Below are 56,049 nucleotides of genomic sequence, written 5' to 3' on the forward strand. Positions count from 1 at the left end.
GCATCGATCATTACCATATTTTGTTCACACACTCTTTCAATATTATTGCAACTCAAGGCTTGCTCTTTTTCTTGAGGTCTTTCAGGTAAAGATGTGCTGAGCGTGGCCTGCCTTTTTGTTTTCTAACTCTAGGTCTTTGCACATTGTATTGTAATATTTTACCTTGTCTCCCAGAGCTGCTCGTTGAAATTTTCTGTTCAGCTCTTTGATTTCATCGTTGGTGCCTCAGCTACCAGCCAGAGCAAGTTCCAGAGTCTCTTCTGACATCCACTTAGCTCTTTTCTTTCTTTCCTGTGTTTTTAATAAGTTTTGCTTTCTTCGTGTGTGATGTTTTTTATTTCCTCCCAGAGCTCATCAGGTCTTCCGTCACTAGTGTGCAAAGTGTCAAATTTGTTCTTGAGATGTTCTTGAAATTCAGGTGGAAATTTCAAGGTCTTCCTTTAGACAGAGTGCCTTGGGAAATAAATTGTCCCCACCCCTCCCAGCTAGCCCAAGGAGGGGCAGTCTCTTTCTCAAGGGCTTTCCTGAGTGTGTTTGTGGTGAATTCATTAAAATTGCTCACATTCACATGGGCAGTTAGGATAGCAAGGATTTGCACCTTAGTGTCTGCTTAATCTTAGATAGTGCAGGACCAAAGCAGAATTCATCACAAGTCGGCTCTCCAAATCAGACATCAAAAACAATGTAATACTCAGCAGCCCTGGACTTTAATAAACATGTCTGCCAATTTGGGCCAAAACCAGAGACTAGGAGATACAGAGTCTTCAGATGCTAATTAACCTCTGGCCTCGGGAGCCTTTTGAGATGCAAACAATGGGAGGTAGCCCTTGAGATGTATAAAGGGGTCAGGAAGCCTCAAACCAAACCAAACTCACTGCCATAGGGTCTAAGCCCCCTCAGAGTGACCCTATAGGACAGGGTAGGAATGCTTCTGTGGGTTTCTGAGGCTGTAACTCTTTACAGGAGTAGAAAGCCCTATCTTTTTCCTGCGGAGCAGCTGATGGTTTAGAAATGCTGATCTTGTAGTTATTGGTTGACATTGATATTTAGTGTTTGAAGGTGTTGCATTGGGGAAAGGAACATGAGCACAGTTGTAAACCAGGACCCCACAAAGATACATAAAAGACCCCATTTCAAATATAAAGAGAAAAAATATTGTGGTCAATCGAGAGACTGCATGAGAATGTAATGCAGTTAAATCCTCCATGTTCCTCATTGCAGGTCTGTAAAGCCGACTCCAGTGGGGGACTGCCCTCACAGTTATGAGCTATTAATAAATCTTAATACACATTCACAGGACTGAACACAGTCTCATGACTGATCACGTAAAGTAGCTACAACAAAGATGTCTCAGTCCTGCCTCTGGCTAGGAATCAGGTTCTTGAGACTAGTCCACAGTAAAATGGGGCAAGCCCTCTCCCCTGGGCAAGGTTAAGAGGCAGAGGCCTCCTAGGTCTATAAGTCAACATGAAGACTCACCTCGTTGCATGTTTCTTGTTACCCGCTTATGATATTACCCATTTGTTTGGTTTCGGAGTGGTTTATCTCGGTTCTTGCTTCTCAACGCTGAAAGAATCCACACAGCAGAAGCACTTTCATGAGGGAAAAGGAAGGTTTCAGTGTTACAGAGTTGCGCCCAACATAGACCACTGACCCACAAGCAGTTGTGAAGTAACAAAGCAAAACTTTATTACAGAAAGACAAAAAGACAAATAGACAAAAAGACAAATCCGGATTTGGGCTACAGCATGGCCACGCAGGGTCCAACACTGCAGCCCCGAGTCAAATTTTTCTTTTCTTTTTATAATCGAAGCTAGTGCCGCGGGGAGGGGTTGAGCAAGGAACGGGAAAGGGGGTTTACACAAGATAACAGGGATTCGGGTAGTTCGGCACGTCCTGCTCAGCTTATCTTGGACCAGATGATCTTGCAAAACTTCTTGCTCACATTTACGAGTAGATAGTTGCAAGGTCACAGTGACTTGCTTTTCCAAGATAACATACCTCTCTGAGAATGGGGGTGGCACTTAGCTTTTCAAGATGGAGTAACTTAAGACAAATTATTTTATTCTATTAAGCCGTAACATTCAGGTATTACAGTTGCCAAAAAGCACATGCTATTTCTGGAAAATGTACAAAGCCACGTGAGGACCAATGGAGAGGTGGCAACCGAAGATGGCTCTTTGGGCGTGGGGGTGGGGGTGACGTGGAAAAACACGTGGAAGGGATGCTGGAACAGGAGCTCAGGAGCAGCTTGTGAAGCCAAAAGCAGGAACCAAGAGCAGGAATCCCAAGAGGGTGAGTGGGCTGCAGAGGATATGCAGGGACCCCACCCCAACCCTGCAGAGCACACTGTAACAAGAGAAGGGACTCAATCATGCCCTCAGCCTTGGTTATTTATCCCCACTGGCTGGGAAGGCATGCTTGAGGGTACTGGTCAATCTTATTGGCTGAGTTTAAGCGCACCTGGGTGATGTCATGTGGCTGGTGCCTAGCACTGTGTGTGGGCCCAGGTTGGATTTTCACACTGGTGTCTAATTAGTGTACCAGATTTCTTTCTAACCCCTTTGTTGTGGCATCAACAGTTACTTTTTGTTTGGCGCTGGCATTCGGTGGAGACAATGCCCCTCTGTCCTTAACCTAGAGACCTGTCACATTGACTATGTAGCATGTTGTTCACTGTATGAAGGATGCGTATGCCCTTAGACAGAACTGTAGACCCCCTTATGTATACCCGCTGGAAAATACATTCACGTTCTTGGTCCTGACATGGGGACTGCTGTCTTATTTTCCACAATAGAAAAGTCACTTGGACCTAGTCAACTGTTAGGAACCCGTACCATGGCAAACTATTAAGTCTATTTTTTAAAAAAAATCATTTTATTGGGGGCTCCTACAGTTCTTTTCAATTGTATTATTAGATTTCTCGAGTGGGAAGTACCTTGGTTCTTGGCTTCACAAGAGAAAGAATTCACACCGAAGCTTGGTTTGTGATTCAAGTGGGCCTTTCTAAAGGAAGGAAGAAGTTTCAGGTTTTACAGTCTCAAAAGCATACACGCTATTTCAAGCGTGTCTAACTGCACACAAGGGCTCACAACCGAACCTCAGGAGCAAGGCCCAAAGGGGAGAAAGCAGAGGCCCAAAGGGGCCAGTGCCCCGACCGCTAAGTTTTTAAACCTCAGGCTGGGGGTGTGGTTGACCCCATTGGATAAATCAAGCCCACTTGGGTTGGGGGTGGGGGTGAGGGGAGGCTTGAATTGGAGCATACCCAATTAAATTGTCCTTACAGGTCTTTAATGCTCACCTGAATCCTTTGTGCTGTCCTGGTTTACAACTGCCAGCACCAGCACCATGACAAGCTGTGTAAAACCAAAGTCTGGGGCAGGCTTAAGCTCTAATTTCAGATTCCTGGACACTGAGGTAATTCTGTCAGAGAAGGCATCACCTGTCCCAGACTGACCAGTAGGATGCAGCGACCCCCTCTCCCCCAATTGACCAGTCAAGAAAATACGTGCGAAACTGCTTGCCAACCACCACTGGACAACGCTGGCACCAGAAGTTTTCTCCAATAAATGTAAAGAACAGCAACACTGGACTGCCCCCGTCCCTGGCCCCATAAAAGCCCAGGGAACAAAGAAGTCAGGGCTGATTCCCTTTTGGATGCTGGGTCCCCACTGCGCTGGGCAGTGGAGGGAGGGAAGCCCTAGCTCAAGCTAGAAAAGAAACTCCTTTTGCCGTTTTTGCATCTCAACTGGTCATAATTCTTCCGTTTGCCCAAGGTGAGCTGGCGCTCCCTTCCCCAATCCAACACCTTCCCAAGTTCCTGTGGCAGGCCTGCAAGCTTGGGGAGAGACAACCTTTCTCTACTCTGCTAACAGCATCAAGCATGTGTGTACATATGTTGACATCATCATTTTCTAAACATTTACTTTCTATTTGAGCCCGTGGTAACAGTTCTCTTTTTTCCTCCCTGTCCCCTCGTGACTTCTTGATAAACTATAAATTATTATCGTTTTCCTATCTTACCCCAACAACTGTCTCCCTTCCCCCATGGTTTCTGTTGTTCATTCCCTTGGGCAGGGGTGGGGGGAGGGATTCTCTATCGGTCATTTCGATAAGTTCCAAACTATTAAGTCTTAAGGGAGACAAAGACAGCACAAAGACTTAGACATGTGATCCGGAGAGGAAGGCCATCAACACTGGGTTGAAATGGTGCCCGAGGGTTCACAACACTGGAGATCTATAGGGTATGGGGGAGCCTAAGGAAACTCACGAAAGCATGGCTGGTGGCAGATCAATACATTACAGCTGGAGGGGGGACTGCAGACGCAGAACTGAGACTACGATTAGAAGAAGGGCTTCCTAGATTGGTCCAGGCTTGCTGAACAAGGCAGTCAGGGTCAAATGGACAGAGCACGACTCCTGTTTAATGGGCCAGCTGTACCATCCCCAGTACGGTGACCTCCATCAAGGACACACCTAGGCAAGTCCCTATGAGAGAGACTGCCCCTCCCTGGCTGGCCAGACAGGGCTGGAGGCAATGCTGCGACCCTTTAATACAGTTCCTCATGTTGTGGCGACCCCAGTCACCACAGGAAAATTATTTTTGTTGCTACTTCATAACAGTAAGTTTGCTACTGCTTTGAATCATAACATAAATTTCTGATATGCAGGATGTATTGTCATTGTTACAAATTGAATGTAATTAATGTATAGGGATTAATCACAAAAACAATACGTAATTAGAGTGTGAACTATTTATTTCTAGTTAGAAAAAGACGAAATTTTGTCTTGAAGCATGGTGTAGCATGGGTAACTATCTTCACACCACTGGGTACTCATATGTGGGTGTATTGGCATGTGGGCAGACCCGCCTGGAGACAGATAGAGGAGCAATGTCTCAGTTCCTAAGACCACTGGAAATAAGTGTTTTCTGATCACCTTAGGTGACCCCTGTGAAAAAGTCGTTTGACCCCCAAAGGGGTCGCGACCCACAGGTTGAGAACCGCTGGTCTATGTGAATGTCCGTATGCCAATAACTGTTAAGTGAGCAGCTAAGTGTAACACTTTGTAATCACTGCCAACTGGGAAGCACTCAGACTTAGGTTACTATGAGAGTGTTTTCTGGGACTAGGTCTGATACAGGGAAAATCGATGCTAAAAATATAACATAATTTAAGATTTAGTTTGTCAGAAATCCAAAATATAACATACCCTCCCTTACAGTAAAAATTCCTTATAAGCTTAATCAGCAGGAGTGTTCCAATTCAGTAAGGAGGCTAGTCAGGTCCTTAAGATAAGTAGCCAGATAGAAAGCATCCCAGCCAAAGGCCTCAAGGGCGTGCATACTTCTGGTAAAGCCATGCAAGAAAGCACCACCCCAATTGACCCCCAATTAGACAGGGGCACATGAAGCTTCAAATTGGCCCCAGGAGAAATGTAGATATAAATAAATCCCTAATGATCATTGCAAAGCCTTCCTTCTTAGAGTATCAATTGTATCTTGGAACTGTGACTTGCTTATCTCTACCTGTAATCATTGTACACACCTGTTTCTTTTCTTTTTTAAAAATCATTTTATTGGGGGTTTGTGCAACTCTTATCACAATACATACATCAATTGAATCAGGCATGTTTGTACATATGTTGCCCTCATTTTTTCTAGACATTTACTTTCTATTGAGCTTTCCGTACCAGCTCTTTTTTTTCTTTCTCCCCCTCCCCCTCCCCTGCATAGCCCCCTAATAGATTGTACATTGTTATTATTTTCACACCTGTTTCTTGAATGTTGCCTTGTGGAGTTTCAGACTGAACTGTGGAACAAAGCAGCTGTGATATCTGGCCGTTTTCCTTCTGCAAACACTTGTCGGAACAAACTTAGCATTTCTCCAATCAATCTGGTCTCTGTTTTGACTAATACAGTGACTGGTTTTGTTAGGTATCGAGATTTAGGGACAGGGGCATTGTCTCTCCCAAGTCTGCAAAGGCCCCTATAGAGGACGTTGGAAAGAAATCAGGCACCCATTAGACACTTGTAGGAGAAACCCAGAATTGAGCATGCTCAGACACAAGCCGACACACCCAGGAAAAATCAATACCTTGGGCACACCCACCTGAGGTACCAGCAAATGACATCACACAGTTGGGCCTAACTCAGTTATTGAGGTCTATAAATACCTTCAAAGATGCCTCCCCCAGCCAGGGGCCAGGCTAGAATAAAGACAGGGAGACACACCTGCATACTTTCTTGTTCTTCTGGTTTCTTGACTTCATGGTCCCCGGGATTCCACAGTCAACCCGTGTGGGGTGTTCTTTTTCACGTGGTTTTCTGTGCCCAGTTGCTTCTGTGTGGCCCTGTACACTTTTCAGAAATAGTGTGTCCCCTTTTGAGAGTGTAAAACCTGAGACTTTTCTGTTCTTTCATAAAAACTCACATGGATTAAAAAACGTGCTTCAGCGTGAATTCTTTCAGCATTTGAAGCAGAGAAACGAGGTACAACCCACTCCAGAAACTGAAGTTTCTGGACCCTTTACAGCCAGCAGCACCATCATCAATTATGACTCATAGAGACCCTATAGGCCAAAGTAGAATTTCCCCGCATGAGTTTTCAAGACTAAATCTTTATTGCAGGAGTAGAAAACTATCTACATCTGAGTAAACAGATAGCAGGTCAAAGAAATCTTAACAGATGTTCTTATTTCTCTCACACCCCCAGCTAGTCTGCAAATCCTTTAACATAGCGGTCCTCAACCTGTGGGTCTCTACCCCTTTGGGGGTCAAACAACCCTTTCACAGGGGTTTCCTAATTCATTACAGTAGCAAAACTACAGTTATGAAAAAGCAATGGAAATAATTTTATGGAAAAAAATAATTTTATGGTTGGGGGCGCACCACAACATGAGGAACTATATTGAAGGGTCACGGCATTAGGAAGGTTGAGAACCGCTGCTTTAACACATAGCTATATTCAGCTACTTCTCACCACTCCCACATACTCTACCCTGGGTCATTACCAGGATTTGCTGCCTGTGTCTTTCTGTAGCATTGCAAACAGTCTTCCTTCTTTCTGGAAGCGAGAGAGAGACAAGTCCATATTCACATATTTCCAAGCAAGAAGAATTCTCTTGCTTCATAGTCCTCACATTAATAAAAATATATATAAAGACGTGAAAACTCCAGCCCATTTTGAACGAGCTCCTTTGTTTGCCTGATGGCATTTAAAGAGTGAGGGAAGGAAAACTCCATGCCAGCTCACAGGGTTGCAGATTTCTTGATCAGGAAAAGTCCAAGCCCTATCACAAATGAGGCAAGAGAGCTATTGCTCACAGGATCGGGGTTCTAAGAAAATGAAGCAAGTGCCTGAAGTGGGGACTGTTGTCATTTTCTTCAAACGGGGTCACCGAGGTTCATGAACAGGCTTGGAAGAAATGACCTAAAATAAAGAGAACTTTAAAAGCCATGTCTTCTTGTGGGCCAAGTGGTCTATCAAATACCGTAAATCCTGTAAATATCTTGTAGAAAGGTTTTATCGAAACACGGATTTGTTTGTTCATTGTTTTGTGGAAAGATCCTGCTCTTAAAGGTAAAAAAAAAAGCATTTCTTCATTTACTCTCAAAAATATATGAAGACACTGAGAGGCACTCTCAAAATAACATCCTATCTAGTGCAGCAGATTTACCTCATGAAACTCATCTTTTGATCTCTTGGCTGCTGCTTCCATGAGCATTGATTGATTTCACGCCCATAAGGCCAGTCCCTGGAGAAGGACATCATGTTTGGTAAAGGGCAGGGGCAGCGAAGGTGGGGAGGGAGATGTTTGATGGATTGATACAATGGCCGCAAGGCTGGGTTCAAGGACAGGAACAATTGTGAGGATGGTGCCGATCGGACAGTGTTTTATTCCTTGGTGCACAGGGTTGCTATGGGTCGGGATTTAATGGCCCCTGACAAGAACAACAGCACACCGAGAAACCACAAGAAAAGCCTTTTCTTGAAAGCAGATAGGGACATACTGTGAAAAGTGCCTAATGTCGTATGGAACAATCAAAGCCCAAATGGCTACCCCTGGCCCTTGCTGAAAGCCAGGCAGGGCAGGAGACAGTCTGGAGACTAGCTTCCAGACCTGCCCCAAGTACTCAAAACGTACTGCCTTGTAGTCAGTGCCAACTCATATGCACGCTCCGGGGAAGGGCATAAACTGCATCTGTGAGCTTCCAATACTGAACTCTTTATGCAAGTAAAAAGCTCCTGGTGGTCCTGAACTACCGATATTGTGGTTAGCAGCCTACCACAAACCACTATCCCACTCAGAGTCTGGAAATAATGAGAGTGGGTGAGCATTAACAGAGAAGAAACCATAGAAAGCTCATTTTAAAATATGCTGTGTCTGAAGGAAAGGTGGGGTAGAAAAGGGGAACCGATTACAAGGATCTACATATAACCCCTTCCCTGGGGGGTGGACAACAGAAAAGTGGATGAAGGGAGTTATCGGTCAGTGTAATATATGACAAAATAATAATTTATGAATTATCAAGGGCTCACGAAGGAGGGGGGAACGGGGAGGGAGGGGGAAAATGAGGAGCTGATATCAAGGGTTCAAGTAGAAAGCAAATGTTTTGAGAATGATGATGGCAACAAATGTACAAATGTGCTCGACACAATGGATGGATGGATGGGTTGTGATAAGAGCTGTACGACCCCCCAATAAAATGATTTGATTAAAAAAAAAGAAAAAAATATGCTGTCAGTCTGGGTTGACTAGAGAAACAAATTCATAGAAAAGAGCTTTATATAAAGGGTAATTGTACATTAAGAAAACATCCCAGCCCAGATCAAGTCCCTAAGTCCGATATTAGCCCACATGTCCAGTACCAGTCTGTAATTTCCTCTTCAGACTCACTCAACACATGCAATGAAGTTAAGTGCAGGCAGATCAGAGGCCAGTGGGTGGTCTTGTGGATCCAGTGGTGGTGGAAGCATCTTAGCGCTGGCGTGGGCCTCCAGTGGTTTCTCCAGCTTCAAGGCTCTGGCTGCCATGAACCGAGCTCCATGTGGCTTGTCAACAGGAAGGTCTTGCAGGGAGTGAGGACATATCCTGCCTCCAGCAAGCTATTTATCTCCTTAGCGACTCCAAATGAGGTCATCGAGCTGTGACCTGATTGACAGGCTAAACTCCACCCCTTCAAAAGTTGATTTAAAGATGATATAACTGCCACATTTGCCTCAATGTAAAACGTATGCAATTGTTTATGATAGGGACGAAGCAGGGACTCCTGCCTGAGATGGAGCTGAAATCAGGCCTGGTAACCAGGCCTGGAAACCGGGCTGGGTCATGTTGACGCAGAGTTGACGCCCAAGATAAATTAGAAATACCCGGACACGGAGCTGTATGCAAGATAAACATGAAAGGAAATATGAAGGAGATCCAAGGAGAGTGAGGGAACTAATCAGAAAATTGCTCAATCATGTGCTGAGCTGAGACCCCCCCTCTTTTGACTGTGCCTTTAAAAACAAGAACCGGAATAAAAATAAAATAAAAATAAAAATAAAAACAAGAACCGGTCCCCTATCCTGTGCCCTTCTCCTCAACTTAAGGCAAGTGCCTGCGGGGAACCTGCCCTTCTCGAGAGGGGAACCCGCTTCGTGTCAGTGTAGCTCTTTTGCGGGGTGGTGGTGGTGGTGTGTGTGGTGTGTGGTGTGTGTGTGTGTGTGTGTGTGTGACTTAGGAATACACCCCACCTTGCGCCCCTCCCGAGGAAGATAAAGAGGGCTTTCTTTTTACCCCCATACACTCCTTTTTTTTTTTTCTTTCTATTTTGAGGTCGAAAAGCAAACGATTTTTCTATTCATATGTTGCAAGGCAGAAATAATTGTCCGTCTCAACGCTGCATAAAGCGCGTGGGCTCCAATAGCCCATACACTGGAAGGTAACATTTTCCCACCGACGCAAAATGCGGGCGGCATGGATGCCATTGGATCGTTGTCAATAGGGGGCAGTATGAAAAGCTCAGGACCAGACAAAACGCTCCATTCACTTTCTAAGTTCTGAAGCAGACCCTCAGCTGCAAGGACCACGTGGCCTAACGGATAAGGCGTCTGACTTCGGATCAGAAGATTGAGGGTTCGAATCCCTTCGTGGTTAATGTAGTTTTGATTTTGGATTTGACGTTTTCCCAACGGATTGCTTAGGTAGCCAACTACACAGCAACAGATTCTCTCCGTTTGTCTGCCTTTTCCAAACCCCTTTCTCCCAATTCTTCTGTCGCAGTTAAATAACCTCAGATTTGGAGTTGTTCCCACTTAGTGTTCTTTTTCGCCCCCTTTTATTGGCGTGGTGGTGGTGACCACTTAGGTTTCTTGCCTTCTCCTAGAATGACCTGCAGAGACCTAGAGGCTCCTAGGTTTATTTTGCTAAGTCTTTATTTTAAAATCATTTTGTTGGGGGCTCATACAATCAGTCCATCCATCCACTGTGTCAAGTACATTTGTTGCCATTATCATTCTCAAAACATTTGCTTTCTACTTGAGCTCTTGGTATCAGCTCCTCATTTTGCCCCTCCCTCCTTTCCTAAACCTTGATAATTTATAATTATTATGTTCTCATGTCTTACACTGACCAATAGCTCCCTTCACCCACTTTTCTGTTGTCCATCCCCATGGGAGTGGGTTATATGTAGATCATTATTATAAGTTCCCTCTTTCTCCCCGCCATCTTACCCTCCTGGTATCACTATGCTCAATATTGGTCCTGAGAGGTTTATCTGTCCTGGATTCCCTGTGTTTCCAACTCTTACCTGTACCTGTGAACATGCTCTGGTCTAGCTGGATTTGTAAGGTAGAATTGGGGCATGATAGAGAAGAGGAGGAAGCATTAAAGAACTAGAGGAAAGTTGTATGTTTCATCGGTGCTATACTGCACCCTAGCTGGCTCCTCTCTTCCTGTGACCCTTCTGTGCGGGGATGTCCAATTGGTTTGGCAAGCTTGATGCAGGCCCAGTAATGACAGCCATCCCAGTGGCCCTTGTAGTAGGAATCCATCTTGCTGGAAAGCTTGAGTACCTCATCACCATAACCCTGCCCTTAGGTTGGATTTTCCAGAATTCTCCACTCCATAATGAATATGTAGTATTCTAATTAGCATAGTCAAGACACCAGGTAATGTTTATGCATTGGGCTGCTAATTGCAAAGTCAGCAGTTCAAAACCACCTGCTGTTTTGCTGGAGAAAGACCAGGCTTCTACTCTGTCCTATGAGTTGGCATCAATGGCAGTGAGAGTTCTGGAATAAGCACATTAATATACATATGACTTCCTTATACACGAGGAGCTGTGTCTCCGCAGCACTGCTGTTTAGTCAACAATGAATTCCCCTGGCAAGGTTCTTTTTTAAAAAAATTATTATTGTTGTTTTTTAGAATTTTTTAAAAGGTTCTTAACTTTATAGCATAGGTGCTGATGCTTAATACAACTCGGAGCTTTTATCATTGCCACTCAGAGCAGTGACCTGTAACACTGTTAGATACATGCATGGCAGTAAGAATTTGTGGGTTACAAAACATATATTTTTAAGGCTTTTCATATAAAAGATTTCTCATTTACATTTCCTCTGAGTGTGGTTCACTACAAACAACAAATTCACTGCCATCGTGGGGATTCCAACTCATAGCAATCCTGGAGGATGGGGTAGAACTGCTTCTGTGGGTTTCTGTAATACTTTACTATGACTCTGTGACCTTGGGGAAGAAGGAAACCTTGTCTTTTTTCCTGTGGAGCGGCAGGAGGTTTCGAACTGCTGACCTCCTGGATTGCAGCTCAATGCGGAATCATTTTGCCATCAGGGCTCCAAGTGATTACCAAATATCAAATATTATTGGACAGATTTCCATGATTAGGAAGAATTTTTTATTGTGCGTATTGTGGGATTGTCTGCCTCTTCTATCACCACCACCAACAATGTAAGAGAACTATGAATGTTCGGTCTGACTGGTGCCATCGCAAGCACTTGAAACAATGCCTGGCACATAGTAGGTATTCTGTAAACAGTCATTAACACACAATGATCGAGGTTTTGAAACAATAAAGTAAGGGAAAAGAAGTCCCAGTACAAGTGATACTTGAACAAGAGAGGTGACGATATGACCCAAAGAAACACCAAGAAGAGTCCCCCACCCCCCACCCCCCAAAAGAGGGGGATAATAGCAAGTGCAAAGGCTCAAAGAGAGGATTGTGCAATTCCAGGACTTGACAGGAAGTCAAGGTGGTGGGAGGTTGGGGAGGGGGGAAGGGGTGGAGGTGGAGGGAGGTGCTTGAGCAAGAGAAAATCTGTGTTAGGATGTGCAGTCCAGCCTCCTTTCCGGAAGGGTCCTAAGGGACCATTGTGCAATTGAAGGGAAGAAATTGAGACCGACAAAAGTTTTGGGGTGCTCACCACCACCATGACTTCTGGAGTCAGGTCTGCGCAGAGAAAAAAATTGTATTTCCAACAACTTATAGACGCTCAGACATACCAGCCCCCCCTAATTTCAGGAAACTGTTAGGTAGCTAGATTTGGGGAGGGGTTGTCCCTCCCTTGCCTCCAAACCCTTGTAAAGGAGGCTGAAAAGAAATCAGGCAGCAATTGGACACATATGGGAAGACGCAAATGGAGCATACACAGACTAGGACCCTTTAGACCCAGGTAAAAGCAACACAGGTGGACCTAAACTCAGCCAGTGATGGGAAAAGCAGGAAAGCAAATTTCTCTCTTTTGATCTTGTGGCAGGTCAGAGGGCAGGGGTGCACGCTCTAGGCCTACTCCAGGGCCACATGCCACTGGGTTCTTAGGCTCTTGCTGACTTGACCTCGTGGTTCCCGGAATTCCCTAGTTCCACGTGTTCTTTTCCACGTAGTTGTTCGTGCCCATCTGTGAACCCCAGTGCTTTCCAGAAGTAGGGTGTCCCCTTTTGAGACTGTAAAACCTGAAACTTGACCTGCCCTTCATAAAAACTCACTAGTATTACAAAACGTGCTTTGTTGTGAATTCTTTCAGCGTGTGAAGCAAAGACCCAAGGTACCACCCACTCCAGAAACCTAAGAGTAACCACAAAGTGGGCTGTACCCTAATGCTAAATGTCCCTGAATTCGATGGCTGAGTAATTTAACACCAGTGCTGGGACCAGGTCAGGGGCAGTGACTGTCCCCAAAGCAGGAAGAACAGTTGGAGTATGTCTGCTCCTGTAGATGAAGCTGCCAGCTAGATAGCAACCAGCCATGTGCTTGCTTCTAAGAGGTAATTTTAAGTTAGCACTATTATGGGAGGATAAAGTGGGGAACAATATTAATTATGAGAATGTGATTGGGACTCATTTCTAACTGACAAGGGTGAAGGCCTCCCTCAATCCCAGAATCCTGGCCTGCAAGGCTTCTTAAGATGCCAGAATAAAGAATTTATTGGCACACACTCTTCCCATTCCTCAGTTTCCCACAATAGGAGATCTAGTCAGACCGTCACAATAGACCAGACAGGCGTTCAAGGTCATGAATTAAAGGAGGCATTTACACTGAGTAAGAAGGAAGAGGATAGAAGGTTTAGAGTAGAGGGGTGACATCTGATTTATCTGAATTAGCACGATCATGCTGACTGCTGGGTTTGAAAGGTAGCTAGATTAGGGATTGACCCTAATGTGCTGTAAATGAAAATCAGCTGTCCCCGCCACAATAAAGGGGTTGGAAAGAAATCAGGCACACATTGGCCACCTATGGGAAAATCCAGAACAGAGCATGCTCACAGACTAAGAGCACCTAGGGGCAGGTGATGCTAAACCTGGCCACAACCTAGACACATGACATCACACAGGTACGCTCAAACTCCGCCAATAACATTGGCCAATACGCTCAACCACGCCTCCCCAGCCAGTGGGGATAGGAGGGGATAAATACCAGACTGAGCATAAGCCAGTTCCTCTTGTTTGGGTGTTCTGTTGCAGGTCGGAGGGTGGGGGTACACACGCCCCCATGCCCTCCCCGGGCTCCAGCTCTTGGGAGTTCCTGCTTTTGGTTCGACAGCTTGGTTTCCTGCTCCTGTTCCCGCATTCATTCCACGTGGTTTTTCGAGCTCCCACGAGCAGCCAATCTTCAGTCTCGGACTCTTGCCTCCATCCCTGTGAGGCCTGCTGGCTTTCCAGAGAGAGTGTGTAACTTCTGAGACTGTAATAATTAAAACTTCCCTTCCCCTCATACCAATCGCTTGGGTTACAAAAGTGCTTCTGCTGCGTGGATTCTTTTAGAGTAAACCACCCCAGAAACCTAATTGAGGCGCTCACTTGTCCTTGCCAGGAAATCTGGAAGACAGCTACTTGGCCAACTGACTGGAAGAGATTTCCATTTGTAGCCATTCCACAGAAAGGTGCTGCAGCAGAATGCTCAAATTACAGGCCAACGTCATGAATAGCACATGTCGGTAAAGATCATCCACCTACAGTTGCAGCAGGACATTGACAGGGAGCTGCCAGAGGTTCAGGCCAGATTCAGAAGAGCATGTGGAACAAGGGATATTAATGCTGATGTCAGAATGATCTTGGCTCAAAGTAGAAAATACCAAAAAGACGTTTACTTGTGTTTTTATTCCCTCGTATTTTTAATATATAATAGTGATATCCAAATATTTGTGATTTCTTTAATATTAGGTGGTATCACGGATAATAACATGAGTTATTACCATCAAATCATACCAAAATTTCAAGCACATTTTTGATATGAAGAAACCACAAAATTGACTTTAAAAGTGAAACATTACCGTGAAGGCTTCAAAGATGAGTTAAACAATGCAAGTTTTATATAAAACATATATTGTGCACTGTAACAAACGTCTCAGTTTCAATTTAAATCGCAGAGCTAACATTTTCAATGGCAAAGTTATCTCAATTGTGTTCAGTTAGACAAATATTTCTAATAATTGTTAGGTTTCTGGAGTGGACTGTACCTCCCGTCTTTGCCCCACACGCTGAAAGAATTCACGTCAAAGCTCGTCTTGTAATCCAACTGAGTTTTATGAAGGGGAGGGGACGGTCCAGGGTTTACAGTGCCAAAAGGGGACATGCTCTTTCTGGACCGTGTGCCAAGCTGCTCGGAAGCCGCGCTGCAGTTCATAACTGGGCCTGGAAAACATTGAAAGGAACACCCACAGGTGTGGAATTGGGCAATCCCTGGGAACCAAGAGGTCAAGCGACCAAGAGAAAAAAAATCAGCAAGAGCCCAAGCACATGGGGGCCCAGCAGGTGGTGTGTGTGCCCCTGCCCTCTGACCTGTCACAAGAACAAAAGAGAGGAATTTGCTTTCCTGCAGCTGGCTTTTAACACCCCTGGCTGGGGAGGCGTGGTTGAAGGTATTGGTTGACTTCATTGGCTGAGTTTAGGTCCACCTGTGGTACCTAAGGTAGGTGTGCCCAAGGTGTGTGTTGGTTTTACCTGGGCCTAGGGGATTCTAGTCTCTCCAAGCACAGTTTGGGGTCTTCCCATAGGTGTCCAATTAGTGCCTGATTTCCCCCTAACTTCCTCATGGGGGCCTTTGCAGGCATGAGAGGGACAACCTTCCCCACCCCCCTAAATCTAGCTACCTAACAGAACCTGATGGTGAAGTTACTCTACTATACTTCTCTTTAAAGTTCTCTTTCCAGACATAGTTTTAAATAGTTAATAGTAGGTACCGACTTTTCACTTACCTTTTTATGTGATACCCTCATAATTTTATACCACAAAGAATGTGAGCAACCTTTTAACTTATAACCACTTTGAAGTTTATTTTATTTTATAAATCATTTTATTGGGGCTCATACAACTCTTATCACAATCCATACGTTCATCAATTGAGTAAAGCTCCCTTATACATTCGTTGCCCTCATCATTCTCAAAATTCACCTTCCACTTGGATTCCTGGAATCAGCTCATTTTCCTTTTTTTCCTCCCCCTCCCTCCCTGCTCCCCTCTCCCTCATGAACCCTTAATAATTTATAAATTATTATTTTATCTTATCTTACACTGCCAGCGTCTCCCTTCACCCACTTTCCTGTTGCCCATCCCCCAGAGAGAAGGTTACATGTAGATCCCCAAGATCGGTTCCCCCTTTCTACCTCCCTTTCCCTCCTGGTGTCTCCACTCTCACTGTTGGTCTTGAGGGGTTCATCTTACAGCACTTTTATTGAAATTATTGAGAAGGGCAGTTTTACAAATGCTTGGACTTTCAGACAATTAAAAACCTTTCATGTACTAAAATTTTACAGCATGATTTGTTTCACTTCGGTGTACAGTATGAAAACTGACAAAAGGAGGTCATTTAAGCAGAATCAATGACACCCCCCCCAAACACCGTGTATTCCTCCCTTTGATCAGAGGGAGGGGAAGAAGGGAGAAAGAATAAAGAGGGGGGGGTAAGACAAGAAGAAAATAAAAAAGTCCAGGCAGGCAAGAAAAATACATTTTCAGAGTAGCCCTGCAGACTGAGCTTCCTAATAAAACCTGTAACTTCATACCTGTATTTCAGCCTGTCATTTTCTATCAGACGAGAGAAACGATTGAGGTTTCAGGAAATTATGTCATCAGCGACTCAGTTTACATTCAGGCATCTTCTTTGCGTATCACTGAGTCCCATCATATTGCAGCAGCACCCCCGTTGAAAGCGTCTCCTTAGTGACTGAAGTCCTGCCATGGCACCCATATGATGAAGAATCTTGGATCCATCATTTTGGCCATTTGTTGATTCAATTTTGCCGTCTGTGACTGGCTCACATTCTCAGACCTGTCACTGACTTTGAAAAGCTCTCTGATACCATCCCCCCTTTTTTATCATTTGTGGAAATTTAGTATATTGTGTCAAAAGCTTTTGGACGTCTCTTGTGGACACACCTGCTCCTCTGGTTACTCTTCAGCACCATCTGTCTGTCAAGTTCTCCATCATTTATACAATCCCTACATTTCTTTAGCTTGGCCATTGACTCCTGTTCATTTCTTTGCTCATAAAATCTCCTCCAAAACCAAGGATCAGCTGCAGGGTCTGACTGAAGGGGCCCATTCTCATGTGTTTTGAAATTGCTCATTCACATCTTGCCATGTAAACGGGCATGTTTCAACTTCTCTAGGCTGGCTGTTCATCGCCATCTAACTTTAACTTGTTGAATGTATCTATCAGGCCTCGAAGACTCAAGGTCATCTATATGCTCCTTTGTACCCATGAAAAAAATTCGACGTGTGGTGAGAACTACACTGCGTGCCCACCACGTTTGGCATGGCCTTCAAGGTTGGTCACGGTTACAGAAACTACATTTCCTTGATCTTTAAAAACTTTGGCCAGGGCTTCACAAGCCTGTCCAATGGAGACATTCATTGCTTAAAAAACAGCCAGGCTGTATAGCATCAACAATTTAAAGCATTTCTTCAAACAATGGGTCTTCTTGTTCACGGTGGCCACTTGTATCCACAATAAGAATTACAAATTTTTCATTAAAATTTTTTTCCTTGGGGATCTATGTGTAACCTCCTCTCTGGGAGATGGGCAATGGGAAGGTGGGTGAGGGGAGACACCGAGTGAGGGAGACTATTCAGGGTGCAGGGGGAAGGGGGGGGCGGGGAGGGAAAAAAAGGAAAACGAGCTGATTCCAGGAACCCAAGTGGAAGGCGAAGTTTGAGAATGACGAGGGCCACGAATGTATAAGAGTGCTTTCCTCAATTGATGTATGTATTGATTGTGATAAGAGTTGTATGAGCCCTAATAAAAAGATTTATTAAATTAAAATTTTTTTTCCCACTCCTTCAATGGCAATGATAACAGGATCCATTTCTGCATAGCTTCCGTTGGATGAAATTCTTGCCTGGTTGCATTGTTTTTAAAGGCCCTGCTCTGAATGTGTCTGTACTTAGCAAACAGGCCCTCCAGCCTTTCCTTTGGTTGTACTATGTTAGCTGTGAACAGGTTGTTCTACCACTCTCTTGCAATCCAACAAACACGATCACATTCTGTTTCCCTTATGTGGGGTTCAGGCTTTCACCCAGGCTCGACAAGCTTTACAGGTTCTTTTTAGAAAAGTCATTTTCTTAATATAATATTCACATAGCATAAACTTCCATGGTTAAATCGCTTTTAAAATAAGTTGTACATACAAAACCATAATCAGTTCTAGTACTCCCTGCCCCTCCTACATTCATTGTTTTGTTCCCAAACCCTCTCACCCTCCCTGTCTCCCACTCCTCTCCCTGTTGTATCAGTTATTAGCTCTATGCATCTACTCCTTCCGTGTTCCACAAATTGGGAAACCCGACAGAAACAATAAAGAAACACAACCAAAATAAAATGACAAGAATAAAATAATATAAAGATAAAAATACAAATCAAGAGTAAGAAAGAAACGACCACCATCAATATTTAAAATGCAGAGAAGAAATATTTTGATGTGGACCAAGCCTAGAACAAATTCATCTTGAGTCAAGATAGAGGTATACCATGTGTGATCCACCATAATGAGGCTTATAATAATCCCTGACAGTAAAGATGGTCAGGTCCCTCGTCTGTGGCCAGAGGGGATTTGCCAGAGGCTTCCTCTAACTAGATAGTCTGCAGAGGCTTTTGGGGTTCCCACTGTCCTCCGTAGCCTACAAATTGGGTGTTCACCATTTCAGCTCCAATACTTTCTCAAGAGTTCTCTACAGATACTGACTCATTTTCCTTTTAAAAGATATTTCCAGATTGCTTTTAAAAAAATTAGCTAATCATTTTATTGGAGCCTCTGAGAATTGGCTGCAGCAGGCCGTAGCTGGAGACGTGGTCCTATTACACATGCACTCCCTGGACATTGTAGGCAGAGTGATGGGTGCTGTAGTGTCAGATTGTTAACTCTAACAGAGGATATAGGAATCGTTAGATCTCTCAGGGTAGATATATACCTCGGTCCTTGGCTCCGGGTGAGAAAGAATTCACCCTGAAGCCTGGTTTGCGATCCAAGTGAGTTTTAATAGAAGAAGTTTCAGGTTTACCCAGGCACCCATAGGACTCCTCACTAACTTGCAGCCTCCCTAAAAACTGTTCGGAAAGTCATGAGGTTGACTCTGGACTCCTGCCCTTTTCAATCATTCCACAGGGAGGCGAGGTGGACGACCCTGGTCGACCCCATTGGCTGAATTGAATACACCTGGCCCAGGTGGGCCAATCCAGGTGCAGCGCCCACCCAGGCGTGCCCCCCTTTCTGTCTGGAAACCTGAACCTCTGAGCATGCCCAGTGCACCACTCCTTCATGGGCCTGTAGCTCAGACCTCTGAGCATGCGTAATGGATGCCCCAGCCCCTAAGCTGGCCTACTTTAACAGAATTGGCCATGAGAAAAACCAGAAGTTACCTGTGGATCAGCTCATGCATCAAAGGAGATGAGGCACAAGAGATCATCTTTCAAAGGAGGTGCTTGACTTACATGTTTCCTTTAAGAACATTAACCTTGTCCATAGGGGAATGGGCAGCCTTAGCCCAAGATGTACATCTGGTGATTCTGTGAGTTACAGATTGTACTCCCATCTGGGAAAGCAATTGTACTCTAAAGAAAGAGAGGAAGAGGGAAGGAGGGAGGGAGAATTATAGTGACACCCTGAAAAGAAGAATACAAACAAAACCTAAACAAACTCACTGATATAACTATTGGAGTTACGTCATAGCAACTGGTGGTTTCAAGCTGCTGACCTTGGGCGATAACAATCTGAGGCTTAAACATTACAGCACCAGGGCTCCTTATAGACATCCCACTCCCCCACCCACCAAGAGTGTGAAACGTCCTGACTATATAAGCGGCATACCAGTCTCTTAGGCTGCCTTCCTTCCTTGCCCTGCCCTTTATGGTCCCGCCCATGACGACTTTACCAAAGAATTTGCAGAAAAGCCCCCACAGACAAAATGCCCTGAGGAGGATTTTTTTTTTTTTTTTGTAACTGCAAAACTGTAGCCTTCTTTACCAAGCCCAGGAAAAAAACCAGATTTCTGTTACTAAAACAGATCCGGAGTCTCACTGCCCCTTTTTGATTGGCTGCAGCAGCCGGTGGCCCTTCGCGGTTTTGAACTTTCAGCGATTTTTCGTTGCCCATAGGAAAACAGAATCTAAATTTCTTTGTACTGCCCTTTCCCTGTCTGTTCTTCCATCCCACTAAGCACATTTCTTTTCTCTCCAAACTTCCATCCCTCTAATCTGCTTCCCCACAGCCCCCCATTTGTAGCACACGAAAGCAAGTGGATGGCAGCAAGTTGAGGATCCTTGTTGGGATAGTCTAGGTACTTTAGAGAAACAAATCCACAGAAACTCATGTATAAGAGAGAATTTTATATAAAGGTTAAGTGTGCATCAAGAAAACATCCCAACCTTGTGCTGCCCAAGCCCACAAGCCCAACATTAACCCACATGTCCGACATCAATCCGCAAAGTCCTCCTCCATTTCACAAAACAGACGTAATGATGGTGACTGCAGGAGTAAAGCTGAGTCAATGAATGTGTAAGAATCTCAATGCTGGCAGGGGTCTCCACATGAGTGCTCCAGCACCCAGGGCTGCATCAGGGTAGGTCCCTATGGCTTCTCCTCACGGATGTCTTGCAGGAAGTGAGCCTTGCTAGTTGAAGGCAGCTGCACCCTGGTCTGCCCATCACAAAGCAAGAGACCTGAGAACTCGAAAGGCCAGGCTCAGGGAGCCATTTATCTCCCTGCCCTTCAATTAACCCCACATGTGTTTATCGGCCAGGTTGGCACAATAAACTTTAACTAACTCACTTGTATTTCTTCTTCTACCCATAATGCCCGCCTTCTTAGCTACAAGGCAAGTGCTTATTTGTTCCCTTCCCGCCCCACCCCCTAGGAGAGCCATAGTGAACCTTTGGTCATATTCAAAGAACTGTCATACTGGACCTACTAGTTATTGGTTTAAGGGGCGAGAGATGCACAGCAAGGATAGTCGGAATAGTCAGCGACCTCAAAAGGCCATTCCCACACCGAATTGGGATTTGCACTAAGTACAAAGGAATTGTGTGCTTGCTCATCTAGTTAAGTATCCCAGATGCACTTTCTACAGTTTCCATATGGAATTTTCCTATCCCAACTGGGCCCAACCCTGGGCACACACCCACTGAAAGAGGGGCCCGTAAACACCACATGGCTGAAAAACGGCCCAGCATTTTTTGATCAAGACAACTACCTACAAAGTCTGTTTACTCTGTAAGCTCACAGAGACTCTGTTGCCTAGGTCCTTATGGAGGCACGGTTGTCTGCACTGTGTCTCCCCTGCTAGTTTCTATTTCTTAATTAATATCTTTACACATTTTTTACTTTCTAATGATTTTGTCTGTCCCCTCTCCACAAAACCCAGTCTCTGGTTTAGGATTCCTCTTCATGGCTGGTCATGGGACAACATGTAATCTGCTTCCTTTTAAGAACGTTGAACTTCTAGACTGAAGGAGACTTTGCTGGATAAGAATATCTTGTATATGACCTTGCAGTTGGTCAGGAGAGAAAAACATATCCTAACCTTTACCAATGTTTATCTTTTTCTAGGACTCCTCCATCTACTTGAGAGTCTCTGCTGTGATAAATCTTAACTGTGAGCATACGTTCAGTCATGTGAATCTTTCACAAGGTTCATCAAACTCCTAAGTGGTCGTGGGGCTACTGGAAATAACCAGTATTTTCCCTTGTGACACTGTCTTTTCTCTTTCTTTCTTTCTTCCTTCCTTCCTTCCTTTCTTTCTTTCTTTCTTTCTTTCTTTCTTTCTTTCTTTCTTTCTTTCTTTCTTTCTTTCTTTCTTTCTTTCTTTCTTTCTTTCTTTCTTTCTTTCTTTCTTTCTTCACAAAAGGGAAGAAATGTATTGGAGCCCATATGGGAAACCCCAGAGGGGCCCAGCATATCCTCTGTGTAGCCATGCCCAGCAAAGGATCACACCATTCACTGTACCCCCATGTCCCATAGGGACTCCCCTTGAGCCGAGCCCCAAAGTCCCAGGACTGGCTGTGAGTGGAGACAAGCACTGTGTCTTTTAATCCCTCTGTGACCTGTGAAACAGTTTCAAGTGCATTCATTTTCCACCTTTTAGGGGCCTGTGGAAAGCTTCTATCCCACTTTTAGTACATGCTGCCATCTGGTGGGACTTGGTGTAACTGACTCTGAAGAAACCAGCCTCAACCCACCCCAAATCATCCCATCCCCAATATGTCTCACTAATTGTATCAAAATCTATATTACCTTAAAAAAAGAAAAAAATTATTTAATTTAAGGTCTTCTGAAAACACACATTTGAGACAAAAAATTCAAGGCAGAAAATAATTCTGTCTTGAAAGGGCTAAAGAAATATCCTGCTGCCCTGCACATATTTACTTGGTTAAACCCTGCGTCAACTTAATGCCCTTTTCTTTTCTTAGCACAGTGTCTGGCACATAAAGGTCAGTAAATAAATATTTGAATAAGCCTCCTTTTTGAGAGAGAAGTGGAAGGGCATGCAACTACACTCGGGTTTTGAAAAATGAGCGGAGAGAATAATCCTGTTAGAAAATATAAAAAACGATGCAAGGTAGAGACACGGAGGTGGCTTTCTCAGCTCAAGGTTTAACTGTGGCCACAGAAACTCTTTTTTTCTAGTTGCTGCTCAATTATTTACTGCCAAGATTAAGATTCTTGAAGATGCAAAGATTGTCCAATGGCCTTCTACTTAACCACGTGGCCACACCTATCTAATAAGGTGAGCTTTCTGGATTAATGTATAAACCCTGTCCCCCAAACCCTCTAAAACCGTGGCTTCTACCCTCGTCTCTACTTTTGGCACTCAACTTGTTTCAGCATTTTTCTGGCTTCTCAGAGCAACTCGTAAGTGTCAGGATAAGTAGATGGCAATATTATCACGGTCACGGTGGCAATCAAAAATTTTAATTTATTATACATTATGGTAATATTGATAATTGAATGTCCATGAAAGACATTCTGTTTCCTTGTAGAGATTGCAAATGGTTTCGTTTCTCTTAGATCTTAGTTGTACATTTTTTACCTTATATCTGTTTTAAAATGTTATTATTATTTTGAAATTCTTCAAAAACATTTTTATTTATAAATACAGAAACTAAACTACAGGTCAACTTTTGAATAGTGAGAAAAAAAGAACCTTAGCAGAGGATGGTTTCGATCCATCGACCTCTGGGTTATGGGCCCAGCACGCTTCCGCTGCGCCACTCTGCTGTTCAGCTTTATCATTGGCAAATAATACTGTTCACCTTACGTACACGAGACTCATCGCTTCTCTGAAATGTTTTGCCACCGGAAACAAAAGTAGAGAAAAATATAATCCATCAATTGTTACAGAAAATGGATTCAGACTCACGGCGACCCCGTGCACGCCAAAGTGTAGTAATACTGTAATCATCGGGCTTTCAAAGGTCTCTCTTTTGAATAGAAAAGTAACACATTAACAAATCGATACTTTTGTTCGGTGCACAGCACTTCCGGAGCGGTGAAAAGAGAATATAATATAAAGCCAGAGATGGAATCGCGGAAGATTGCCAAATCAGTGAGATTTCTTTTACGAATCGTCACCTCAGATATGTCATCTACGGGAATTTTTTTGGGTCAAATTTTCCTGAGCTTTGTATATATAAAAAAAATCCTTCTCAAGGCGTTTTGTCTGCGGGGGCTTTGCTGCAAATTCGTTGGTAGTCATCGTGGGCGGGGCCAGCAAGCACGCAATTGCTTTCCATTTCCCGCGAGCGCCTTCGGTTTTCAATAAGGTCTCTACCGAAAGTTGGGGTAGAAAGGGGAAACGATTATAAGGATCTACATATAACCTCCTCCCTGGGAGACGGACAACACAAAAGTGGGTGAAGGTTGGGAGATATCAGACAGCGTAAGACATGACAAAATCATAATTTATAAATTATCAACGGTTCGTGAGGGAGGGGGGAGAAGGAAGGGAGAGAGGGGAAAACCAGGAGCTGATACCAAGGGCTTAAGTGGAGAGCAAATGTTTTGAGAATGATGAGGGCAACGGATATACAAATGTGCTTGACACAATAGATGTATGTATGCATGGGTTATGGTAAGAGTTGTATGAGCCCCCCTACTAAAACGATTAAAATTTTTTAGTGATATGCACCAATTGCCATCAGTAGCAAATTAAATGTAGATTGTAATAAACTTATAAAACATAATCTTTTGTATGTTTGGAGATACATTTCTGAGAAGTAGACAAAGTAGAGGTGGGCCAAAAATGAAGATTTGACTTGTCCTCGGGGGAATTATCACAGTTATGAGTTAGAAAAACAAAATTTTATTTGGCATAGGTCAAAAACAAAATTCATTAGTGAAAGATGAAAACCCGAGGTGCAGAACGGAGACAGATTAGCCAGGATTGTTAAATTGAGAAAGATTTTACTGAGGGAAAGAACTCCAGGGAGGGAAAGGAGAGCAGAGAAAGGGACAGGAAGGAGCATTTTGAGCTCACAGGCAGGCTCTGCAACTCAATGGATTAGATCAGGGAAATCTCGCCTGTAGGTGGGGCAGTGGGATACTTGTAGGATTTGGGTCAGGGAGATGTGCAAATGAGGTGAAGAAATCTGGTGGTGCTTGTGCACTGCTAATGAGAAGGGAGGCTGGCTTCCTGGTGCTGCAGCTGCAGAGTCTGAGTCTGTCACAGAGCAGTTTCCTGGAATGTGGGGGAAGGGGCCGCACAGTCCAGCAGGCTATCTTCCGGGAGAGCCGCGGGAAGGTGCCGCACGGACCAGACCAGGCCCAAACAGGGACCAGACCGGGCCCAAACAATTAGCAGTGAAGAAATAAATTAAAAAATTCTGGCTGGTTATGAATTTAGTAGAGAACGGTACTAAGGAGATTCAGAAGAAGGAATAATTATCATGCACTGAAAAACATGTTGCAAATCTCCTTAGAAAAGGAAAATTTGTTAAAAAAATGTGTTCTTAGAAAAGAAAAATTGGTAAAAATATGTGTTGATTTTCACAATATTTCCCTCAAGCAAGACCAATCTTGGTTACCAAATTACAAAACAAAGAGCAGAAAGAACCACGCCTCTTTCCCCGCCCCCTTAGGTTTCCCTGCCCCGCCCTGGCGGGCGAGGTTTCCCGCTTCCTCTCTGGTGGTTCTCAGTTCGGTCCGCACACGGACATATAAAGGCCGGTTTCTGTTATCTTCTCTCACAGCTTCTTGGAGCTTTGTTTCTCTCAACATGTCTGGTCGCGGCAAAGGCGGGAAGGGTCTGGGCAAAGGCGGCGCCAAGCGGCACCGCAAGGTGCTCCGCGACAACATCCAGGGCATCACCAAGCCCGCCATCCGCCGGCTGGCTCGGCGCGGCGGCGTCAAGCGCATCTCGGGGCTCATCTACGAGGAGACGCGCGGCGTCCTCAAGGTGTTCCTGGAGAACGTGATCCGCGACGCCGTCACCTACACGGAGCACGCCAAGCGCAAGACGGTCACGGCCATGGACGTGGTCTACGCGCTCAAGCGCCAGGGACGCACCCTCTACGGCTTCGGCGGCTAAACGCAATTTGCGACTCATCCCTCCAGCAGACACACAAAGGCCCTTTTCAGGGCCGCCCACAGTTTCCTGCAAAAGAGTTAACACTTTGAGAAACACGTAGTGTTGAGGGCTGAGACCACTGAAGCAGGAAAAGGACAAGTGAGAGAAGAGCTTTACATATTTGGTTATGGGTAGCTAGTGATATGGTGATAGGGGAAAATGATTGAGAAAGTGGGATATTAGAAGGAATTCTAAGCACAGTGAAGGTACAAAGACCAGATGCTTGAAATAAGATCTGAGGCCAGTGTGGGTTGTTAGTTCCTTGTAGGTAGAGGCTAATTGGTTCTAGTCAGTCTAAATTACTTTGGCTTTACGAAAGTGAACTTAGCCCCTGTAGGATTTTGAGCAAACTGCAGACATGATCTAATTGATATTTAAAAATGCTTATCCTGAGTACCTGGTAAAACACTGACTGGCTTGGGGGTGTGGGTGGAGGGCAGACACCAGGTAGGAGTCTACTGCTGGAATCCAAGTGAGAGGAGATGACTGCTTTGTGCGGATGTTTGGAATCTTATGAAGACAGGGATAGGATTTTCTTAGGGAGTGATGTGTAGATATGAGGGGTAATACATGGATAATTCCGACGGTTTCAGCTGTACCACGTGGAAGGATGGACATGGCAATTGCTAAAATGGGGGCGGGGGGAATAAGGAGGGAGTGAGTTTTGAGAAGAATTATAGACCTAGTTTTGTACGTGTAGAGTTGCAAAGATCTGTTACTTGGCTTAAGAGGAAGATAGGAAATAGGCAGGTATGTTTCTGGGCTGAAAATAAGGTTGACAGTTGTCAGATTTTAACTGCCATGAGAGTAAAAAGCCATAAAATCAGATGATCCCTCTTAAAGAGAGGGCTTTTAAAAAAATAATCATTTTATTAGGGACTCATACAACTCTTATCACAATCCATACATACATACATACATCAATTGTGTAAATCACATTTGTACATTCATTGCTCTCATTCTTAAAACATCCGCTCTCCACTCAAACCCCTGGTATCAGTTCATTTGTTCCCCCCCTTCCCTCATGAACCCTTAATAATTCACAAATTATTATTTTGTCATATCTTGCACTGTCCGATGTCTCCCTTCACCCACTTTTTTTTGGTTGTCTGTCCCCCAGGGAGGAGGCAAGGAGAGGGTTGATAATGAAGAGGATCCGTTCAAGTTCTGAGCCTGAAGTCAGAGAAATAGGGAGTGTTTACTGTGTATTGTGAATTACAGATTTATGATGGATAATTTTACTAAGGATTTTTCTAATCTCAGAACTAGATGAAATGTTATTCTTTGACAGAAGTGGAAGAGCGGACTCAGAAATAATATTCTATATATCTGAAACGTGTTCACAAATAGTCTGGAAAAGAACTGTGGAGGATCATTTTGGGGTCCAGTGATAGATATACATGCTCTTTCCCAAATGAACCTTCCTCCTGCTATATTTTACATGTCCTTCCAAGGAGTTCTCAAGCCTTTTGAAGCCTTTGTTTAAAGGAACGCTGTTTCAAGGGACTTTGTTTAAAAGCCCTGTGTCTGCCTTTGTTTTTCTCTTCCTCAGCAGGCTCCTGATCTCTAAGAAGTCAGATATTGAGGATGCACATCAGGGCCTGATTCTGTTGAATTGATGTTTCCTTGCTGCTGTAGAGATACTGCATGCACATTGGGAACTGGACTAAATCACCCACGTTGAGGTTTCACCTGAACTCCACACTCAAAGGACCCCGCTGCCTACACGACAGGATTATTTCCTGCCCAATGACTTTAGGCTTGACCGGTGGTTTGCTGTGGTCAGTGAATGTGTATGAAAATGACCACTCTTGTTCAGAAATCCTTAGAGCCTTGTCATTGCGTCTTTAGTATGACTCTCAGGGTGAAGACGTGTAGACCGAAGTTGTATCTGATCCACAGGGGAACCACAGTCCACACACATCATGAAAAAGAAATAAGCCTTTATTATAGCAATACACTGCGACTTGGATTTTGTTGTTGTTAATTACAGCACCACCTGCTTACGTCTTTTTGATACAGTGTCATATTGCATCTCAGACTTCTGAGAATGGTTGAAGGCCATTAAGACTCAGCCTTGAAATGGCTGAGAAGTCTCATGACCTATGTGTCAGTGTTTGCTGATTTCTTCTGTGACTTTACGTTTTGGACAGACTGTCAAGAACAAGAAAGTATGCAAGGTCTGGGAAAAACAGGTTGTTTAATTTTCTCCAGGATGTCTGGCTTGGCAGAAGATAGAGTTGCTTATGTGTATCAAATGTGCTTGCTAAACAATGAGATAATTATAACCCCGGGTTGTTTCTGCATGGATAAAAGGCGTATGTAGAATAAACTCGGGGCTTCGGTATTCACTTTTGCCCTCCCAATACTTTCTCTCTTCTTCCCCTTAATCCTCACTCCCCCTTTCAGGACTGTTCGACTCATTGGCAGTCTCCGACAGAGAATTGCTGTGTTCAGAAATCATTTGTGCTGCTAAGATTCATCCCTGTAGCTATAGTTAATCTGTTTCAACAGCTGCCTTAGAATCCATCATGTGATTTTGCTGAAATTCTATTTTTTAATCACTAGCATGCCAGAATAGAGGGTATGAAGTACAATTGCAATTGTGTAGATTGCTTAATAATCCTATTATAGAGAGGTAGACTGCTTTGTAAACCTAATGAGATAAAAATGCTCGAAACATATGGAAGTGCGAAGTAGATGCAATTTTAGGGGAGATAGTCAAGAAATCTCAGTTCTAACCCCAGGCACATCTGTTGAGTAGGTGAGCTGGGTTGAAGATCGTTTCCTCAATTATGAAACGAAGGGATTCAAGTACATCGGTGGTTTCCAAGCGATCACTCAGGGATAACGTTAGGCAGTACCCAAGCTTTCACTATTCTGGGGTTGGGTGAGCTATGTGAGGTCGGTGTAAGAAGTTTTCCTTTGATAGTTGTTGGTAGGCCTGGTTGAGTCCGGTTAGGTTGGCTTTTCCCACCCCGCCTTGAAGCCACAATAGTAAATGGTTGCTTGAGTCCCTTCAATGCTTTTCTGAAGAGGGTTCCAGTTCTCTTTAGACACCAAAGGTTATCAGATGATTTCTCTTTCATCTCTTTATTACTCATAACAAAAGACCTACTTAAAAAACAACAAAGACAAACTTCATGAACACAGAGCTTTGTATTTGATCCTCCCATGGATGTAGGAGACAATCGAGGATGAATATTGTTGCAGAGAGGCCTGGACATATTATAGTAGTGATAACAATCGTTGGCGTGGATTCAACATGCACTTTGTGGCAGGCTCTCTAATATGTGAAAGTGCAGCAGCCCAGTGGAACCTTTCCTGCCATGCTCACTGCTAGGCAGATAGACTTGCCAGTTCTCATCAGTCAGGATCATGAACTCTGCATTAGTTTTTTGAGAACCAAGAATACAAGACAACATGCATTTGAGTGGGGTGGGTAGGAGAAGGGCAGAGCCCTAGGGTGGATGAATAGTTACAGTGCCACTCAGTAGCAAAGGATGCTTTCTTCCTCTTTGTTTACCTTTTGCATTTGCTTCTCTTTTTTTCCCCCAATCAGTTTTGGTTTTGAGTGAGTCCTTAAAACAGCAATCAGTGCCTTGGAAGAGGAGCTAAGGCCCATCTCCACCCCTACGTTAATAATTCCTAGTATTTTTCTGGCTCTTAAAGCTACACAGCACTATTTTGCTTAACATTCCTATTTTTTCATTAGAGACGGCGAGGAAGGAAGAGAAGGCTAGAGAAGAACACTTAGTTGTGTTTCTGGGGTCTCTTCCTTATAACCCAACACGTGACCACTAAATGAGGCTTAGTCTTAGTTGTGAGTCCCTCAGTGTGTTGTTAACTGAAAGTATGATCGTTTGACTCCACGTGGAGTCACCACTGAGTTGGAATCCATTCTGCAACTACCAGTACAAAGGTTTTAGTGTGAAGGTCCTTGGAATTTATGACACACAGAGCTTGAACTGGCACGTAGCGATAGACACTAGGATAGAGTGTTTACAGAGGGCGTGGGACAGTGTATTCCCACTACCAAGAGTAGGACACGATCAAGGACTTGATCGTATATGCCTTTTAATAGACTGAAGACCCGGTTCTGAATCCATTACCTGTGTCCTGTAGGGATCATCTTGCAATGCCATACAGCAGTTACTAACAGGTCCACCTTTCATAGATAAGGAAATGTTCACAAAGGCTTTAAGTAATTTGTTTAAACTCAGTATTCAAAGATGGGCACGCAGGTCTGTATTATGTCCTAGGAGATTTCCCTTTTCAGGTATGCGTGGGTATTTCTTTTCGTGAATACATAGTTTTCAAAAATTGTTCAAAATTAGATTTTGGAGAACAGGGACTGAATGCCTTACAACACCAAAACTCACTGCTTGAGTGAATTCCAACTCATAGCAACCGTATATAGGGAGTCTGAGACTATAAATCTTTATGGGAGTAGATAACCTCACCCTTCTACTGCAGAACAACTGGCAGATTTGAACTCCTAGCCTTGCGATTGTTCTAGGGAGAAAAGAGATTGCCACCTTTCACGTATAATTCATGGAGACACATTTATTAAGTCTTATAGAGGACAGAGAGAAGGCAAAAACATGTCGTTCAGATGAGGGAGACTGTCACCGTGAGTCCTAATGATTTCTGAGGATTCCCAGGGAATCAGCCACTTAAATAGAATATGGATAACCAAAGCTTTCACAAAATCATAACTGGGGGCAGATTAGTATATCACAGTTGAAAGTGGGTTCAGAAAATTAGGAAAAGGGGCCATGACTGAGCTCTATGGCAGATTAGACAAGCTCATAAGATTTGTCCAGGGTCCTCTGACCTGGGTATGGTCATGACTCATGACTATGTGGATTCTCTCATTGCCATAAACTCAATTCTGACTTAGAGGGACCCTATAGTGCAGAAGAGAACTATAGCTGTGGGTGTCTGATATTGTTAACCTTTATGGGACTAGAAAGCCCCATCCATCTTATTCCAGTGGGGCAACTGGTAGTTTCCAACTGTTTTCTTTGCAGTGAGCAGCCCAGCAAGTGCTAATCCAGGATGCCACCGGGGTCCCTGTGTTAGACAGGGTTCTCTAGAGAGACAAACCCAGATTACTAATAATTTTATACATATATTTACAAAGATAGATATATAACACAAGAAATGAACTGTTAAATTATAAAGCAGTATAAATGGCTTAGTGCAACCCACTCCCGTGAGACAGTTGTGAGACACTGGCAGTCCTTCAAGTCTTGAGGGCCGCCAGTTCATCCTCTGTAGAGAGAGCTAGGTTATCCAGGCACAGGCAGCAAACAGCAAGGCAGGTCACCAATAGTCAGTCCCCAGCTCAAGAGATGTACATTCCAATTCTCTGGCGGGGCAGATCTTAAAGGGGCCTCAAATTACAGTGACACTGTCCACGGGTTAAGTGTCCCTACAGGTAGAGTAGCTTGCAAATTGAGGCACAGAACAAGCAAGGCAGCCACACACTGGTCCGATGATCCAAGAGCAAGAGACAAGAAAGGCGAGGCTCACCAAGCCACGTATCTCTCCACCCTTCAATTTGTTTAAACATGTGTTTATGGGCCAGGCTGGCACAATAAACTATCTCAGCCCTTTAGGGCAGGCTAGGGGAGTGGTAATAATCACGTCCATATTGCTGGTCAACGGGCAGAAAGAACTCCATGCAAACTGAATCTATGTGGAGACTTGAACTTGGATTTAGGGCTCCCACTCTAAGCCAGAGCCTTCCAGTCTGAGGTTTCCGCATCTAACCCCTAATACAAAGCAGTCCATCCAATGCGTGACAGTGCCACCTCTGTTTTAAGGGATTTGATCCAAAGAGCCGGGTTAAAAGTTTGGGTAACTTAATGTTCACATTTATCTGCTTTGGAGAAGTTTGCCAGATAGACATAGTGGCAAATGTATACATTGCTGCAGGTTTACATTGCTGGTACTCAGTTTCTTCTCCACACCAGTGTCCAGAAAAATGAAACTTGAGATGGTCTTTTAATTTCCAAATTACGTACACACACAACAAAAGGAACATGCCCCAGTGTAAGAACTTTGCTGAGTCTCTAAGAATGTTTATCACCTTTCTTTTTTGTTTCCCTTTCTGCTGATGCTGTATTCTCATTGACCCTAATGTCCCTGTTTTTAACCAGCGGCTCCCCGTGGGCCCCTCCCCCCCACGAATGTCCCTATTTTTTTTTCTTTTCTCCTCTTTTTTTTTACATTTTATTAGGGGCTCATACAACTCTTATCACAATCCATACATATACATACATCAATTGTATAAAGCACATCTGCACATTCCCTGCCCCAATCATTCTCAAAGCATTTGCTCTCCACTTAAGCCCTTTGCATCAGGTCCTCTTTTTTTTTCCCCTTCCTCCCCGCTCCCCCCTCCCTCATGTGCCCCCGGTAATCCACACATTGTTATTTTGTCATATCTTGCCCTATCCAGAGTCTCCCTTCTCCCCGTTCCCTGCTGTCCATCCCCCAGGGAGGAGGTCACATGCGGATCCCTGTAATCAGTTCCCCCCTTCCAACCCACTCACCCTCCACTCTCCCAGTATCGCCCCTCACACCCCTGGTCCTGAAGATATCATCCACCCTGGATTCCCTGTGCCTCCAGCCCCCATATGTACCAGTGTACAACCTCTGCCCTATCCAGCCCTGCAAGGTAGAATTCGGATCATGGTAGTTGGGGGGAGGAAGCATCCAGAATCTGGGGAAAAGCTGTGTTCTTCATCGGTACTACCTCGCACCCTGACTGACCCATCTCCTCTGCTAAACCCCTCTATGAGGGGATCTCCAGTGGCCGACACTTGGGCCTTGGGTCTCCACTCTGCACTTCCCCTTTCATTCAATATGGTATATATATATACACACACATATATATATCTTTTTTTTTTTGCATGATGCCTTATACCTGGTCCCTTTGGCACCTCGTGATCGCACTGGCTGGTGTGCTTCTTCCACGTGGGCTTTTTTTCTTCTGATCTAGATGGCTGCTTGTTCGCCTTTAAGACCCCAGACACTATCTCTTTTGATAGCCGGGCACCATCAGCTTTCTTCACCACATTTGCTTATGCACCCACTTTGGCTTCAGCAGTTGTGTCGGGAGAGTGAGCATCATAGAGTTCCAATTTAATAAAAGAAGTATTCATGCATTGAGGGAGTGTTTGAGTAGAGGCCCAAGGTCCTTCCGCCACCTTAATACTTAACCTATAAATATAGACACATAGATCTATTTCCTCATCCTCATATATATATTAGCATGTACATGTCTTTGTCTAGACCTCCATAAATGCCCCTTGACTCCCAGCTCTTTCCTCCATCTCCCTTGACTTTCCTCCTGCCCTACTACCATGCTCCGTCACCACCTGGGCTACAGCTATACCTCTTCTCTACGCAACCTTACCCTTGATCATTCCCTACCAGGCCTGCGACTGCCCCCTCTCTACCATTTTGGGTCCCATGTTTTTCCCTTGTCCCTGTGTTTGTTAACACCACTTCCTTACCCCCCTACCCATCCCCCACCCCAAGTACCCCCGGAACTGTCGGTCTGTAGTTTTTCCTCCAGATAGTTCATCCAGCCTGTCCTATTCAGACAGACCTTTGGAGATACTAACATGCACAAAAACAAGACAGACCTTTGGAGATACTAACATGCACAAAAACAAGACAGAGGAAAACAAAGCAACAGTATACAACCATACAACAAAACAACAAAAACAAACCACTGACAAAGAACAAAACAAAACACTTCACAAAAGAAAAGCTTGTAGTTAGTTCAAGGATCGTTTGCTGGCCCTTAGGAGCGTTTTCCAGTCCAGTCTGTTGGGGCACCACACCCTGGCCCCAAAGTCCACTTTCAGCATTCCCTGGGGACCTTGCCACTTCATTCCCTTGCTGTTCCGCTGCACTCCCCTAGTGCTTTGCCTCGGTGTGGTGGGATCAGGTCAGGTGTAATTCCCACAGTGTCTCCGGTGCTGTCCCCTGTATAGCCCTTAGTCACTGAGGGGCATCATTTCTCATAGTGGGGCCAGCCATAGTGTTCTCTTTGTGGACTGGCTGCTCTACTCAGGTACATCATCCTCATGGCGTGGTGGGCCAGGGAATGTCCCTATTTTTATGAGAAAAATTGTGTGGAAGCAGAGGAAAGATTCAAATACTATTATATGTAAAGGCAGAAGTTCATATTTCCCACTACTTCAGTTTGGATTTCCATCCCACATGTATCCTAGATTCCGACTCAGCGTTAATAAAGTGTTCTCTAGTTTCTGTGGCTGTAAACTGCGCAATCTTATTTTATCTTCCCGAAGCCCGACTCACGTCATTAGTGGCGATCCTATAAGCAGGACAGAAATGCCCGTTTCTGAGACTGGAACGCTAAGTGGCTCGTGTTTTACTTTTTCTTCTAGCTATGAATGAATCACAGTGAGTTAAACAATGACAATGACCAAAGTATTCCTAGGACAGGGGAAGTTGAATTTTTTGAAGTGGCACTTGTAAAGGAGAAAATTAAGAAAAACCAAAAATTATTTCCCACATTAAAACAGAGAAAAGGACAAAATGCTTAGCATCCAGCTGCCCCTTATCCACTGCCATAGTAATTACAGCTCTTTCTCGAGAAAATAGGTGGCTCTTAAAAGAGCCTTTGGATTAAGAAGTCAGCACAGGAAGTTTACTTGGAGCTGGTGTACTTGGTGACGGCCTTGGTGCCCTCGGACACGGCGTGCTTGGCCAGCTCCCCGGGCAGCAGCAGGCGCACGGCCGTCTGGATCTCCCGCGACGTGATGGTCGAGCGCTTGTTGTAATGCGCCAGGCGGGACGCCTCGCCGGCGATGCGCTCGAAAATGTCGTTCACGAACGAATTCATGATGCCCATGGCCTTGGACGAGATGCCCGTGTCGGGGTGGACCTGCTTGAGCACCTTGTACACGTAGACAGCGTAGGTCTCCTTGCGGCCGCGCTTGCGCTTCTTGCCGTCCTTCTTCTGCGCCTTGGTCACGGCCTTCTTGGATCCCTTCTTGGGAGCAGGCGCGGACTTGGCAGGGTCAGGCATAGCTGCAGCAGATCTTCAACTCCGAAAACCAAAAGGTGGGTGGCTGCTTACGTCTTTAGTATTTGTATGGTGTATATGCTAATTAGGAATAGGAAGGTTACAGATTCTGATTGGCTGTTACGTATCTTCACTGTGATTGGTTAATTTATTCCAAGATCTCATTGGCTCTTCCCTACTCTCGCTAGAGACCTTCGTAAACGCGCATGTAAATAAGGCTGTTTAGGTGTTTTATTTGATTGGCTGGAATTTTTAGTCAGCCAATAGGACAGTGCATTCTGTTACACCACCCCAGACTATAATTACCTAGCTTCTACCGAGTTTCGCCAGTTTCTTCTCCATAGTTTTCACTTAGTGCTTACTTTGCTCCGTCATGTCTGGGCGTGGTAAACAGGGCGGCAAGGCTCGCGCCAAGGCTAAGACCCGGTCCTCCCGCGCCGGGCTCCAGTTCCCGGTGGGCCGCGTGCACCGCCTGCTCCGCAAGGGCAACTACTCGGAGCGGGTCGGGGCCGGCGCGCCCGTGTACCTGGCGGCCGTGCTGGAATACCTGACAGCCGAGATCCTGGAGCTGGCGGGCAACGCGGCGCGCGACAACAAGAAGACGCGCATCATCCCGCGCCACCTGCAGCTGGCCATCCGCAACGACGAGGAGCTCAACAAGCTGCTGGGCAAAGTCACCATCGCGCAGGGCGGCGTCCTGCCCAACATCCAGGCCGTACTGCTGCCCAAGAAGACCGAGAGCCACCATAAGGCCAAGGGCAAGTGAAGTGACGGAACCCGTCGTGAGCCTGTCACCTCAAACCAAAGGCTCTTTTAAGAGCCACCCATATTTTCACAGAAAGGCGATCTCACTAGCTACAGTCACATCAAGCTTAACGTTAATGTCCAAGTGCCCACAGCAAATGACTTGAAGCAGTAAAGCTGCCAGTATTACAGTATGTTGGGGAAGATTGACAAGACAATTAGCTATGAAATTTCTGAAATATGCCCTTACAGAGAGCATGCATAGTTGAGGGAGGAGATGAAGGTAGACCGCCATTCAAAATTTTAAAGAAGCTTAATTTTTAAATCAGTTGAAATTAAAAAACGTAATCTAGGAATCTAGGAGATGCTGGATGAATGGGAACGGTTGGTTAGTGTTAGGATTCAATGAAAAGGTGAAGTCAAATAACATTGCATGCTTTTCAATTAGAAAGTTAAAAGCAAAGCCCTTAGAACAAACATTGACTTTACCCCCAGGCATTCCCAAGCCAAGGGCTTTATCCATTCTTCGCGGGCATTACATGTAGGAACTCTGCCACATATAGAAAAGACAGTTTAACCAAAGTCATTGCTATGAGGTACACTCACGGGATAAATCCAATCTGATTTCCACCGAATCGATTCCGCCCTATAGGGCAGTATCCTGCCCCTGGGAGTGTATGGGAGTATGTCTTTTTCCAGAGGAACGCCTGGAGGGTTCATACTGCAGATCTTTTGGACTGGAGCCCAACACGTGAACCCTAAACCACCAGGACTCTGACAGTAAAGTTAGGGACTGGCAATTCAGAGCACGTTAGCTTTAGAGGTCTCAGGGAAGAAAAAAAAAATATGGGTGGTCTGTTCTCAAAGTAAGGTCCCATGAATTTCAGACCCCCACCACAGATGTAATGCGTGATATCATCTTTACAAGATCTCCACATAGTTCATTAGGGACTGAGTTAGAATACATGGATTGCCTTGAATCTCAGACCAAAGCTCAGAGAGGTTTGCACAGCATAATACTCTGTCCAATCAGAAGCTTTGATTATTGACCAATCACATCTTTCCCTTTTAGCCAATAAAATCATTGCGCGGCAATTTTGAAAATCGCCAGGCCAATCAGAATGTTTCTGTGTATATATAATAGCAACTTTCCAAGGCCCTCTGGTAGGCATTCTTTTTCAGCCCTCAGGAAGTGAAGCATGGCTCGTACCAAGCAGACAGCTCGCAAGTCGACCGGCGGCAAGGCACCGCGCAAGCAGCTGGCCACCAAGGCGGCCCGCAAGAGCGCGCCGGCCACGGGCGGCGTGAAGAAGCCCCACCGCTACCGGCCCGGCACCGTGGCGCTGCGCGAGATCCGGCGCTACCAGAAGTCCACGGAGCTGCTGATCCGCAAGCTGCCCTTCCAGCGGCTGGTGCGCGAGATCGCGCAGGACTTCAAGACGGACCTGCGCTTCCAGAGCTCGGCCGTCATGGCGCTGCAGGAGGCGTGCGAGGCCTACCTGGTGGGGCTCTTTGAGGACACCAACCTGTGCGCCATCCACGCCAAGCGCGTCACTATCATGCCCAAGGACATCCAGCTGGCCCGCCGCATCCGCGGAGAGAGGGCATAAGCCGTCTGCCAATACCAGCTTTTTCTCCCTTCCCAAAGGCTCTTTTAAGAGCCACCCACAATTCCAACGGAAGTTGCTTGGCACACAATGTAACCAAGATTTTTTTTGAAACTTTTAGGCTGTGAAAGCAGGATTTTATGACTGCTTGCACATAGCTAGCCTGGCCTTCTGAGCCATCTCAGCCACAGGAACCTAGATTGTACTTGTATCCTAAAGTGTTTTGTTTCCACTGAAGGGGAGGCCCAAAGCAACGCTTCCAAGAACAAGGTTAGGCTGCTATCTTGACTCTGGAGACTGCCAGTCTTATGTGTTTACCTTGTCACATGATTGCCCCTTGTGCCTCTCCTTCCTACTCTATCCCTACTTTGTTCCCTTGTTACCTTTTAACTAGGGTTGCTTACCCGTTCCCCCTAATCCTGAGTGCATATAAGCCTTAGCTGTAAATATTCTCTGGGAGGATCTGGCTCCTGAAGTCATGGTGAGCACTCATGCTGTATCTTGTGTGATGTCTAATTTTACCCCTCAGTTACACATGCCCCTTGGACCCGTTGGATGGTGGAGGCTTGAACCCCACATATTAGGACAACAAGAGCTTGCCCGGAGTCATTAGCTCACCAGGTGGTTGGAGGCATCCTGTAGACTTTTCCAACCTGCAATTGTGTATATGAAACTGCTCCCCAATCCGCTTATGTTCCTCAGCCAGCCAGGAACCTGTCCTTAGGGAGTGAGGTGCTGCCACAGGATGTTCGAACAGGTATAGAGACAGAGAAATTCCTGGTGGTGTAATGATCATGCATTACACTGCTAGCCTCAAGATCAGCCGTTTGAAACTATGAGCCTCTCCAAAGGGGTGCGAAAAAATGGCTTCCTTCTCTGGTGAGTAGTCTCACGGGGGCAGCTCTACCCTGTCCTAAAGTATCACTATGACTGGGAATACACTTGATACCAGTGACTTCTATATATATTCGATAATTAATATATATTACTAGCTTTTCCATATACTCCATTATTTATATATGTATATATATGTGTGTGTTTGATTTGGCAAGATTCATAACTCTAATATGTATTCACAAGCATTCCTGAGACAAGTTGTACTTCATAATCTCAATTTACTTTCATATATACTCAATTAATAGATTGCCTATAGATTGCCCTGTACTTTCCTTCCTGGTCACCTGTCTCTTGAAGCCCGTTCCTCCCAAGAAGGCATACTGTCACAGCAAGGGCGTGTCGGTTGTGACCAGATCTGGGCCCGCTGAACATGAGCAGAAAGGACAGTCACAACCATCAGATCACCTCAGAACAAAAATAGTTTGAACAAGCAGCCTAAGGTCTCAGGAAAGAGGCCACGAGATCAACTTGGAAGACATTTGAGAGCAAGGGGTACTATCATTTGTATTCCCCCAAGAATCAAGGCGCCCTCTCCGCCTAGTGGTTACACGTTGGGCTGCAGTCTGAAAGCACCCATCCTCTGCTGGAGAAAGAAGCTTCCTCCTCCCACAGTGAGCCCCAGAAACCAACAGGGGGCAGTTCTCCTTTGTCTCACAGGGTTCAGGCCGGATTCCGAAGAGGACACGGAGCAAGCGATATCATTGTTGATGGATGTCACCTTGATCTTGGCTCAAAGCAAAAAATACCAGAAATATGTTTGTGTTGTGTTGACTGTGTGAAGACATTCAGCTGTGTGAATCTTAACAAACCACGGATAACCTTGAGAAGAAGGGGAGTTTAAGAAGAGTTCATTGTTCTCACGCACAACCTGTACATGGATCCAGAGGCTGTTGACAGGGAATTCGGTTTGGTTTGTCAAGATTCACAATCCTCGCTGAATACGCATTTGTTGTGAGCTTTTCTTAAACAACCGTAACGATTCCCTTCCATTTACGGCCTGGTGCGCACACGCAAACGTGCAGATCCACTTTCCCCAGGAGTTTGCCTGGCTTGCTAATCCTCCCTTGTTCCTTCCTTGATCAACCAACATAAAGGGTTCCCTTCTCACTTACCTTCAGTGTTTGCATTTTTTAGCCGTTTGCTCCAAGGGGAACCTATGTTGGTACCCCTTTCATGACTCTTTCCCCACTGCCTCAGTCTGGTGTGTACCAGTGCAGAATTGATCAGCTGCCAATCAGGATGTTGTGATTTCCTGTGTCTCGTAATTAGCCACGTGGCTAGGAATCTCTGGATATTATTATGACTTCACACTGATGGGAGAGAGGTGAGGCTTCTGCTCCCACGGAGATTTACAAACTCTGACGCCCACAGGGCAGTTCTACTCTGACCTATAGGGACTCTCTGAGTGCTAGTCCATCAACGGTAGCATGTTTGCATGTTGATGCTCTCTTTCATCCAGGTGATTTGTCTTGTCCCATTTAAGGCTTCATAAAGGGGTCTTTATAAAATCGGTTTTAATTTGGGGTGTTTTTACCCCTTGGCCAAATGGAAGCCCAGAGAGGATTAACCCAGTTTTTGTTCAATAAAATTATTCTTCATAAATATGCATGGGTTTATAGCAAAGAGATAAAGTGGTCTTTTATCCTCCAAATAATACTTCCTCAGATTGTCCTATTTTAAATTTCTTTTTTAAAGTCATTTTATTGGGGCTCATATAACTCTTATCACAATCCATACATACATCAATTATGTAAAGCACATTTGTACATTGGTTACCCTCATCATTCTCAAAACATTTGCTCTCCACTTAAGCCCCTGGCATCAGCTCCTCATTTTTGCCCCCTCCAGTCCGCTCCCTCCTCCCTCATGAACCCTTAATAATTAAAATTATTATTTTGTCATATCATACACTGTCTGACATCTCCCTTCACCCACTTCTCTGTTGTTCATCCCCCAGGCAGTAGGTTATATACAGATCCTTATAATCGGTTCCCCCTTTCCACACCATCCTCCTTCCACCTTCCTAGTATCACCACTCTCACCATTGGTCCTGAAGGGATCAACCATCCTGGATTCCCTGTGTATCCAGTTTCTATCTGTACCAGTGTACATCCTCTGGTCTAGCCAGATTTGTAACGTAGAATTGGGATCATGATAGTGGGGAGGTGAGGAAGCATTTAGGAACTAGTGGGAAGTTGTATGTTTCATCGTTGCTGCACTGCACCCTAAATGGCTCATCTCCTACTTGTGACCCTTCTGTAAGGGGTGTCCAGTTGCCTACAGATGGGCTTTGGGTCCCCACTCCGCATTCAGAATGATATGATTGTTTGTTCTTTGATGCCTGATACCTCATCCCTTTGACACCTTGTGATCACACAGACTGGTGCACTTCTTCGATGTGGGCTTTGTTGCTTCTGAGCTAGACAGCCACTTGTTTACCTTCAAGCCTTTAAGACCCCAGATGCTATATCTTTTGATAGCCAGGCACCATCAGCTTTCTTCACTACATTTGCTTATGCACCCATTTGTCTTCAGCGATCGCATAGGGGAGGTTACTACACACCTATTTTGAATTTCGAACACTCCCTTTAACCTGCTATCACTTTTATACAGAAGATAGCTCCCACTCACTCTCAGGTTTCTGTGAGAATATAGCTAAACCTAATTTCCTCTTGTTATGAAACGCTTTGACCAATATCCCCTTTTCTATAACTCCCCATTAGGTACTCTGTGAGTCACCCTTCTATTATCTAAATCATTCATCTGACAAATCCTTGTCACCATTGGATCCCAAAACCTGTGGTCAAGTGAAATTTCTTAACGTTTCTCTTATACCGAAGTCCCTGTATTTCCCAGCAAATGATGGGGTGGGATGATGCACACAGGGTATGTGGAACACTAATTAAGGGAATTGGTCAGTTTTTATTACCTCTCCCCTGGAGATACGGACGAGCCATCTTTGAAGCAGCAGAGGAGAAACCCAAGGGACCTTGGAAAAACATGTCCAAGATCTCTGTGTGAAGTGTGAGGTCCTCGAGACCACATGCGTCACACTGTGTCATGCGGACTCAGGAACAGTGCAGAGACCACGGCTACCTTGTCCTCATCTGACAGGAGCCTATGTAACTGTGGGACAGAGTGACAGGTGGGCTGCCTTTCCCGCCCATGGAGGCAGAGGCCAAGTAACCATGTGGCTGAGATACTGTGAACTGGAGGGAGACTTGGCTGCTGGCTAAGGGAACCAAGAACTGTATCCTTACTGTTTGCTGAGCCTGACGATCAACTTCCCAGGAACCCTGATGATGTAGTGGTCATGCATTGGGCCGTGACCTGCAAGGTCAGCAGTTCAGGAGCACGAGCAGCTCCAGAAGACATGGCTTTGCACTGTCCTCCACAGGGAGTCACTATGAGCCATGGCAGTGAATTTGCTTGTTTGTTTGGAATAAGTTCCCCAGGAGCCTTAGTGGTATGGTAGTTACGTATCGGACTGCTTACTGAAAGTCCAGTAGTTCAAAGCCACTGGCACACTTCTGGGGAGAAAGATGAAGTTTCCTACTCCTGTGGGGAGTTATGGTCTTGGAGGACCCAGAGCAGATCAATTCTGTCCTATAGGGTTGATATAAGTCAAAAAATAGATTCTATGGCAGTGAGTTTGGTTTTGATATCAGCTTCTCTAATACACTGTATCTCTCATACACTGATACACTTTAACTGTATCATCTGTGTGGCTCTGGCAATGCATTGTTGGACCCAGCATACAGCTGGAGAGTGGCATGGGAGGAATGGTTGTTTGCTGCCAGAGTCGGTAAAGGAGAAGGGGGAGGCAGGTCTGATTCCTTCCTCTTGGCAACCGAGAAGCCAGAGGAAGTCCAATATGGTCACCACCGCTGTTGTTTGCATGGGGCCTCAAAGACAAAGGTACATGCCGGGGTCCCCTCACCTGAGGTCAGCAGCGGTGTTGTCCTGAACCCCTCAGGGGAATGGTGTTCATCATCTGGAGTCTGCAGATCAGAGCTGCTACCGTTGAAGCTTTCCTTCATGCCCCACCCATGGACCCCAGCACAGAAACACTTCCACACAGAGGTCCCGCCTGCTCAGGCCCATCAGACACCCTGCCAGCCCTCTTGGCCCATCAGACACCCTGCCAGCCCTCTTGGCCCATCAGACACCCTGCCAGTCCTCTTGGCCCATCAGACCTGGACTGTGCGGGGCTACAGGCAGGACGGGCTGTGGGAGCAGCTGCTGTTCTGCTGTTGGATCCCCAAGAGGGTCAGGACAGGAGGAGGGACAAGTGTGGGAAACAGAACCAGGAAGAGAGTGTATGCAGACAAACTCTCGCCTTCACACTTAGGGAGTCTGGGAGGCTGGGGCTCCTGTGGAGGGAACCTTTACTCTCATGGGTTGGAGAAGCGTCCCACTGACATTCTTCTAAGTAAAAGTCATTCCTCTCTATGTCCCCCCACAGCAGTGACAATTTTAAAGTGCCATTTGCAAATACATGGCCGCTTATTATACGCTTGAAGGTCAACTGCTTGAAGGCTATTTGCCTCAAGGTTGTCTGCCATCAAAATCAGTCAGACCCTATTGCCTGTCCCTCCCTTATTAGGACCCACTCCCTTCCGATAAGGCTCATAGATTGTTCCCCTGGAGAAGAGCTCAAAGACATCTAAGGTCAAGCCAGCTCGAGATGACCAAGGCTAGGCTGCCACCTTGACTCTAGAGCCCACCCAGCTTGTAATGTGTGTGCCTTCCTGTCACAGGGATGACTCAAGTGCCTCCACTTCCTGTTATGTTTACCCCGGTCATCCCGCTCCTGTTATGTGTGTGCCTGTGGTACATTCCCTTCCTGTCACATATGCGGTGACCTGTATTTAAAGGGGCTTGCATGCCCCCCAAGAGTATCAGAAACGATAAGAGCACAGCCTCTCTCTCTGCGCAGTCCTGGTTCCTGAAACCGTGATGGCGGTGAACCCTTGCATGCTTTCTCTCATCTGATGTCTCTTTAATTTAGCCCTCAAGTACACAACCGCCCCCTTGGGCCCACCAGGTTGTGGGGCTGGCTCCCACAGACAAGGACTAAGGCAGGGAGACTGCGCAGACTCTTCCCTGTCCCATCTGACTGGCCACATACCATTCGCACCAGGGTGGGCGCTCAGTAACATGCCTGCCACCTCCCAGCCTCAGTCCACAGCCAGCAGAATCCTTGCCGGAAGTCAGGAGCCTGGGCAGGGCAAGGTGAAGAACACAAGCCTTCCTGGGGACCAGTGAGGCAACTTCTTGCTGCTCCCCAGCAGGAAGAGGAGGGCAGAGATGAGGGTGGGGCGGGAGTGGGAGAAGGAAGTTCATAGACAAGGCTGATAGGCCACCTGCAGCACCCTTAGTACAGGCACTTGGGGGCAGGTCATGTCCTTGAAGTGATTGCTGAGGCCAGGGATCAGACAACAGCCCCTGGTGAGAGAGGGCGGGTGGCAGAGTTCGCCTGCTGCTAGTGAAAATACTAGAAACAGGACAGCATTTAAGATTTAAGCTGTTGGAAATCCAAAATGGAGTTTTCTGTAGCAACATGTACCAGCCTCCTCCCTTGCAGTAAAAATTCCTTGTAAGTTAAGCCAGTAGGGACGCTCTTCGACTTTACAGGAAGCAGGGCCATTAAGATAGCTAGCCAGAGATGAAGCAGTCCACACTTACATGAGCAGTGGAACATAGTGCTTCAGGGCACGGTGGTCTAGTAATGAACAAAGTCATGATAAATATAAGCCCTAGAAAAATGCATGTACAGATCATGGCCTCCTTCCCTTTTAATTGTGGCAAAAACTGCTTTTTGTCATTAGTGCGGAGTGTTCAATGTGATTGACTTTCAGTGGATTTTCAAAGCAGTTGGGAGACAGCACTGCACTGGGTCCTTCGGTCTGGAGCTAGCAGATTATACTTAGAATTTCTCGAATCAACTTGGTCTCTGTCTTTGGCTGAAACACTCCTGGACCCTTGGTTCTGGTCTTACCTAGAATGAAAGGGAAAAGAGGTTAAGACAGCAAGAATCCCAACACAAAGGTGAGGTGGAGACATTATCGGCTTAAATAAATGACAGCCGCTGTAATGCCTTCATAATTCAGAAGCGTCTTTATTCAGTTATAACCGAACTGCTAGAACCTAACAGCGATTCTTTGATTGCAGTTCCGAGTCAACATTTAAGTCCGTCTTTAAAGGTGAAAAACTCATTTATCCTTTGTCTAAGACTTAAGCAAGCGTGGACAGAAGCAGAAAGCAAAATTAATGTTACTATTCCTTAGCGTTAGGGAGCGTAACAGGGTACCGCATTAGTTATAACATTCTGGTACCTTCAAGATGAGCAAGCAAGCATTACAAGGTACTTTCCTTATCATAAAAAAATACAGTGCCAAAATTGACTAGAACATCTTGGTTATCATAACACGATTAGCTACACCATTCAGATTAAAGTTTCAAAAGGAACAATATTAAAACAAAGATATCTTGAAGAATAGTCAAAACTAATTGTAGTGTCCAGAACCTGGGACCAATGGAGTCCATTCTAATATTAATCACCAGCAGGGCCTTTCCCATAGGAGAGGGGGAACGGGCAGGTCAGCCAGCAGCTAACAAGAAGGGAGTTTCTTTTGCTGGTCTGTCTCAGAGACATGTTTCCCCACATGCCTCTCTAACACAAAGAAGGTGAAGAGAAGCTATATTTCTTACCAATGAAGGAGACCAGAGATGGTGAAGAGGCTGGATGGGGAAGACAGGATTCTCACACTGCTCCCACGATGACTGAGTAAACAGATTCTTAAGTTTGGGATCTGAAAGCCAGTCAATGGCAAGAGGTCCCCCATTAGCTGAACCAAAGTCCCATCTTTACATCCCACCAGGCCTTTAGACTAGCTAAGGGCCCCTTGGAGTGCGTGTCCAAAGTAACGCCTTGATAAGCTCGCTTTTTCTGGTCCACTCTTTCCTGACTCTGGTGTGAACGTTGTCTTTCTCCTGAAATCTTTCTTGCGAATAGGACAAGAATAGAGGAGTGGAGAGACTCAAAACTGGGAGGCACTTGCCAGTGCCCCACCAAGGTCACATCCCATGAAGATGAAGCCCTACACCAAAGTCCTTAGGATGTTCTATGGATTTGGCGGTGATGGTCTGCTGGTGGTTTGGACACCCCATCTGCATGGACACGTCCTTGAAGACCTCCTGCAATTTGGTCACCATGGTAGCCCCTGAAGGGACTTAGCCCAGGGACCACAACTGGGTGGGGGAAGGTGTGTGAGTGTGTGTGTGTGTGTGTGTGTGTGTGTGAGAGAGAGAGAGAGAGAGAGAGAGAGAGAGAGAGAGAGAGAGAGAGAGAGAGAGAGAGAGAGCAAGCGTAGGGCTCTGGTAGGTAGCAGCCCATTGATGTGTGGGGGCCTGAACATGGGTAGGAACAGCCTGGCAGCATTTCGACACTGTCTGTGTTCATGTGCTGGGGGACACAGGCAGGCTGAAGGGGCTGCTCGAAGGGCAGAGGCCCCATGTTGGCTGCAGGCAGAGGCATGCCTCATAGGTGCTGCACCAAGGCTGGCAAGGTGGTGAAGGCAGCTCTTTTCCTCCATAAGAGAGGCTCTCAGGCCCCCAGTATCAAAAGTAGGTGGCTTGTTAGACATCTTTGCTAGTTCTCCTGCATTCAAGTCCCTGGTACTGAGTCTGAAGAGTGGAGCAGGTGAGGGCATGTCAATGTCTATCGTGGACTTGGGAGCTCAAGAGGCTGTGGCATCCTTGGCCAGCAGGACTCAGGCACAGGTTGGGGCATAACAGACTGAACTTTGACATCACACTGACCCTTGTCATGTGGAGCCAAGGTGACCTTTACATAAAACCCAAATGGATAGCTATCAAGCTGATGTAAACGACCTTAAATCTTTATAGTGTTTTGGAGTAAAAGCACAAACCATAAATCTCAGATATCATTTAAGAACATTTATTAAGTCTTAAATAAGACAAAGCCCCAACACTCAGATAAGACCATTAGCCCAAGATCATAATGGTGTCCAAGGATACACAGAAATGCAGCCACTTCAGTGGGACACCGGAGGGCAAAGGGAACTGTCTTCAATACAGTTAGTGGCGGAGCAATACCCCACAGTTGCAGGTGAAGCTGCAGATGTAGGGTGGCTCCGTGATTGGCATACATACATAATAAGAAAGAAGAGCTTACAAGATAGACTCGGGGCCCTGTGGCTAAGGAGCATGCAACCTTGGCCAATGCTTTACATATTTTTCTATATGTAAAGCAGACAGATTATGTCACCAGGTAAACAGAGAAGCATAAGGAACATAAGACAACATAGGGAAAACAGACTAAGCAGTGTAGGGTCTACCAGCGCATCGGAGAAGAGAGCGGAGGATAATTATTGTATTCAATAGGTGGTTGGAGAAGACTCACTGCTCCAAGGCAGAGCAGAGGCCTGAAGCATGTAATGGAGTGATTCCCCATACAGCTGTAAGAAGGTTATCTCACAGAGAACAGACAGGGACGGTGCACACCCTTAGCTGGAGGCATCCCCAACATGGTCACAGTTGTCATAAACAGGGGCAGGAACTCAATAAGAAGGTCACATCTAAATACAAGGGAGGGTTGGAAATCAAGTTTAATTGTGGCCCTAGTAAGAAGAAAGAGGTCTTTACCTCAACAGGTTTTAAAGTGTCTCTCTATGGGGAACAATGGCCCTCGGGCAGTATAATCAACCATTTCAAATCAAAAGAGCAGCATTAGTCCAAGGACCAAGTTCAGAAGATAGGCTGGGTTAGGCAAGAAGGAATGGAAACGAGAAACCAAGGGAAGAAGTGGGATAAGGCATGACCTTGTGGAGGTTGCATTCAGTGACATGGGGCAAAATAGAGCTGAACTGTTGAATATAAAACGGATTTGTTCTGAAAACTGTCGCCGAAATCACCAATAACAAGTTTAAATTAACTTTCAAAACACAACCAGACATGAATAAAAATATGTGGGCGCTCTGTTGTCACCCTATGGCATAGTGGTTATGTAATCAGTGCTATCCCCATAGCCAGCAGTGTGAAAGCAGCAGCGGCTCTTTGGCAAGACAGGACTTTCTACTCCTGTAAAAAGTTTGTGTGGGAATCTCACGTGGGATAGTTCCACACTGTCCTATAGGGTCCCTGTGAATTGTCATGGGCTTGATGGCAATGAGTTTGGTTTTGGTTTGGTGGTGATGTGGTTGTGAATTGGGCTGCTAACCACAAGGTCAGCAGTTCAAAACAACCTGGACTTTCTATTACTGGAATGAGACTCATAGGGTAAATTCCACCCTGCCCTACAAGGTCACGATGCGTTGGCATCAAGTCAATGACAGAGCTCAGTTCTTTTTGTTGTAAAACCCATCCATACCTACTTGAGTTCTCCACATTTTTGTAATTAATTCTGCCTCCCAATAGACCCACATATACAACTTATATACACATACATACTCACTCATACTTACACACATGCTCAAATTTTGGGAAAAGACTCAGCTAAAGCTTTGGTGTTTTGTTTTTTCTTTGGTTGTTGTTTCTTTTCCTTGTTTCCTCTTCTGTTCAGAAAAAACTATGCGAGGCTGTTCCTAAAAGGCAAGCGGCAGTTCCATGGAAAATCCATCATTTGGTCTTCTTTCTTTGCCTCTCTCCTGCTCCAATTTCCCTCCAGAAGTGTCTCCAGGAAACTTGAAATTCTTTGACACTAATGTCCTTTAGATTTGGGTAATGCTGTCTTCATGGCATTACTAGAGCAGCTCCTCAGGAGAAAGTGAAGCTGTTTGCTCCCATCACGTCAGAAAGCCTATCGACAATTGTTGAGTCAGAGTTGGCTCACTGGAAGTGGATGGATGGTGGGTATGCTAGTGGCAGGTTGATGCTTCCTTGTTTGTGATATTATTTAAATGTTGGTCTTAAGCTTCAAGATTTATCAGAGTACCAACAGTTTCTATTCCATCCACTAGTCTTTCCCCAGGACTGATTAGTTTACTCACAGTAATTAAGTAAATACACTCCACATCTTGGGTTATCCAGTCAGTACTTCTATGCAGTAAATTCTGAATGATTCAGGGACAAATGCCCAATGAGGCAAACTATACGTATGGATCTAGCAGAGGACAGTGCTAGTCATGTGTGGACATGGGAAGCTGCCTGTCATATGCACTTAAGCTAATCTCTCAAAAAAGTAAAATCCTGGAACCAAAATTAATACTAAAAAAAAAAAAATTGACAGGTGGCTCAAAGGAATGAAACCTGAGTACTAACAGTTAAGTAAACTACATTTGTTCACAGGTTGTGCTTTCTTCAGTTTTTCCTTTTCAAAGCCTGTTCACTAAATTTTTCAAAGAGCACCAAAAACTGCATACTCAAGAGGCAAACTTGGTACATTTTCAGACTACTTTCATCCAGTCATTTTGTTGCCTTCTGTCACTTAGATCTAATAAGCTTCCTTATAAAGGTTTAACAGTTTCACCACTGCTTTAACAATAACAGATTAAAAGAGCTACTTTTTCATTTTGTTCAGATGACCTCCTATTGTTGACCTCTAGAGCAGTAAAAGACATAACACATTAACAGAAACAGTAATAAGTGTTAACTAGCGCTGGAGCTTTTTTTGAGAGGGTGTGGCTCTTAAAAGAGCCTTTGGATTAAGAAGTCAGCACAAGAAGTTTACTTGGAGCTGGTGTACTTGGTGACGGCCTTGGTGCCCTCGGACACGGCGTGCTTGGCCAGCTCCCCGGGCAGCAGCAGGCGCACGGCCGTCTGGATCTCCCGCGACGTGATGGTCGAGCGCTTGTTGTAATGCGCCAGGCGGGACGCCTCGCCGGCGATGCGCTCAAAGATGTCGTTCACGAACGAGTTCATGATGCCCATGGCCTTGGACGAGATGCCAGTGTCGGGGTGGACCTGCTTCAGCACCTTGTACACGTACACCGAGTAGCTCTCCTTGCGGCTGCGCTTGCGCTTCTTGCCGTCCTTCTTCTGCGCCTTGGTCACGGCCTTCTTGGACCCCTTCTTCGGGGCGGGTGCAGACTTGGCTGGCTCAGGCATGGTTAAAGATATCTCCAACACAAGACTGAAGAACCTGGCTACGACTAAGCAGGCCGATATTTATAGCGCCTCTATGTAAATAGATGCTTACCTACTCAATTGCTGATTGGAGGAAATCAGTTGCGTTTATGCAAATAAGGTCTGCAGTTTGATTGGCTGTTACTGTGGGACCTCCCTAGGTTCTTTATCCCGTTAAAAAGATATTTTCATTTTACATTAAAAAGCTACTTTATTGGTACCCCAATGTCTAATTATGAAAAGTCTACTCCACAGTCCCAATCTGGACCCAAAAAGCGACAAGAAGAAATGGAAAGAAAGATTAATCTCCTGCCATAGTGCAGTTTTTGGTTCGTTTAAAATCACCTTTGCACAATGTTCTCAAAACCATGCCTTTGGCATTTGTAGTTCGTTTCGTCTGGTGAGAACAGCATGAATGTGTGCTCACACAGCTAAAATAAAGTATTTAAGGTTACCTTTTACCAAAGGAGAAAATCAAGCACATTTCAGTTAGCTGATTTCCTAAAGTGAATCCTGCTGACCAATCACGAGGCTTATTCGGCTATTTAATTCAAAGCGCGCAGTTTGAACTTTCCGGCCAATCAGGAAGACCGTCTCTTTATAAATAGCAGCAGGAGGAGCCGCCTAACTCATTGCTTTGAACTCCCAAGCTTCCTCATGGCTCGCACCAAGCAGACTGCTCGCAAGTCGACCGGCGGCAAGGCGCCGCGCAAGCAGCTGGCCACCAAGGCGGCCCGCAAGAGCGCGCCGGCCACGGGCGGCGTGAAGAAGCCCCACCGCTACCGGCCCGGCACCGTGGCGCTGCGCGAGATCCGGCGCTACCAGAAGTCCACGGAGCTGCTGATCCGCAAGCTGCCCTTCCAGCGGCTGGTGCGCGAGATCGCGCAGGACTTCAAGACGGACCTGCGCTTCCAGAGCTCGGCCGTCATGGCGCTGCAGGAGGCGTGCGAGGCCTACCTGGTGGGGCTCTTCGAGGACACCAACCTGTGCGCCATCCACGCCAAGCGCGTCACCATCATGCCCAAGGACATCCAGCTGGCCCGCCGCATCCGCGGGGAGAGGGCATAAATTCCCTCCAGTGAGTTCTCGTCTTCAACCCAAAGGCTCTTTTCAGAGCCACCCATCTTCTCTGCGAAAGATGCTGTAATTAACAAATTTGCTTCCCACACCCCCCTTGTATGGTTTTAACCTTTAGTTTTTTGAATATTGCAATTGCGGGTGGTTTATGCGGCAAAAGAAAGTATGTAAACTTGAAATTTCACTAATTCTCGTCATTTCTAAAGAGCTTCACTTCACACTTGAGCGTGCATGTGTTGCCACAGTCCCCATAGCTGTGATGTTTCAGCGTAGACCCCCTTTCTCTAGCGGGTCAAGCTGCCTCTGACTAGGCCTGTGCCATATTTCCTTGTCTCCTGTTAAACACTATGCAGTCTTAAATCGTTATATTTGCAAGTACCCCTTCGGGAGCAAATGAGTTTCCGCTGAAATAAGGTGTTTTCCTAATTTGATGTTAGCATATTGGCTACACTTGCCACGTTGTATCTATTCTTGTTACTTGGAGAAATTGTTACAGTGAAGAACTCACGACCAGAAACAAAGTAGATGTTTTAAATCATGCCTGGCCACTTAATGTTAGATTTCATGGAAAACATTTAAAAGTAGAAAGGGAGAATATTACAGGGGTCTACATATAACTTCCTCCCTGGGGGCCGGATAACAGAAAAGTGGGTGAAGGGAGACGTTGGGCAGTGTAAGACATGACAAGATAATTTATAAAGGATCAAGGGCTCCTGAGGGAGGGGGCAGTGGGGAGGGAGAAGGAAAAAATGAGCTGGTGCTAGGGGCTAACGTGGAGAGCACATGTTCTGAGAATGAGGGTAACAAATGTACAGATGTGCTGTATACGACTGATGTATATGTATGGATTATGATAAGAGTTGTATGAGCCCCCGATTAAATGATTTAAACACAAGAAATAAAAGTACAAACCACTAAATCAGTATAGATTTCAAGTCACCTAATCTTGAAACCAAATAACCCTGATTCTAAGGTGAATACCTCATCACTCCTAATGGCAACTATAATTCTGCTGCCTGGATAGCAGTAATCCTATTGGTTTATGTATACAAGCAGGCCTTCCAGGGTAGTATCAGCTTGGGTTGTTGGACTGAAACTGGATGTGAGAGACCACTCAAGATGTGCAATAGAGGAGCCTTTCCTAGCTGGTGAGTGGCGGCAGCCTGCCTGGGACTTTACAGAACTCTCAGGTGGCTGTTGCTCCTCACCCTGTCTTTTCTATTTTGGTTGCATCTTAGCTTGAGATTGTCTAACCACAAGTTCCTGTTATTCAGGGTTCTCACAGAAAGGGGGTCAGCTGAAGCTGGTTACCGAAGCCAAAGTAAGCAGTAGGTAGTAGTACAAGTGCAAGATGGTGAAGGGGGTGGGAGGAGCTTTTCCCTGTACATTTGGTGCCAAAAGTTTCCACTTAGCTCACTTGAGGGGAGGCTGGGCAGTTCAGTGAAAAGTCCTTAAGGAGTAGGTTTGCTCAGACCTAACATGGTTTGAAAGTATCCAAGTGCAGTAGTGGCAATTTATGGGACCAGGACTTGAAGGTGTGGGCTATGGAAAAGCTTTTGTGAATGTTCTCTCAAACCCTGATTTCAGGAGGCAGCTCCACAAATGCAGTCAAAACGACATTAAAGACCCACTGCCCTAGAGTAGATCCTCTAGGTCAGAGTAGACTTCCCCAGTGGGTTTCTGAGGCGGTACATTTTGATGGGATTAAAAGCCTCATCTTTCTCACAGTGGCTGTTGGTTCAAACTGCGGACTTTACGGCTCAGCAGCCCAATTTATCGCCCACGATGGCGCGAGGGTTCCCAATGCAGAAGTTGATAGAAAGCAGATTTCGTGACACTGGAACTCATCTGAAATCCAGTAGTACTTGAAATGATGAGAGAATGGATGTATTCTTCAACACCTGGAAACCCGCCAAAGTAACATGCTCCATGTTACTCAACAGCCATGCTGAGAGCTGTTGAAGGAGGGGCAGCTTGCTGGTCATCTACTCGCCTCTTCACAAAGAAATATATTTTTAGGGGAAGTAACAGAAAATGGGGATGCCACTTAATTGATGGGGTGCACTGCTTTCCCAGTGTCAAGTTGTGTTGTGTTGTGCTACCTGTGGTCTGACTGGGCAGAAAACAAGAGCAAACCCGGGGATCTAGGAGAGGCATTAGGATAGTCAACCCACAAGGAATTTAGAGGTGGTGGGAGAAAAATATATGAACCCCCCCATTTTGTGCATCCCATGTTTGTCTCCAGAGGGACACATGTATTATGTTCCTGTCATACTGCACAATGCCAATGATTACGATGGTTTCAGAACGGATATGTATAGCCACTCATAATATAAATTTAGAAATAGAAATCTCAACCCTTGTGAGGGCCGATAGTAATACCCGTAAGCTGTTAGATACCTCTATGTCAGTAGTTCTCAACCTTCCTCATGCTGTGACCCTTTCATACAGTTCCTCATGTTGTGGTGACACCCCAACCATAAAATTATTTTCATTGCTACTTCATAACTATAATCTTGCTACTGTTATGAATTGGGTGACTCCTGTGAAAGGGTCGTTCAACTCCCACAGGGGTCGTGATCCACAGGTTGAGAACCGCTGCTCTATGTCCTTCAGAAAATTTTAGAATTTAAGTATTGAAACAGAAGTAAGTGAGGAAAGGAAAGTGTACTCAAACAAACAAAACAACAACAAAGTCCTCATGGCCATCAGGTCAATCATACCTCACAGTGACATCCTAGGACAGAGGCGATGCCCTAGGACTCCTGAGACTGAAACTTTACAGGAGGAAAAAACCTCTTTTTCACATGGGGCTGCCCAGCATGTAACACGGATCTTGTAAAGTGGTCACTTTATAAGTGAAAAATCCTTGTTAAAGAAGACAGTTCAAGTCACCTGGACCATCTTAAGAGCTCTTCTGTCAAGCAGGAAATGTAACTCCCCAACAAGGTTATGATAGGACCAGGTAGAACTGCCCAATACTTTCTGAGACCGTAACTTTCCGTTGCAGAAAGCTTCGTCCTCTCACAGAGTGGTTGGTAGTTTTGAACTACAAGGTTAGCATCCCATCATGTAAGCACTCCACCATCAGGGTTACAATGCCCTTGTGGCATAGATGGTTTTTCCTGAGGATGCTAACAGTTTAGGTCAGCAGTTTGAAACCACCAGCCATAGGAGAAAGATCAGGCTTTCTACTCCCATAAAGATTTACAGCCTCAGAAACAGGATAATTCTACCCTGCTCTGTACGGTCACAATGACTTTAATCACTCCAGAACCAAGTGGTCAACCCATAGGGTCAGCTCCTATGTGCCTCAGAGCATGCTGACTCAAAACTATCTGTCATTGAGTGAGTCTCCTTTTTCCTTATTCGGTTGCTAGGAGATGAAATCAAGTTGATGGCAATGAGTGTGTTTGGTTAATTTTTTTTCCTTCCATGGTAATCCCTAACTGGGTTCACATACATGGTATATCATTATATAGAGGCATATATATGCACAATTGTAAGTAAAAATCGTGAGAATCGAATAAGCTCTGTAGTGGTTAGGAAGGTTTTGCAAGGTCAATTTCCTGGTTTAGGGAATATAGGTATAGAAGGAGAGCTAAATGGAACTTGTCAGGATCAGCAAGAGGCCTGGATGACCTGTTCTGAATGATCTCACTGGAGCCATTCAGTCCACCAGTTATTTGCAGATGACTCATCCTCACCACATCCCACCTGATCCAGTCCACCTATCATATCAAGGAAAATTAGCGATTTGGATGACCCATCCCAAATTGTCTGACTTGATCCATTGACTAGCACTGCCCCCACATGATAATGAAGTACACAAGCCTTGAATTAGGAGACCAACCATTGTACAGGAATCAGAACGAAAAACAAAGGCCCTTGGGAAAGTTAGATAGCACCTGAGGTGGGCCGATGGAGTACAGTGGCCCACACCCTCTAGAAGTCTGGCATGGACTTAAACAACCCATTATAGAACTAATTTTATTTTTAAAATTTCTTGTGTCTTAACTATTTTTAAAAAATTGCAACAATTCTTTAATGCTTGATAGTTGTACTTAGTATTACTTAGCATTTAAAATTTTTTAAATTTTATTTTTTAATGTATTTTTTACTTAGCATTTTTTATTTCCCAAGGCAGTATGTTTTTTGCTCTCTGGCCACTCTAGTGGCTTGGTCATTGAGCATGTCTACGGAGTTCATTATGACTCATAGTAACTGTAAAGGATAAAGCAGCATTGCCCCTGTGTGGTTCTGAGCCTGTAAATAATTTTGTGAGCAATATATTTCTCATCTTTCTCTGGTGAATCGGTTAGTGGAATTAAACTACTGACCTTCAGTTGGCAGGACAACTGGTAATCCACTGTGTCAGCAGGGCTGATGCATCACAATCGGTACACAATTTCTTAGATATTGCTGCTCATACCTTAATGAGTTCAAAAGTAAATTTTGTTTAAAAGCAATTGTAATTTTTTGGGTGTGGTACTTGGCTGAGTTGAACAATGTACTTTAGGACAATATGGTGGGTACTTGGTAACTATATAATAAAACAATCCACTGCTAGTTTGGACATTCAATTGTATTCTTGAGACATCATCTATCTTTTCATAATGGTTTCCTGCAATCAGTTCAGCAAATATTTGCTATGATTTAAGAATCCAGAATGATAGTAACACACATACATATTGATACATAGATCCGTATGGTAAAATGCATAATTGAGCAGGTCGTGGGTGTGCACTTTCTTTCTCTCTGGCACACACACACACAGTTACATAGATAAGAATACATATGTCTAAGCAGTAACATTAAAAGACATTCCCTCTGTTCAGTCTTCTGGTTAGCACCTCTAAGATAATGCTAGCTGTAGATTCCTCGAGAGGGGGATGACCATGCTTCAGTCTGAGCGAGCCAGCTACAGCGCGGTGGGGTAGAGAGGATGAGGCATGGAGAGCTGAGTTGGTGGAGAGGGAGCAAATATAATACGGAAAGAGAACAACGAACCGTGAGATCCAGCGACTGTGAGAGGTTCAAACAATGCATGTGTGAGTGAGGAGAGCATTCCTGTGGACAGTGTGCATCTCGTCGTTACAAACCTGTAGTCCTGTCTTGCCTGCTGCCATGTCCGCTTCCTACCTAACACGGAATACACTTTTCTTCTAGGTTCTAGACACCGCCTCAAACGCTTAGGAGTAAACGATTTATATGTAAGCACCCAGAAAGCTCGCAATTAAATTTCTGACCGACAGCTGCTGAAAGTCCCTTTGGAAATCATTAGTGCTATGTTGGAGTTCCAACACCAACCTCCTGAAACTACATCCTTCTCCCGTCAGCCCCGTGGGGAAAGGCACAGGAACTCAGGGCAGTTTCCGGCGTCTCAGTCTTTCAGTTCTCAACAAGGTCTGCAAATTTGCTTTAAATGGGCTTTACCGGTAGTCATTTTAATTTCCCTTAGTCGCCATGTCTGGTCGCGGCAAAGGCGGGAAGGGTCTGGGCAAAGGCGGCGCCAAGCGGCACCGCAAGGTGCTCCGCGACAACATCCAGGGCATCACCAAGCCCGCCATCCGCCGGCTGGCTCGGCGCGGCGGCGTCAAGCGCATCTCGGGGCTCATCTACGAGGAGACGCGCGGCGTCCTCAAGGTGTTCCTGGAGAACGTGATCCGCGACGCCGTCACCTACACGGAGCACGCCAAGCGCAAGACGGTCACGGCCATGGACGTGGTCTACGCGCTCAAGCGCCAGGGACGCACCCTCTATGGCTTCGGCAGCTGAGCGACTCTCCAACATGTCCAACATTGAAAGGCCCTTTTCAGGGCCACCTTCCATTCTCTTCAAAAGAGCTCACACTTGATGAGTGCCTTGGACCTTTCAGGAGCTTGTGTGGGAGGCTTTGAATTGATTAGTGGGGAGTAGATTTGGAACTTGGCAACAGAGACTGAACAGTAACCTTGAGATATATATTCTAATTTACCAGTTGCAAGTACCTATCTAAACTAGCCAGA

At 45.3% G+C, this 56,049-nt stretch overlaps 7 protein-coding genes, 2 non-coding genes and 1 pseudogene across 9 annotated transcripts; 6 read left to right on the plus strand and 4 right to left on the minus strand.

Moving 5' to 3' along the window:
- Nucleotides 1-10,067: 10,067 nt before the first annotated feature.
- Nucleotides 10,068-10,140, plus strand: TRNAR-UCG (transfer RNA arginine (anticodon UCG)). The gene has a single exon. It is a non-coding gene; the product is annotated as a tRNA-Arg (tRNA).
- A 6,436-nt stretch (nucleotides 10,141-16,576) lies between these two features.
- LOC142442060 (signal recognition particle subunit SRP54-like) lies at nucleotides 16,577-18,043 on the minus strand (annotated as a pseudogene).
- A 5,093-nt stretch (nucleotides 18,044-23,136) lies between these two features.
- On the minus strand, nucleotides 23,137-23,208 carry TRNAM-CAU (transfer RNA methionine (anticodon CAU)). The gene has a single exon. It is a non-coding gene; the product is annotated as a tRNA-Met (tRNA).
- Nucleotides 23,209-25,204: 1,996 nt separating this feature from the next.
- LOC142437603 (histone H4) lies at nucleotides 25,205-25,530 on the plus strand. Its single transcript, XM_075540702.1, has one exon. It carries the CDS (start codon nucleotides 25,205-25,207, stop codon nucleotides 25,514-25,516), a length of 312 nt encoding a protein of 103 aa, XP_075396817.1. The 3' UTR covers nucleotides 25,517-25,530.
- Nucleotides 25,531-33,298: 7,768 nt separating this feature from the next.
- On the minus strand, nucleotides 33,299-34,645 carry LOC142437604 (histone H2B type 1-H-like). Its single transcript, XM_075540703.1, has one exon. It carries the CDS (start codon nucleotides 34,629-34,631, stop codon nucleotides 34,251-34,253), a length of 381 nt encoding a protein of 126 aa, XP_075396818.1. The 5' UTR covers nucleotides 34,632-34,645; the 3' UTR covers nucleotides 33,299-34,250.
- Nucleotides 34,646-34,982: 337 nt separating this feature from the next.
- On the plus strand, nucleotides 34,983-35,394 carry LOC142437605 (histone H2A type 1-D). Its single transcript, XM_075540704.1, has one exon. It carries the CDS (start codon nucleotides 35,002-35,004, stop codon nucleotides 35,392-35,394), a length of 393 nt encoding a protein of 130 aa, XP_075396819.1. The 5' UTR covers nucleotides 34,983-35,001.
- A 1,177-nt stretch (nucleotides 35,395-36,571) lies between these two features.
- LOC142437606 (histone H3.1) lies at nucleotides 36,572-36,982 on the plus strand. Its single transcript, XM_075540705.1, has one exon. It carries the CDS (start codon nucleotides 36,572-36,574, stop codon nucleotides 36,980-36,982), a length of 411 nt encoding a protein of 136 aa, XP_075396820.1.
- An 8,311-nt stretch (nucleotides 36,983-45,293) lies between these two features.
- Nucleotides 45,294-48,959, minus strand: LOC142437607 (histone H2B type 1-C/E/F/G/I). Its single transcript, XM_075540706.1, has one exon. The coding sequence runs from the start codon at nucleotides 48,944-48,946 to the stop codon at nucleotides 48,566-48,568; it is 381 nt and encodes a 126-aa protein (XP_075396821.1). The 5' UTR covers nucleotides 48,947-48,959; the 3' UTR covers nucleotides 45,294-48,565.
- A 655-nt stretch (nucleotides 48,960-49,614) lies between these two features.
- On the plus strand, nucleotides 49,615-50,743 carry LOC142437608 (histone H3.1). Its single transcript, XM_075540707.1, has one exon. The coding sequence runs from the start codon at nucleotides 49,622-49,624 to the stop codon at nucleotides 50,030-50,032; it is 411 nt and encodes a 136-aa protein (XP_075396822.1). The 5' UTR covers nucleotides 49,615-49,621; the 3' UTR covers nucleotides 50,033-50,743.
- A 4,764-nt stretch (nucleotides 50,744-55,507) lies between these two features.
- Nucleotides 55,508-55,819, plus strand: LOC142437609 (histone H4-like). The gene has a single exon (XM_075540708.1). It carries the CDS (start codon nucleotides 55,508-55,510, stop codon nucleotides 55,817-55,819), a length of 312 nt encoding a protein of 103 aa, XP_075396823.1.
- Nucleotides 55,820-56,049: the final 230 nt, after the last annotated feature.

This window comes from Tenrec ecaudatus, chromosome 1 (assembly GCF_050624435.1).
Source record: "Tenrec ecaudatus isolate mTenEca1 chromosome 1, mTenEca1.hap1, whole genome shotgun sequence".
NCBI classification, from domain to species: domain Eukaryota; kingdom Metazoa; phylum Chordata; class Mammalia; order Afrosoricida; family Tenrecidae; genus Tenrec; species Tenrec ecaudatus.

Bases quoted from the DNA above. Each gene is read 5' to 3' on its own strand.
- LOC142437603 (XM_075540702.1), top strand. From the start codon at position 25,205: ATGTCTGGTCGCGGCAAAGGCGGGAAGGGTCTGGGCAAAGGCGGCGCC.
- LOC142437604 (XM_075540703.1), bottom strand. From the start codon at position 34,631: ATGCCTGACCCTGCCAAGTCCGCGCCTGCTCCCAAGAAGGGATCCAAG.
- LOC142437605 (XM_075540704.1), top strand. From the start codon at position 35,002: ATGTCTGGGCGTGGTAAACAGGGCGGCAAGGCTCGCGCCAAGGCTAAG.
- LOC142437606 (XM_075540705.1), top strand. From the start codon at position 36,572: ATGGCTCGTACCAAGCAGACAGCTCGCAAGTCGACCGGCGGCAAGGCA.
- LOC142437607 (XM_075540706.1), bottom strand. From the start codon at position 48,946: ATGCCTGAGCCAGCCAAGTCTGCACCCGCCCCGAAGAAGGGGTCCAAG.
- LOC142437608 (XM_075540707.1), top strand. From the start codon at position 49,622: ATGGCTCGCACCAAGCAGACTGCTCGCAAGTCGACCGGCGGCAAGGCG.
- LOC142437609 (XM_075540708.1), top strand. From the start codon at position 55,508: ATGTCTGGTCGCGGCAAAGGCGGGAAGGGTCTGGGCAAAGGCGGCGCC.